Consider the following 72,089-nt stretch of genomic DNA (forward strand, 5'->3'; position numbering starts at 1 on the left):
AAAAAAGTTAGAAACGTATCGTATCTCTATCCCGAGAGGCAGACGTACGTAAGTATACCCACGCGTGTACATACTTGGATACGTATATAGGGGAGGGAGGGGGAGAAAGAGAGAGAATCGTAGCGGCAGGAAATACCTGAACTTGGCGTGTTTCTCATGCTCGCACGAGAGGGTGTTGGTGCGTACACATCCATTCAGGCCGGATGCGTACACGCACTTAGCCTCGCCCTACTCCTCGCCCTCCCACCCCCGGTGGCACCATCCTGAAGAGCGTGTAGTCTCGACGGTAGTGGTGGTGGTGGTGGTGGTGGTGGTGGTGGTGGTGGTAGTGGTGGCAGCGACGGCGGCGGACACATCAATAATTACCCATGGCAGCGAAGGGATGGCAAGACGCGAAGGGAGGGAGGCGAGGGGTGGATGAAGCTAGAGGGAATCGCGCGAGGGGTGGGAGGGGGTAGGATGGTGGAGGAAGAAGAGGAGGTGGAGGAGGAGGAAAGAGGAGTCTCGGGTCAACCGGGGTCAAGTCGCGCTACCAGACGCAACCCGCTCTCCCACCCACCCTCCTACCCTCCATCCCTCTCATCCAGACGACCCTGCCAACCCCCTGTCCTTCTCCTCCTCCTCATCCTCTTCCTTTTCCACGTCCTATCCAAACCTCTGCCCACTTCTACTACCTTCGCCTCCTTCCCTAGCCGCGGGGGGTGGCGGTGGTCACCCATCCGGCCAACCTTTCACGCACACACGCCGCGGTGCGTCCCCATCCTCCTCCTCCTCCACGCTCCCGCGACTTATCGCCCGCTTCCACCCCTCCCTCCTCCTTTTCGGCGGTGGTCAGCGCCGATTTATTTCGAGCCGATCGCTCGAATAAGTCGCTTAGTTATTGATTCACGCCGCGTGAACCGGTCCGTGGTTTCGATCGTGGTTTGCATTTAGGGGGAGCGTTTGGAGATCGGGGGTGAGAAGGTAAGAAGGAATCTCGATGCGGAGGAAACAGAGAGAATAAGCGATGTAATAATCTGTAGCGATTTTCGGTGATGTTGTTTCTTCGAGGAAAAATTTGCTCGACGATTTTATTCGCGTATCTTTAATATACGAGGAGAAAAATATAATTCTTCTTCTTTGCTCAACGTTATTTTGATCGTTACAATTACCCAAGTAATCGTATTTTCTCGGGAAACGGTTAACGGCATTAATTGTTTCCAAGACGTGGGGAGTGTCGCAGTTCGAAACGAGTTTTCCAACCGCTTTTGATTTTTATCGGATTCCTCGTTCCCTATTCACCCGTTCTTTATATCGCGGTTAACCCACTCGCTACGACTTCTTACATGCGCACCTATGCATATATGACAAACGGCCGCCGATCCCATTTCGCCAGTTTTTTCCCGCATTACCCACGATATTTCATACCGACTGTATTATCCTGCAAACAATATTTATCGTTTAAACGAGGTATATCGAGCGCGTAAAACAGATTTAATTATAAACGAATGGACGCGTTCGTTTCCTTTCCATAACCCTCGACACCGCGCACTATACACAGTCAAGCACACACTTTCCAACATTCTCAACTTCCCTCCTCAAACTTTGCCCAAACCCTATCGAGAATGTTTTCAATTTTCTTCGGGACACCGCATTTGTTTATATTCCTCCTCCTCGCCGACTTTTGTGCCCGGGTTTTACGAGGTCCGAATCTCCGTCCGTCTCCCGTCCGCGGGATGTGTTATCCCTCCCCTCCTCCCTTCCCTCCACAAAAGGGAAAAACCGGTGGGTTAGCTCGATCCCGAGGGTTTCGCGCACGCACCATGGATACCACGCGGCCGCCGCCAAGCAAACCCGCAACTTTGCTCGCGCGGCACGTTGTCCGTAAACGGAATTTTCTTGAAGCTTTCGCGAAGCTCCGGGAAACGGACGCAACAACACGTATACACCGTGCCGAGTGCGGTTATATATACGGTTGCGCAAGCCAAGAAATAAAACGCGCCACGTTTCTCGCTTTTTATCGTTCGTCCACTATGGCCGTTCGAGCGTGTCCAGAATTCAGTCCCCGAATCGTAAGTCCTCGGCAAGTGTCGGGAATCGAGGATCGAGCGAGTCTACCCTTTCGCTCGAATTATTATCCCTTTTATATATATATATATATATCTCACATTTTTCTTCGTGTCCTCTCGTGAACAATAATTTTTCAAGACAAATTATCTTTATATGCATATCTTTATCATCAAACGATTCATTTTTCATATTACAAGATATATATACGAAATAAAATAAACAATTATTCTATACAGTATACGGTATGCGGTATTATCCCAATGTATACAAAAGTCGTCGAAATATATATATTTATATATATATACACACGAGTTAATCTTTCGTCGCGCCTTTGATACGCACAAAGCAAAACAAACAATTATTCTACGCGATGTATATTTGGATATATACAAGAGTCGTCGTCAAATCGTGTCGAACCGTCGAACGCGTCTGTCGATATTATTTTCCACTCGTCTCGGGAGGATCGCAGTGCAGAGTCTCTGGTCAATTACTGTCCGTATCGTTTCGGTAGCGGTGGAGAGGGGATGGAGTGGGGGGTTAGCGGAAGAGAGAGATGATATAATTACAATAATTAATCCAGAGTGGCGGAGCCTTTGTCAGGCTGTCGCAAGAGGTCGAATTCTGTCGACAAACGCGGCTCATCCTCGGCCAGGCCCCACGGCTTTCTCTCCTTCCGCCTGTCAACCCCTCCTTGGGGACACGGTGCACGCACGACGCCGAATATCCGTCTGGCTGGCCAACTTTACTACCCAGGAGCCGGGGGAGGAGGAAGAGGAGGAGGAGGTTGCGGCGAGGGTTTGAACAGGGAGGGAGGGACAAACCCCCGAACCGGAGTTCGTTCACACCGGCCCTGTCAGACTCGTAGGGCTCGAACAGGGAACGATAATATTCGGGGATCGAGCGTAAAACTTTGCCCCGGGAAAAGAGGATAATTGGCCCCTCGGAAATTCTCCTTCGCCGACGATGTCTTTCGTGTCTTCGACATTCTCGTTATTGTCGTCATCCCTCCCTGGGATTATCGTTCTCTCTTTTTTTCTCCTTTTTCACGTTTGATTCTAATAAGAATCGAGACGTTGATTGAACGAGAGAAAAATCTTTTGAGGTCGAGGTTGACAGATCGAGAACCTCTCGAAGAGTTTTCGTTCGATCCAATTTTGGATGGAGAGAGATAAATTTGGATCGTATTATTTTTGGACACGTAACGTGATCGGGTTACGTTAAATTTTTGGATCTCTCGAGAATAATTCGAGAAATTGTTTTTTTATTTTTTTTTTTTTATTCACTCGAGGAATATTCTTGATCTTCTCGGTTAATTTTCGTTCTGTCATGCTTACGACGGAATATTTCCCTGAATGCTTAGACCTTCGCGGAATTCTTTCGCTTTATATCTGTCCCCGGATCTTTTATTAGTGCACAAGGTGTCGCTATCAGATTCTACACGAGGCGCATGCAAATCCCTTTCACACTATATTTTTAAAAGCGGCATGCGCGAAATAATGGTTTTGGCATTAATGCTTTGATGTTCATCAGGGGGTTGCGCCTTAATAAATCACCGTATGCAACTGCCGATTTTGTACCAGTCACGCAGATTTTTGCCAATGCATTCATTTATCCACACGTAACACACAAAGTAATCTCGAAAACGTCAAATATCTTGTCGTTTTATGGAAAAATATGTTCTCGAAGTCGGCCTGATAATCTTTTTCTCGTTTCGCTTTGTTCGCATCGCTTTCGACATAATTTTCTTGGAAAATAGAAGAAGAAGAAATTAATTTACGAATTAATTTCTTTTTCTTTTAATTTTTAATACGACTTCAAAAATATTTTAATTCGACGCAATAAATATATCCCAGCTTATCTCAATGAACTTTGAACAAAAAAAAAAGAAAAAATTGTTCACTCGTATCTCGAAAAAATATCTGCTTAAACTTAATGAATATTTCATTATAACATTATATATACCTTTGAAAGATCTTTGACTACTTTATACTTTTATTTTCCCCCGCTTTTATAATTTACAATCTATAATTTAAATACAAAAATTATATATAATTATATATAAAACGTCTCTCTTTTTTTAAATTATGATTACGAATTGCGTTTGCGTACAATCGAAACCAATTACTCATTTTCAGGAAAACGAGACGAGATTCCCTCATCGTTCCTCAACGATCGATCCTACCCTTAAAAATTCTCTTCGTCGAAAATAATCTCTCTCTAAGAAAAAAAAAAAAAAAAAAAGAAACGACAAAATTATCTTCGATGCATCGCGAGAGATGAAGAAAGAAGAGAGGTGTATTTCCAAAAAGAGAGAAGAAGAAATTTCGAAGCGAAATTAATAATCACGCGGCTGCGCCTCCTTTGTAAGATCCTCTCTTAATCCAAACGGGCTCGTCTTCTTGGCCAAGAATTCGTTAATTTACGTCTTTGTCCGTTTGGCGAGAGAGGCGGCCGTAATGCCTCGACAAGTGAAGCGTGAGGAGGAAGAAGCGAAGAAGAGAAGGAGATGAAGCAAAAGGGGTGGATTGCCGGTCGGTTTGGGAACACGGAACGGGGGTGGAGGTTGAAGGGATGGCGACGGGTCGTTGCCCGAAAACGCGGCTCTGTTATTGTCCCCCTACTCCCCTTTTCCGTTGCCCCTAACTCCGACTTCGATACACGCACACACCGACACACGCATACGCGGCCAAGAATCCCACCCACACACACACGCGCGCGCACACACACACACCCCCCCCCCTCCCACCGGCACACCAAGCTGGAACGAATTTATGCACGCACGCAACGCCGCGTATTCACGATCGCACACGCGAGAACAGACGTATGCACGTTTTGTCCGATGCAGTGACACGCACACGTAATATGCACACGCAGTGCTCGAGAGTCGTTTCGACGTTACCATTCGGTTGACAACGAATGGATGGAATACCTGGTTAAGGGTCCGTTCGATTATGCGCCCCGTTAAATCCGTCCTCTTCCGAATCTTCGCTCCGGATTGGCCACGATTGGTAAGGTGTTGTTATAATTGTAATACGATAGTTTTTTTTTTTTTTTTTTTGGTTCTCGTTGAAAATTTTGTAATATTTTGTGCATCTAGATTTCTTTTTTTTTTTCTTCGCTTTTAAGAGAGTTTTTAATATATTCAAGGGATCATACGTCGTGCGGAGAATTGTAGATATATATATATAGAACGAACGGAAGATTGAATTCGAATGGCGTGCATCTCACAAATAGGAATAGAATTCATTTGCTTCGATTCACTTAGCATCAATTCTCGCCGCGATATCAACATATCATTCCTAAATTAAATAGGAAAAAAAAAAACTAACCTCTAAAATATATTAACGAACAAGATTCGACCGAATAAGTTCGCTTCCGCTCGAAGCTTTCGCTTGAGATTCGCTTCCGCCAAAGGGACAAGAAAATCCCGAAATCACGGATCCCCTCGAAATCCCATAAACTCCTGTAAACTCGAGAAAAAGAGAAAAAAGGAAAAAAAAAAGAAAGGCGATTCGTTGAGCAACATTTCCATCGTGGAGATAAGATAGGTGGCCGGGTCCGGGTTTTTGGAATAAGATTGAACGTGGCGTTGTTGGGAGGGGGTTAAAACGGCGAACAAAAGGGGACAGTGTTGGTCGCGATAAGGTAGACAAGACGCAACGGTCCGCGTGGCCGAGGGGGGAGGAGAGGTTGAAGTGGCGCGCTCGGGTTAGAACGGGGCGGACACGTGGATTTGTCGACGAGCGCAAACCACTGACGGAGCGGAGTTACGAGTCGACGTCTCTCAGCCCGATGCAGTCGGTAATGCAGCACTTTGCATTGTTGGCGGGTAGCAAGCGGCAACGTTTACTACCGTCGACGTGTCAATCCGTCCCGGGGTTTTACGAGCGCTGCGTAAATTCCACGGCCTTGCTACGGGCGTCGTAGTCGCGGACGACCAACATTGGCTCTCGTGCATCGTCAACGACAACAAATGCATTAGACTTTATGGCGGCTGCCTCGTTAACTCTACCCATCCCGTCCCCTCCCAGCCCCGTCCCTCCGCCACCAGACTCTGAAAATGTCCAGACTTCAGCTAGACGTGCCTCCGCTCTCTTGCATCTGGATCCGATCGCGCGCATCCGTCGTTTTAGATTCCTCCCTAACTCGTATGTGTGTGTGTGCGTGTGTGGCTTTCCATCGCAGACGGAAAACCACCTTTTGGCCAGAAAGGGCAAAAGTACGTACAGTTGCCACCAAAAATGTCCGGGCAATGGTATATTTTATTAGAGACAAAGATTGAGATTAATTTTTATTTCTTTCAACGAAAATAAATTTTTTTTTACTTTATAACGTAAATGGAACGTTATAGAGGTATTGTATTAATTTAAACGCGAGAGAAAAAATATATTTTAAATTACGTCGCACTTTTAAGAGCAAAGTAAATGCACGTATATATATACGAGTGTGAATATATTTAGATGAGAAATATAAAGTTTTCCTCGACTTCGACTCAGTTTGTTCCATCGTCTTGGATCTATCGTAACCAATTTTCGAGCGGATCAGCTGCTTTGCCGCGTGACGAGATTTCGGTTGACTTTAACCGACTTCGGGGGCCGACCGCGTGGAAACGCGTGCCACGATTTTAACGATACGAAGTCGCGCGCGTGTTAATCAACGTCAATAAGGGATCGTGGCGCGGAGAGATTCACGGGCGGAGAACACTTTTGGAGAACGGCGCTCCAGGAGGAAATGTACGGTTATGTTTGGAAAGAGGGTAACGATGAGCGACGTTGATTTTATTAGTATCCTCGGAACGAGGATATCTTTCGATTGATTCGTTCCTCTGTTGATGAATCGATTAAATGCCTCGCAAGAATTTTGGATTCATTGTACTACTAGGATTCGTCCCCGATTCCTGGTGAATATTTAACACGCAGAAGTTAGTTGGAATTGTCTCGTAAAGAAATTCAACGGGGATTATCGTTCGTGTGTGTTCGAAATAGCGTCATTATTGGATTCAATGAAGTTAAAAGTAAGAAATAGATGGAAATTTTAGATTTATTTATCGGATGATTTTCTTTCACCGGTAACACAGATAAATTAAGTTTTCGATTAAAGTTTTGATGAGATTTAACGGTTCATTAATCAGACAACTTGTCGAATAATAATTTAGATACACAATTTTCTTTTATGTATACACGATGTACAGAGATAAAAATTATGTATCTAAATTATCACGATAATTTGTCAACACAATTAAAATTATTGTCAGAACAGATATTAGCTTTTATTGATTTTTGCCGATCCCAAAATTGATGTGTCTTCCGCGAAATTCCATCGTTAAAATGTCAAAGGAATTGCACAGTTTCTAAAATAAGTAATTATGCTGTTCATATATTCACAAATTACCACGACAATTCAATATCTTAATTCGAGCATCGATTATATTTTTAGAAACCACTTATTTTATTCAACGTATTTTCCTTTCACATTAATAAACGAACGGCGATCCGTGATCTCAATTTGGAATCGACAGATTAGAATATAGAATATCTTCGTGACGAGTCGTTCATTAAAATTTTATTAAAATAAGAAATAGAGACGTGGAAAAGTGAATCGGGTTTGCCTATGCGTCTCGTTCGAGTCAAAAATGTACGGACAGCCGTGTTCACGAAGAGCAGGTGCATTATTATGCAAAAGATATCCGGTGTGACTACGAGATATCATCGCTTCGATCGTTATTACTTGTACGTGATACACGTGTTTGATGATCATGAATTATTATTACATAAACATAATTTTAAAAATGATATTAATTATCGGTAAAACATCCTTTAAAAACAAGACGTATATCTTCCCAGATTCCATTACAACGAATCTTCACTCACGCGTTAACACACATTCCTACAATTCTACAAACATTCATTATCTTATCACTTATTAATCAAAACATTATTCTCCGTTTTTCAACGATTTCACTCTAGCTAGGTTAAACTCTAATTGGCACGTTTAAGGTTACGTACACGAAACGTAGAAAAACGATGGTGGCGCCACAGCCGATACCAGCGTCGGCCGGGTCGTAGGTGAAAAAAGTCGGAGGAAGGTTTCCGTCGCGTCCGGAAATTGTTCGACTCTCACAAAGTGGCGGAAGCCGGCGGAAAAACTCGGTGGGACGGGAGGCGGGCGCGGGGAGAACAAGCCTGTGATTAGGCGGGAAGAAAAATGCAGCTGACATTAATAGACCCTCTCTTTAAGGAGTCTCGAGGTAACCGTCTCGTCTCTTTACGTTTTTTCCTCGCCTTCCTGCCTCCTAACAAATGGCCGGCCGCCATTTCCCTCTCGATCGATAGATTATTGTCCCTCGGCTTCCCTTCTCAAAATCCTCGCCGTTCACTTATCACTTCCACTCCGGGCCCGGGAAAACGTTGAGAAATGATCGCGCGCCGTTGAATTATTGCGCGGTATCGGGTTCCCGCCGGAACTTTGTCCCGAAATTGTCTCCTTTTATTCCGCCAAGTTTTTCCAAGTTTTCCGATGGATTTGAGAAACGATCCAAAGGTTATATATGTACCTTGTTCCTTTTAAGTAAATTTATTTGTAAGAAAATTCAATCACGAAGGGAAATCGATCCCCGATTTTTCGTTAGAAAATTAACGTATAAACGAAACCAGATCGTGTATCTTCGATTTCTTGCGTATCACGTTTTCATGCAACTTGAAATACTTAATTGCAAGTGTTTTCTTCGCTCGTGCGGTTGATAACGGAAGGGAAAATTAGAGATGAGCGATATTCAGGGTTGAGGTTATCCTAGCCTACCAGTTAGGTTACGATTCCTCGGCGTTATGGCTCGGGGTTGTCGACCCCGAGGTCTCATGGTATGCTTTTCTCCAAGTTCATCGAGTTGGCTCGACTTGTTTACAGTCTTCCAGGCATCGCACGCAAATTACAGTCAATTAGAGACTCACTCCCTCTCCTCATATTCTCCCCATCATAAGTCCTTATACATCGAGCCTCGAATATCGTGTATCGCGCGTTTTTTTACGACTGATGTGTAGATTATCGATGATCGCCAAGGGCGTGTATCGATATATTGGACGGATCATAAATTAACCTGTAGGCGGTTGTAACATTTATGATGCCCTATAAAATATCGCGAGTTGTGAAAAATAAAAATAGAATCCTTGTCTCGAGAGCAGAGAGAGAAAGAATATTTGAAAAAATATTATTTAAACTACCAATTTATTTAAAAATCATTTCATTTATTACCTGTTGATAACGCTATTTACACGGCGATAAAGAAATAATAACGCGTGGATGTAATAAGTAAATTGATTCTGAAAACAGTGTTGTACACTTGATCGATGAATTTGATGGAATATCGACCGTTCAACAGTTATATTATATTCCCTTCGTGTGAACGAATGAGCAAACAGGAAGAATTCGATTCGCCTTCTAGCGTTACATTTTACTTACTTACACTTGTACATTGCATAAATAATCAAACGAGGATCGTGTTCAAAGCGTTATATCATCGTACGTTGCGTTTCCCGCATACTTTACTTACAGTCATCATCTCAACCCTTCCCTTACGTTTCGCTCTTACCCCGAACGAAACAGTAATAACTCGCAGCGATTCGCACAATTTCTCGAAACGAAACGAAACGAAATTTTCATCAACGTAAAAGATATCCGACGAATACTCGCGTTTCTCGTTTCATATCTGGGCAGAAAATCGGGGCAAATCAGACGTTTATTCATTCCTCCAAGGCCCCATTCCCATCCAGCTTACATTACTCTTACGCTACACTGTAAAAGTGTACAGCACACACGCGGCTGTCGCATCGACATCGAAATATTACAGATCCGTATCTGATCGCGCTGCACGCTTCCTTCGGATTAAAAATACCCGTTGCAGAAATTACGTTGTCAATTAAACGAGCCGTGGTATCTTTCGATATCGGAGGAAGGGAAACAAGAAGAGGAAGAAAGAAAGAAAGAAGGAAGAATAAGAAAAAAACGAGGCAACCTTTTCTCTGGCCCGCTCACTGGATGGACACACGAATATACCTGAGGGCTGCGTAGCGAGCACATATTTGCACGGAGCAACTCACGTCCGTGTATTTCTTCGCAACCAACCACGTACCTACTACGTAGCTGTACTTACGTACAACGTGTGAGATAAGATAGCCTGTGGTACCAGCGCTCGTTGAGGGGGTGGAAGGAGGGAGGCTATATAATTGCAGAGGGCAAATGGAGAGAGAAATACACACGGGGTACGCGTGTGTATCCTACACGCTTGTATCCTACCACCACCACCACGTGTGTACGCGCGGGGAGGGGAGGGATTGGGTGTCCAGGTGTGGGTGCGCGTGTACATGTGTTTGCGAGGGCGAAAGAAAGATGCGCTCGAGATGTTCTCGCCAGGTCAGCGCGGGGTCACGCTTGGAATCCAGAGCAAACTATCCCCTCCTTCGTTTTCCCTCCCATTCCCTCCTTTCCTCTAAGTTCCTCTTGTTTGACCGCTTGCTTGCCTACCTACCTACCTACCTACCTACCTTCCTATCCACCTACCTGCTCGTCCTCCTCGTCCTTTCCTTCGTCTTCTTCTTCTTCCTCCTCCTCCTCTTTTTCTTCTTCTACTACGCTTCGTCTTTGCCTCTCGTGATCTTCTTTTTCCTCCGATGCCAAGTAAGAAGCCTATATACACCGTCAGTTGTTCGTGTAACCCTTCACCTTCCCTCCCCCTCTCATGTACATCCCGCTCTATCGAGAAGGATCGGGCAAAACGCGTCTCTTTCTCAAACTCCTCAACGTCTTCCCCTGCCGTGTCATTGCGATCTTCGAGGAAAACGAGGAAAATCGTTTCCTCGGATGTGAATCGAGAAGAGGATGACGATCGTTTCACGGGTAAATAGTATCCGATTTCCGCGATTTCGCATCGTGGACTCGATACGCTCGATTTGTCTTTCCGAGATTCGGTAAAAGGTGAGAATATTACATTTATCATTTAGAGAGAACGAATTAAATATCGTTTCGATTCGAGAAAATTATTCTTTTCAAGAATTCAAGTTTAGGGTATATTTTGAACAGAGTTTTAAAAAGATTTAAAAATTTTTAAATTCTCGGGTATCAGTCAAACTATTTTGCAAACCTCTCCTCCTGCATCCGTGAGAATATCGGATGGATGCGAGACTTAACAAGCGCCATGGGAAAAGGCGAAAGCCCATCCCGGGTACGTGCGTCGGCAGTTAGTTTCGCGCGCATACGTAATCAGAATTTGCGTGTAGAATCTCGACTTTTGTGTCGTTGGAAGAGGGTACACGGGATACGCGCTTAAAAGGTGGCACGTTGAGCCGCGCTCACGTGCTGTCGCTTATAAGGCAAATCGCTTCGTCGGCGGCACGAACTTCCCTTTAAAGGGCGATGCAATTCCTTCGGCCGCGCCACCGGCCAACTAACTATCCCTTTCCTCGTCGATTCGACGATAATCACCGCGCCAGTTCGTTCGTGGGACTGTCGACAGAGTTCCAGAGATTTTTCTCCAAATTTCTCTCCAAAGGAAATATCTTTCCCCGCTTTCGTTTCGAAGAAAAAAAATAATCCAAATCATTGTACTCGAGAAAAAAGAAGAAATATAAAATCGAGAGTAACATTTTTCGGATTAAATCTGGGTATTGAAAATTGAAAGGATATTTTTTATCGGTTAAATCTAAAATCGATGGTAAAACTGAGAAACGATTGAGAGATTGGAGAAGAAATCTTGTCCAGTAGAAATAAGCGTAGCTTTCGTCGTTCGCGAAGAAAAACACGAAAAACCTTGGAAATAAATCTCCGATGATAATGGCTTGTATACGTCGCGATTTGCATAATAAATGTTTCGTAATAATCGAATCCTCGTCACATCGGCCCCCAATCTCCTCGATAGTCGCGCACGAACGTTCGCCTCGTTACGCATCGAGCACGCCAATTACAAACACAATTATGCGCAAGGGGTGCGAGCACGAGCTACGTGTTCGCGGATCAAATTCACTCATCACTGGCACACCGTATATACCGTATATACAAATGCAATATACCCCTAGTGTAAACAGTTAACGCACACGTACACACACACATATACGTATGCATCGTTTAGATACTTAGTTTCACGACCCTCTCTCTCTCTCTTTCTCTCTCGTTCCATTCGATTCCTCCTTGATTCCTTTTTTTTTCTCTCATCTAAAAGAATCAGTCGGAAAGTAAACGCTAAACGATAAATACACACTCTTCACGCGATGAAAACCCGGTGGACGGACTCCTATCTTCTCGTCATCGTTTCAATCGATACCACCCACGTTCCTCGTTAATTTTCATCTTTCATCCCCCCTCCCTCCTCCGAAGAAGAACATCCACTGAAAGTGCAGTAACAGCTCCGTCAAAAAAGCAATATCCGGCGAGCACCGAGCCGTTAATTATGCCGTCGCCCGTGTCGCGAGGCGGGCGAGGGAGGAGGGGGAGGGAGATCCTCGCATACGCGTATGAAGTATTTCCATTTCCATGATTGGACCGGCGAGGAATTGGCGGCCGCCGCGCGTATACCGCCGCGACAGATGGAGATTCGTGATTCCGCGCGTGTGTGTGTGTGTGGGGCACACAGAGGGGAGGGAGGGGGTCACGAAGGAAAGAGAAAAGCCAGATCCAGTGGTCGAGCGGTGGAACAGAGAGAGAGAGAGTGAGACGATCTCTCTCTTTTTCTCTCCAGCCGTATATATCTCTCTCTCACTCTCCCTGTGGCAGTCACAGGATGGGAGGTCGCCGCGTGTTAGGGACGCGCCGCGTGTCAATTAAGTGGCTCTGACCGGTGAGATACGGGAACTCCTTTCCATACGGATATGCATACGCTGTACTCTCGCTTCGAATCCGCTTCGGTTATCGTTTACACGTACGCGAGGCCGCACAGGGGAGGGCGTTCCAACAATGCGCGCTACGGGACTGATGCTTGACAGGGCGGATATACCGTTGATTTGTTTCGCTTTGGAAAAAAGGGACCACCTAGCGGTTGCCTTCCTCGTCGACCGAGAGGAATCGTGACTTTGGAAGAAAGGTTTTCGAAGGGGAAGGAAGTAATCGGATTCGAAGGGGTTGTGTAAGTTGTAGGTTGATCGCGAATGTTTGTAGAAATGTTAGAAATGTTAGAATTGTTCGATGATTGTTCAATGTGTTCCATCCGATTTGTGATGGAATTCAATTTTTCGAACGATGCTTTTGGCATTTTGATTTGAGATAATGCGTTCTTCCATTCTTTTTTGAAATAATGAAAGATAATTCTTCGAAGTTATATATTGAATGGAGAGAAAGAGGAAAGGACGATACATTTCCTCTTTAAAATAGGTTTTTAGAGACTTAAAGTTACTATAAGGAATGAGGTAGGAAAGAGGAGAATCGTGGAATACTCGACTGGTTCTACATATATATAGATGATCCTCCGGTAGATTTATCGGCAAAGTTGTATTGTAGAAATATTTGGTTTTAAAGTGAAGATTCTATTTGAATTGATGTTCGAAAGGATGATTGGAAAGTTTCACAGACACACGTACATTATCCTAAACCGAATATATTAAACCGAATTTAACTCGATAATTTATCCAAATATACATTTCCACGGAAATGAAAAATTATATCGAGTACAATTTGTCCTTACGCGTTATCGAACGATTCGAAATTTAAATTTTCATCACTGATTTATTCCCTCTGCGTAAAGGAGAAGCGGAGGGACAAAGGTTCCCGTGGAAGTGTTACCGATACAGAGAAATAACGAGATACTCGGGGACTCGGAAGTTGGAAACTTTTGACAAGTTCACGGTATCTTTGATAAAAACATTCTCTTATTCCGTTTAATGGAATAAACGAAACTCGAAAATCGCTCGAGGAGCAGCAGCAGTTTCCTCTCCGACAACCACTTATCTCTTAAGTACGTATAATCTGCAGGGCCGACGCAACTTATAAAGTTAAATGTACGTATACATTTTGCGTAAATAGCCCCACTCATTTTCATCCTTGTTTCATCCTTCCCTCCCGGGGATCCCATCGCGGATCCCATCTTCCTCCCTCCACCTTTCTTATTTCACCTTCTTCGTCCCCTTTTGTATTTCTTCTCTTTTTCGCCTCTTCTCCTTCTTCCCTCGTCGTCTATATCCGTGGCGGGAGCGCGTGACACGAGACCTCGTTATGATGACCCCAGCTGGAAATGTTTCACGAACGCCCTATCCGTCGCGATCAAGAACCGATCCCTGTTTGCCTTCGGTCTCAATGACGCAGCCATCGCTAAAGTATTATCCTTCCTCTTTTCTTTTCTCCGCCCTCACCTTTGACTCCCCCCCCTCCCCGGCATTATCCACGAGGATTCGTTTCGAGATAGACCGATAGAATCGGATTTCCATCATTTTTGTTGGGAAAAAGGTGGGAAAAAGTGTTTTTTGGTGAAGAAAATTTTGTTTTATTTTTAAACCGTTGAGAAATATATATATAGAGAGAGGAAAGTTATATATTTGAGTTGAAGTATTTTGATATTGTCGATTGAAAATTATCTGATTAGGTTCAAGGATGTGAACGTTTTCATAAAACACGACGATAAATTCACAAAATTTGAAAGTGGGAAGATTATTTATGAATATATATGCAACGGTGCAAGTGGTATGTAAATTTTTCGTGTTTCTTTAATCTTACTACACGCATTACGATCGTTTCGCTGGTAATAACGATAATTATCCACAATTGCTTTTTAATAATATATAATTCCTACAGAAATATTCAAATAGCTGTTCAGCGCTCGTTACGATGCGCACACGGTATGATATACGGTATAAAGATAAAAATGTTAATTTTAAAAATTAACATTGATCGAGGAGGAGAAAAATAATATTCTTAATTGTGTATATACGCTATAATCAAAATTAACCAATCCCTCATTTACTTACTCCTATAAACTTGATTTTATCGTAGGAAAAAATTCGAATAAAATTCGCCGAAAATATTTAACCATTATCGATCGAATTTCTGTCGAAATCAACGCCGCGAAAGATAATCCTCTCTCGATTCGCAACAAACAAAGCGCGAGACTAGGAAGATTGTCGCGCGCAATACTCCTTCTTCCATCCACCCACTCATCCATCCATTCATCCCCTTCGAAGTGGAACAGAATAGCGACGGTCAGCCGATGTTGCCACCCCACCCGTTTTCTAACCGAACTTGCAACTTGAATATTCACGAGAGGCATTATGTTTTTCCGCGGGGGGAGGAGGAGGAACAGGAGGAGGAGGAGGGAAAGAAAGTAATTAAGCGCTAATGGAGAGGGCAATGGTTGGATCCACGAAAGGAGCTTTACAACGAAGCGTCAAAGTGCAAACATTAAATATGCCGTGGACGATTTTTAAGGATGCGTTAGAGGAGGGAGGGAGGGAGGGCTTACACTGTTAATGGAAGGATAAGAGGGAGCGGCGGGGGAGGTTGGGCGAGGGGCGAGGGATTTGAAGGATGCGAGAGGACACGAGCGTGAAAAGGGTGAAAGGGTCGAGGACCGGAAGTTCACGAATAGGGTTGATGCCCGCGCGGGGGAGGGGGAGCCAGAGGGTGAAGAGCGGTTTAACGCGTTTCCGCGGTAGAGCGGTTTAACGCGCACATACCGCGTCTTCGTGTGTGCCACCGCCTCTCTGATATCGCGCGCGCGTGTGTGTGCGCGCATACATGCACAGAAGGGGTCGTGGAACGCGTGTCTCGGCGAGGGAGGAAGATTCTTAAGGGAAGATTTTGAGTTAATGGTTAATTAAACGGTTATTTTCGGGCCCTCTCATCTTCCTTTTTTCTCTTGCCTCGTCTTTTGCGCGGTAATTTGTCAAGATTTGTATCTATTTCTCGATGAAACATTTTGTAAATTTTTTATCAAATTCTTGCGATACTTTTTTCTTATCGGAACGAAAGAAACGTTGAGAAAAGTATCGCGTTTCTCGTGTATCGATTATGACAATCGACACTTATTTTTCTTTTTTTCTTTTGGCACATAATTGCACGTTTATACGAATTGAAAAATGAAACAAGATTTCAAGAAACGCGTATTAATATTAATCGCTCGTCGATCACTTTGTGATTCCATTCGACTAAGTCTATTACCATTATTGTACGCTGCGAGGAATCGTAACACGTTCGCCAACTGATTACTCGGGCTTGCATACAAGATACTTGTTCCGGCAGCTGTAGGTTCGCGTTACGGTTTTCGCGATTGTAAATTCGAATTTCTGGTTCGGCGTAATGCGCCGGACACGGCGAGTTCCGAAGGTATAATTTATCACGCAGCTGAGGGAGTTACAGCAAGGGCCAAATGGAAAATTCGGATTAAGCTTCGGATCGCAGCGCGAAGAAATTTAACGAGGCTTATCCCAACGATTCAATTAGATAAATTATTTTATTACAAACTATTTTCCTCTTTTTCTTTTCTTCATTTCCTCAACGTATCGCCGAAGACATGGATTGGGTTAAATGGAAAATTTGGATTAAGGCAATCGCAACGATTCAACGGGATAAATTATTTTATTATTGTCGCGAAACTTTGTACTCCATAAATTATTTTCCTTTTTCATTTCGTCGCTGGATTGACACACGTTCGCCTAGATGGACGAACGGTACATTATAAAATTAGAAAATACTGTAATTCGAGCGTTGGAAATTAAGTGGTTCGTGGAACCTGTATCAGCATGCATACGTCACACAATGTGGGACACGGATAAAGGGGATAGAACAGCTTTTAAGCTCGTAATGAAATGCTAAACGCAACGTCGAGGGTACGGTTGCGGCGTAAAGAATGGTCGTGTAAAACTTTCGTGACGACTCGTGTCGTGGTGTATTATCAGTGCCATTTGTAATGCTGATTCGACGACCGCTGGCCCGAGAAATTGTTCGCGTTTCACTTCGTATGAAATTACGAAGCGCGAAGCTATAAAGTGTGCCACGTTGGCCGGCAAGTAATTTTTATTATCTGTATTATTCGGACTCCGTCACAAATACGACGAGCGTTTTATTACAAGCTGCCGATTACGGCAGGCGTTACGCATTCTTTAAACCCTTAATTCCAATTATTAATCGCGTGACTTCTCCCCCGGCGGTGTCATGTCTGCACGGGGATGATTAGACGGTTACGCTAGCTGTTACGCTACTTTCCACGAACAATCTTAAATTTACGTTTCTTCGAAATTGCAATTTAAAGCGAATCGATATCGAGTCATTTTGCATTTATCCGAGTAAATCAACTCGTCTGACTATACTTGAATTTCGTGATCGCAAGTGGTCTCTCGCCGAAACATTAATCATACATTTATTTCAATTTGTTACGGCGTAATAAAACAGCGTGCTCCTTTTATCTCAATTTTTATCCATAGATAAAATACATTTAAAAAAAGAAAAACGAGTTGGAGAATCGGAAAGATTAATTTAAATTATACACAAAATCTCCTCTCTACTGGATGAGAAAGGGTGAGAAACCACCATCATCGCAAATACCCGAGTAAACGAAACCAGCACGGTGGCAATTTACCTTCTTCGTCCATAAACCGTTGAGCAGATCGTTTCGTACATGGTTTGCGCGAATCATGATCCCGTAATCGGCGGATAAGGAAACGCGAAGACGAAAAGGAAACGTGGGCACGTATAAACGGGTAATCTACATCCTCGGTGGAAAAGGTCGAGGCATCGTAGAGTGGAGGAGAAACCATCCGCCCCTGGAGGCGGGTAGGCGGCCAAGAGTCGGGAGCGCGCACGATCTATCCACGGTGCCCGTGCGTGTTCGTGACTTGGGTCGGGCATAGGTATCGGGCGGGGGGCCCCGGGTTGGGCCCCGTTCTCTCCCGGCCATAAGGGGATCTCCCACCTCACGATCGCGGCACCGACGCCGGAACAGGCGAGAGAGGCCTCCTCCACAGCCACGATCGTCGCTATATCCAGAAGGGCAACGCTTGAAACCATGTGTATATTTGTGTGTGTTTGTGTAAGTAAGAGAGGCGACCGATCCTCGCGCTTCCTTCGATCCTGGTTTCGGCCCTAAGGAGCAGTCACGGAGCGGCAACCCTTGCCGTGGCGGGCGTTAGAATGGCCAGAGGGGACGGGCGAGGTTGTAAAGGAGGGCGAGGATGGCATCAGACTGCCGCGGGTTGGGGAGGGAGGGGAGGAGGCAAGTGGCGAAGAGGTGGGCAAGAGAGGGTCGACGGTTTGGAAAGAGGAGGGCCAGGGGGGAGGCAAAGACTCTCCGCAGGTCGATACCATCGCTAAGAGCCACCAGGTTCAGGTCTCCCGCTGCTTCTATGCACCGGTGGGCGGGAGAGAGAGGGAAGAGAAGGACGAGAAAGGGTGAGAAGGACATGAGAGGGAGGGAGAGAGAGAGAGGGACGGTGGGCAAGGAGGAAGAGAAAGGTTAAGATAGTTAAAGGGAGGAGGATGGGAATAGAAGGCTTCCCCGTAATTATTCAGCAAGGAGGACCCGCGGGTCAAGTCGGGTTATCTTAGCACTAGGATGCAGGGTTATCTACCCTGGCTTACTCTCGTTCCTCCCCGTCGTTGGACCGAGAACCACGCAGCGCGAGGAAGAGGGACCCTTCCCTCTTTGCCTCGTAAACATTCCCTGTTTCGCGTCTCTAGCACGCTCTCTGTATGAATATACCTTACGTGTGCGTATATATATGTGTGTGTGTGTATATATATGTACTTGGAAACGACTGGTGCTGTTGATACACCGATACGATCGACCGCTGGAGGAGACTCGATTTGGGAATTTCGCGGTGACGAGAGAGAGGTTGATGTGTATTCGGTTCACGACGATGACGACCACGACGACGACGACGATGTTTCTCGAGGAGGGACTTCGGTCTTTCGAAAGTTTCGCGATCGATACAGCTTTCAGAATCCGTTTAAATGAATAATCGCTTAATCGAGAGAAAAGATTCGTTTCGAGCTTAACTGGGATATATATTTTTAAAACAAATCTCTCTTTCATCAATCTCTCTCTCTCTTCAAAAGAAAAAAGAACACACGATCTCCAAATATATCTCGTTTCATCGCGTATTCAAACACCGAACGCACATCAATTGTGCATCCAGTATTACACATCCCTTGCGCGATAATCCGTACGCAATAAACGCAAATCGGGAGGGGACGGTTATACGTTTCCATCTCGCGTACGTTCGAGGCTGACGAAATTTCCGGAAGGATTGATCCGGGCTGAACACCCTTTGAAAGGGGTGTATCGACGGGGGGACGTACGATACACCACCTCCCCGATTCCTCGGGATCCGCTCGTGTCACGGACCTCGTGTCTGGCCTCGGACATACTTTCGCGCTACGTGTGCAACGCGGAGCGAGCGTGGATCCTGTAGGCGCGCGTAGCGGCACGCACACGCGCGTGCGCGTACGTGGCGGTCCTTGGCCTACGTGACGGGCATACGGCCGCAAGTGTGCAAACGCAAGTTGGGCCACAACCGCGACAATTGCGGGCTACGCGTCCACGAACGTGTCCCATTTGGCCCGTTCGCCAGTTGCCGAGGATCCGAACGGTATTACGTGGCTTTCTCGTCGAGGTGCAACGAAGACGAAGGGGAGACGAAGGGGAACGCATATGCAGGGATAGAAGGCACGTAGAGCCTCTATGCAGAGGCTCCAGCTGCGCCATGTGCGTCGTTTGCCGCAAACGTGACGGCGCTCGTCATACGCCGCGGAGGAGACGCGATCCCTTTTTATAAATCCTGCTTAAGGCGGAACGGAGTCGAGCCAACGCCCTCAACCTCTTCTTCCTTCTTCGTCCACGCTTTTCCACAGATCTACGAGCACTAAAGTTGCATGGTTGGTGTCGGGATTTTGAGGGAAAAGATAGGAAATTGATTTATTCCGCTCGAGAATTTACAATTGTACGAACAAAGGAATTTCGACGAAACTTTTTGCGTCTTTTCTCGCTCGAGCGTAAATGTAAACAAACAAGCTTCCAAGTTCACTTCGATCGACTTTAGGCGTATATCTCCGCTCCGCCAATTATCGCGCGTTCGTAAACAAACATTGATCTCGCGTCAAGGTTTCTCCTCTCTTGTACACAAAAGCGTCGTAACCGTGGGAAACCGTGCTCGGTTAATGCGCGTCAAAATCAAACGATTCGTATCGTAGACGAGACGTTTTCGTTTCGTAAGAGGGAATCGAGAGAGTGAGTCTCCCGGCATTTGAATGTACGGAACGGTCAAGAAGATTTGGTCCCTGAAATACGACTTTGGATCGGGTTTGGAATCTCCTTCGGCACGGATAATGCCCGGTCGTTCTGGGTTTCCAGTGAAAATTAAAGAGGGAGGAGAGGCCAAAGAGAGAGAGAGAGAGAGAGGAAAGAAAAGCAAGGTGAAAGAGAAACGACGGAGAAAAGGGTGAAGGAGGAGAGAGACGGAGATCACTGGTCTGATTTCACGCTCGGGCTGTTTAGCGATGGACGTAGATACGAGATACCTTCTCGAGCGTGCAGCAACAGCGGGATACCAATCCCCTGGCTGGTCGAGATCGTGACCTTCCATCCGGGGCGAGTTTTCTCAAAAAAGTGGTTTGAGATGGAACCGGCCAAAAAACGTCAAAGACCGCGTATAAACTAAACGCGTCGTTGCTTTAAACGTATCGCTACTACGAACGATGGCGCTGGTGGTTTCGGCGAAAAATTTGGCCACGCTGTGAAAATATACGGTTCTTGGAAAATACACGATCTTGCGATATCTTCAGCTCCCCCATTTTTCCCTCCTTCCCTTTATTTTTACGTACGATAGAATCTCGTGAATTTCGCGATCGATTTGAAAAATTTCACGAGAAAATTAGAATAGTAGATCACTAGGTCACTTGTAAAAAAAAAAATCTACCTCAACCTGCCATTCCTGTCTCGCACGTATGTCAAAAAATTCGATCCTTCTCCACTCTCTCAAAATATTAATAGTATTAATACGTTTCGATAAACTCGTTATTAATTCCTTTTCGATATTTGCCATACGTGATATCGCAAAATTTCCCTAGCTGAAGATACATCCAAATATCGGAAAGTATTAAATTTTGGCATAAATAGAGGGACAAAAACTTTTCGTTAAAAATTGAAAATAACCGAAATATCCGGCTATCGATACCCTTTCATTTTTTTCTTTCTTCTTTCTTTTTTCTAGCAACGAAATACACACGTACGGGAAGAAGATATATGTGTATATATATACCCCTCGCGGGGTATATATATTTCGAAGCGGGATGCTGTAGATAATCCGCACCGTCGGCAGAATCAGGGCAGAGAAATTACCGGCCGGCCGCGATTTCCCACGCAGCTCGCCTTCGCGAGGTAAGAGTGTGTTTTTAGAGTACACGAAGAGGAGGAGATTCCCGATCGAGATTAAACGAGCAATCGTATCGATGCCACCACCAACGTGTGCAAAAGTATTTGTAGCCTCGCAGCATCAGCGGATACGAATTACGGTTCGATTCTACCATCCACCCTCCTTCCTCTCTCCCCTCCTCTCCTCCACCTGTCGTTTGTATCTTATGGAATATATCGGAAAACGTCGCGTGGATACTCGAATTCCAATCCGAATTTTTCGCGGTTTTCTCGTAATAATCGGGAAGCGATTGATCTACCATAAGATAGCTTCTTTGGGGACGAGTCGATGAAATTTTTTTCGGAATAAAATTGGGTAAATTATGACCGATTCTCGAGAAAGTACAAATTGAGTTCGTACATTTAGAGTTATTCGATCGGTGGTTGTTTCGCATTTCCGTGAAATAAAAAATTTGTCAGCTTCCTGTAACGGTGTATCATTTATAAAATTTTTTTCGAATAAAATGTCAATCTTGAAATAATAGATTCCTGTCGATCAATCAATCGTCATACTGTCATTCGATCGATTCATTTTTCTATAAACACACACGACACTCAAATAGAAGTTAATATTCATTCCATGTTTTACTTCTCTTTTTTTTTTATTATATTTATTAAATTTCTACGTCGCGTAATATTTATGTAAATTCATTTCTTTTTTTTCAAAATACAGATCAATTCGAGGTTTTTCTTCTTCCGGAATTTTAATCGATACATTCGATAATAGAAAAGTTCGATTTATAATCTCTCTTCGAAAATCGAATTAAGTAATCCGTTCGATTTCTTTGAAAAAGAAAATGTTTGTACGATTGTTCGATCCGATCGATGATCGAGTAAAGCGGAAGAGAAAACGCACGACTCTTTATTTAGCGCGTTATCGCAGCAAGAATCGAAACTCTGTCCATTAAAAAAAATGACTCATCGTATTATAAGTAACCGATCGTATCTCGAGAAGATGTTATTAATTAAAATTCGTTGTTCAATCACGAGCCGGTGAATCGGGTAATCTTTCGGGAATTGTAAGAATAAATCTGACTAAAAAGAGAGAGCGGAAATATACATATATAAATAAATCACGCGCGAGATCTCGCCTCAATAGAAATTCGGGGGGAACGTAAAATCTGGTTCTCGCATACATTTTCAAGCATGAATTAAAGATATAATTACTCGTGCTTAAGAGCAAGGGTAGACAAACTGAACGTTAATATATTTCAGATTTGGATATTATGACGGTAACTCTTGCGGTAAATTAAATTAATTTCTGCCAGGGCGAGAGATTGTTAGGCGGATAGGTAACGCTGTCACTTGTGAGTTATTATCACGCGAGTTATTATCACACGCGTCTATGCATTCACCGTGAAAGACGTCGTTCCGTAACTACATCTGTGACTGGCATCGCCATCCGTGGAAACCCGTGGAAACGGCTTGGGCGCAGTTAGGCTGATTGCACGTCGTCGTTGCGTTCGGCAAAACGAAAAGGTTAACTGCGCCCCGCCAAATGTGTTTCTTCCGACCAACCTGTCTTATTTTCGATCTTCGACGAACTCTCCTCTCTCTTCCTCTTCGATGTTTGGATAAAAAAAGATTTAATTTCAAAATCGAATTAATACATTCCTTTCGTCGCTGCGCACACCTGAGCACATATTCCTCGACGCTATGTCACCCGACACCTTAAGAAGAAGGTACTTACAAAGAAACATTCAAACAATACACCATTCCTCCACGTTGTCTTCGAATAATCAAAGGCTCGCGTTAAATACGAGCAGCCACGTCTTATCCCTTAGGTTATCTTCTACCTACTCTGCTTTCCAAGAAGCCAAGTGCTTTCGCGTTCTCGCCTTACCTCGCCTCGCGCGTGTCGTTTCCAACGTGTCGACCGCGGGATGCATAAGCGGAACAATGACGTCTCGTCGAAACTGTAACTGTTTTCGATGCAAAAAAACGCCGCCCGCTCTATCGCGATACGTATAAAAATTCCGTTTAAGAATAGAAGAGGAGGTTTCACGGAAACGTTTCGTTCCGTCCATCGATTTCCGTGAAACCGAGAGCCAAACCCGAGCCACGTCCTCCTCGTTTCGAAAGAGATCGGGCCAAGTTCGAATTTCGCGGACGCCACTTAATTACGACCGCCGCTTTTTTATTCACCGCGACACGGAATGCAAAGAGGAAAGAAAAAAAGAAAAGAAGAATAGATCCTCGTGTGTATATGTGTGTGTGTGTGTGTGTGTGGGCGCGACGTGTCGCGATGAATGGAACACGAAGGTACGAAGGCCGTTTCGCGGAAGGGTAAGGATTTAATTACTAAGAATGGAGTGAGCCGCGACGCAGAAAAATGTCTTGCGCCCGGGCGTAATTTAATTAAGATAATTGAAGCGGCCACCGAGCAAATAATTACGCGCCAGGGAACTTTTTCTCTCCGGGGCCTTCCCTCCTCTTTCCGCTCGAAAATTAAGCCTCCAATTGGTTAATTGCTGGATCTCGCGTCGACGAGTACCAAGAAATTTCGATCGAGATTAAAAATTTGATTTTTTTTTTATCTTCCCTTCTTCATTCCTCTCTTTAAGAAACTCCAGATTTACAATCGAATCCGCAGCAACGAACTTTCCCCACTTTTCCTCCCCGCAACTATCCTATTTACAGAACGAGAAGCAAACAATAAACCGGCAAGAGAGAAAGAGAGACACAGAGAGAGACTTATGGGCTAAAACCGTTCGGTATATCGGTGACAACTTTTACCACGCAAAAGTAGAAGTAGAAGGAGGAGGAGGAGGAGGGGATATAGGGAGCGCGGTTCAGTTCCGCTCGTTCGATCTCCTCGAACTGTCCCGCCGGACACTACAATCGACTATTATTCGCCGTCAGGCCGAATGGTATATCTCCTCGGCGAATCTTGCCCCTTTGGGGGAGACGAATGGTTTCTAAACTAACACGTGAACCTGGCTCGTTGTCAGACGGGGGTGCGGAGAGGGGGTGTGTTGAAGAGTTGAGAAGCACGCAAGTGTACAAGGAGTAGCAGCGTTTTAATGCGGCCGCATTTCGTAATCTGTACACACACACACACACCGTCGGGAGGAGGATTGGAACGGCCAGCCAGCCTCCCCCTCCTCCCCCACGCACTCCATCCAGCGCCTCCTCTCGCCTCTCACCGCGACCGACCCGCCGGTTGTGCGCATAACCGTATACGGATCGACGATTATCGCGATGCGGTCGCTGCGCGTCTTCTCCCCGAGTTAAGAAATAAATCAGGCCAACGGTTTGGCATTAATTGAGCTGCATTGTATAACAGCCGCGCCGGTGAAATACGCCGCGCCATCGATTTACGATAGATAAAACGTACTTTATGGGGATGGTTCCGAGGGAGGCCCGGCTTGTTTATCCCGTCCCGCGATTCCTCGAGGATTGGAGAGCGTGGAGATGAAGGGATGGGAGAGGAGGGAGGGATGGGAAGCGTCGGTGATGATGGTTACATCATCGAAACGTGTCGTATCGTCTCGTTTTTCTCCGATGATGACGTCGTTTATATCGTTGGCTCGAGTGATGCTGGATATCGAATGCCGGTATTGGGGGAATAATAATTCGTTTCGCGGGAAGGGAGAGGGGGAGGTTTTAAAACGGTGGAGGAGATTATCGGTTTGACGATAGGAGTAGACGATTTTAGAAGTAGAGACAACATAGGATAGAGGTTTTTTTTTCTGTGTATTGTATCGCCTATTGTTTTTTTTTTTTTTTTTAAATTTCCATCGATTCAAATTTCTCACGCAGTTTGAAGTTATGTGCGCTTAATTAACGCAGCGCTTCGTATTGCAATAATATGAGCGAGAAGGGATGGACACCCTTTGATACGTTATACGCCGAGTCACTTCAGTTTCTTGTCGACGTTTGTTTTCTTAGAATTACGGAGGGATCTCGTGGCAAGAAGCTGGTGGCTCGTTGCTCGAGTAGTGGAAATTCACGGTAGAGAAATTGAAATTCGTCGGGCAATTGCGTAATTGGAAAGTTGTTTGTTTAATTTTTGTTTGTTTATTTTTTTTTTTAATTTTATCATTAAACAAAGTTTATCTCTCGTCATTTTTTTTTCCATTTTTTCCCCGGAGGGGAAGTGTTTCCACTTTTATCGAATTGGTTGAAAAGACACGACTTCATCTCGCGGCTATTTAAAACTGGCGCTGATAATTTGCAAACCATCTCGCTACCTCGTAAAGATGCGGCTTACGACGTTAGTCCCACCCAGTAGTTACGCCATTCTTATCCCTGTTTTATCTTCCCCGCAACGAGTATTCTCGACGCTAAAGATCTATCTTTATCCTGGACCTTGTCCCACGAAGTTTTTCCCCCGAAGATATCGTAGTAACGAAGTAAAAAAAAAAAAAAAAAAAAGAAAAAAAACTTTTCCCCGATATTCTTTCTCCATTTTCTTCCTTCGAGAATATATCATAAATTTTTACGTACGTGATATTTTATTTTAACGATTGTATCAACAGAGATAAATTTAATATTAATTCTAACTATTCTCTGCTTATGACTATATAACAATTCTATTCTTACGGTAAGGATTTAAAAAGTAAATTTAAAAACTATCTACTTTTATCTTTAACTTAAATTTTACTCTCGAACGTTGAAACTGGAATATTTCGGTGAATGTAGACAATTTATTATTACGTGTTCCTCGCGCGAGATACCTGTTGAGGAGGGAAAAATTAGGACGAGAAAGATATCCCATTTTGACCCAATTTTAAAAGTGGTGGCACGCACGTCGCAAATGCACGGAAACACTCCGTTGTTCCCACATCGTATTCTATCGGGTTAAAAGCAGATTCGCGCTTTGCCGCGCCGCGGAACGGTTTATTGCGTCCATATATCCTTAGCTAACTGTTCATTCATGAGTTGAGTTCGCGTATTGAAATATAGCATCCCCCCTCGTCACGCGCGCGCGTGTTTCGATTGTGACTCGCTCGAGAACAATTTTTCGAACGAATCTCCATCGCTATCCTATGGCGTATACCCATAAAAAAATATGGAATAACATAATTTCAGATTGATTTCCAGACACACTTTCTTCGTTTCATTCGCATCTGTTCGTCGTGTCTTAAAATTTAAATATTAAATCGCTTCTGACATAAATAAAAATACGATTATAATCTCTCAACCACCAATTTGCGCCGATTTAATTCAGAATATATAAGAAACGAAGAAAGAGGTATTTAATCTTTTTCACTCCGACAATACTTTGACAATAATATTTTTTTCTTAAAATTCTAGAGTCCCTCTTCTGAATCGAAGTGAAACAAATCGAAAAGGAATGAAAGAGAGGGGAATTAAAAATTACAGGGGCAAGTATTTACGAAACGAACGCGTGACATTGTGCTCGCTTCGATCGTTATCCGCTTCATCCTTTTTTTTTTTTTTATCATAACGCAATTATCCGATTTTTCTTTTTCTTCGCCTTTCGTGTGCGAGCATCGAAGAAACGAAAATCGCTATCAGTCAAAACGTTCATCCCGGCTCGCATGTCGCGTTTAATATTATTTCATCGTGGCACGCGATGAAGTTATAAGGGAACTGAACGGATCGTATCGAATTTTGATACGATCGTAAATTTAAATACGAGTGTTTATTTGGTCTTGGCTACAGATAATATTCTGGCATAAAAAGGAAAAAAAGAACCTTCCTTTTTTCTCTACGGTTCTTAATGGATTCTTTAATATCGTCAGATTAAAAACAAAAAAGAAAAGTAAAGAAACGCGAGCTCTCCCTTTTCGAATCACGAGATCGACTAATGTATTTATTTCGTCCACGCGACACGTTTCACAATCAAATTCGTAATTTGATTTACAACCCTTATATTTTATGCACCGCCACATACCGGCCACCTATTATTATTATTATTATTATTTTTCCCCGGTTATCGGCCTCTACGATATCACAGTCGCAGGATATCTGTGCTCTTTAATCCTTTCTCACAAGGAAAAAAATTGAAAAATTCTTTTATTAAAAATTGAGAAATTAGAAAAGGAAGAAGAAGAAATACTATTAATTTACAATTTTTAGAACGAAAGAGAAACACACAGATATCTGAGATATGTTACTTTAGAGGAATAATATTTATGAATCATGGAGGAAAATCTAGCGAGATCGACTTGTAAACACGTTACGCAATTTTTTTAATCCTCTCTCTCTCTCTCTCTCTCTCAGGAATATCACATCGCCGCGTCGTGATTTCCTAACACGATCCCCGCAGTTGCTGTTTCTTCGGTTATCTGCAGGGAATTCCCTGGGATAACCGACAACTGATGTTTGACAAACAAGCTACTCCAATAATAGACCGTGGATAAACGTTCTTTATCGGTGATATACAATGTTCGAATATTCAACGCACTGATCATCCAATATTTGACTCGGCTATTCAAATTGGAATTTAGGATACGTTCGATCGTGTGCTCGCGGGTTCGTTGTTGCTCGCCCCGTCGTTGAATTCGTTACTCGATACACGAAACTTTGGATAATCTAACAATCCTTCCGTTCCCAGATTGTTCAAAGTTTAAGCTTAAATTAACGATCGTATAATCGAATAAATATATTGACGCAAAACGAAACACCTACGTTTTTAAAAATTTTTTAACTCGAGCCATTCGTTGCAAGAAAAGTTACAAGTTCAAATTAATAAAAATCGAGCGCGAAGGCAGGTTTCCATTATAAATTTCGAATCGAATTAAAAAAAAAGAAACAAACAAATCGAACCGATCCGTTTCTTGAATCGCAAAACCCAACCCCTCTCCCCCTCTATTCGCAACCCTTTCTCTCCTTCCCCTCGATCTTCGTATCCCTCGTGGTGGACAACTGTTGCTGGTACCGCATCCATTATTACAGCATTACGATTTGCCGCAGCACCACGTGCACCGCGCTTATGCATATATGCAGACCTCTCGTGCGCTCTTCCGCGCGTGTACACCGTGTTCCGAATGTATGTACACATGTTAAAAACTTAAATACACAGAACCGAAGAAAGAATTTCCTTGCGGTTACGCGTGTATCAAGTAGCAAAGAGCGAGAGGGAGTTATATTGTCTCTTCGTAAACTTCTTTATCGATGATAAAGGAGCGGTGAGAAATAAATCGGAGAGAAATTCTTTGAAAGATAAAACTATGGCGTTATTTCCTTATTGCGAATTTTTTCTTTTCATTTTTTTTTTTTTTTTTGGAAGGCGTTTACAGAAGTTTCGAAGCGCAAGAAGATGGGATTTTCCATCATCCGTGACACAAATGTGATGGAAATTTTGAGGGTATATTTTTATATATTATATATATAACTCGTGGATGGTTAATTTATAGTTTTACGTGTACGTAGTTTGTATTCCGGGACGCACCTGCTGTCTGCGATTTCATTTATTTAGAATACACGTGTACAGGTGAAGAGGTTCTTTCGCTAAATAAACGAGTAAATAAATAAATTTTACATGCTCTCCTCGGTGGATTATCTCAGGTATTCCTCCCGCTACAAATGCCGCGGAGGAATTATAAAAACCTCTTGAAGATGCATCGCGGTATTTAAAAAGAAAAAAGAAAAAAAAGAAACGCGAATAAATGGAAGAATTTCGTCGAAGTAACAAAATTTCGTCTAATCTTTCCGTCGAATCTCGAAATTTAATATCATTCGACATTATTATTCAATCTTTATCAAACAAATTCAAATTCGACACGATATCTCTGCATAATTTCTTGCTCCTCGTGCAACGTATATAATATTAATAAATTTCGACAGAAGATAGAAATTTTCACGATTATCTCCCCGCTTTTTACGATCCTTAATTTACGTACCTTCGAAATCGGACGCGCACCTGTCCTATAATTTGCAACAAACTTTTCCTATAATAACCGTTCAATCCTCGATAAACCACGCTAAACCAGAAATCTTCGATTCATCGTCGATAACTCGACGCACCGTTCACGCACCTTTACGCCTTACGCGTTTCGGCATTCCCTTCGTGGTTATCGCGATCCACATGCCGCGACACGCACGGCTCCCCCTCTTATCGCCGTCGTCCATCGTCTCTCTCTCTCTCTTTTTTTCTCCCAATAAGAAACGCGCGTCAACCACTTTCGTCAGCCGGCGCAATGACAACGACGCATCGTCAGGTGGCCTTTATATATATTTATATATATATATATATATATTTATATATATATATATATATTGGCCGATTACAGCGGCGCGGATCGGCGAGTAACGCGCTTTATTATTACGCGCCTCGTACCACGCTCCCTCGAACGGGCTTAATGTCTGTAAAACACGTACAAGACGGTATCACGAACCGGGCATCGTATTCGATATTTCATAGCCCGATGGGAATTCGAACGATGCCCGACACGAGATTATCCGCTCCCGAATTTTTCCCCTCAATTATAAGTTTCCCGAGCGCGGCTTGTTCCATCGCCACCACCGCTGCTTTCCACCCTTTCCCCGCTCGGTTCAACGACACATCTATATAAGCGTTTTCTCAAGTTTATTTTATATTTCTGTCATTTTGTTCCAACGAGACGAAATAATAATCGAAGGTTATAGAAATTATATATGGTTCGTATAATTAACCCCTCGAGAATTTTGGAAACGTGAACAAGTTCGCGCAGTCTTCGAGCCAATTGTAAATATTCCGGGCATCGCTTGTCTTTTTAACTCTTACATTTTATGGAAAAAAATAAATAAGAAGAAACAATGTTATGTCGACTATAAGATCGACATCAGCCGAATCTCTACTGAAGAATATGCCAAAACTGAATTATAGAGAACGAGGCGAATTATCTTCCGGAAACGCGAAGCATTGGGCTTATTTTTCGAAGCACATTGATCCAACAGCATTAAAATTAAGACCGTCGAAATCTTGTAGAGTTTGCCAAAAAAATAAAAAACGTAGAGAAGTGCAAAGTTCCTTTACATCTACCAGAATGCTTCGAATTATATCACATTGCAGATTATTAATTTTGTATCACTGATTTTGTAGTACTAGGTATCTACCACAATTATTGCATCAGGTTGTAATTACATATTCCACAAATATTTATAATTTTAAGAAGGCGCCGCCGCTAATATTTATATTTGATCATCGTATTACGGGTTATGCTTGTAATTGTAGCTTAAAGGGTTAATTCGTGAAAGAAAGAAAGAAGAAGAATCGAACGACGACTCGCGTGCCTCCCCCATTTTCAACGTAATTTCCATTCTTAGCTTAGCCACGAATGGAAAGCCGCGTGAAAGAGGCGTGAAAAGGAAGCGATCTCTCGCTCGATCGATATTGCGGCCGGCGTGTGAATCGAGGAGAGAACCGGTTCCGTCCCCAGAACAAGAACATTAACACAGGTGACACCGGGAATCCGAGGAGGAATCCTAATTATTCGATCGGTTACGTTCCTCCCTCCCCCCTTTCGAATCGTTGTGCGTGAAAGAGACGTGGCTCGCGTGAGTATCCCCAATATAATCGACGCAATCGTGTCCTCTCCTCTTCGACGAGTCGATCGTTTGTCTCGAGAAAGAGAGAGCGAGCGAAGCAGCTCCGTTTTCCTTCCTCGAGCTCGTTCGAGGAAACGCTCGTTTTATTTAATTTAACACGTGTGTGTTTATTCTTCGAGATGCTGCGTATTTCCCCGGCTTCTATATTTTCCACGGCCGACCGTGACATTAATATCTGCGGTCGGATTGAATATCATTAAATCGAATCGGTGCCTCGCTCGATTCGAATCGGTATAAAAGGCGAATCCCCGAGGCGTGCCAGGGATAGTCGGCAGTGAAATTTCGCGGAACATGAGAGGCTCGCTGATAATATTGGCTACGTGTTTCGCAGCCTGCGTGGCAGTCTGCCGCCCTGGCTTGAACGGAAGGAATGATTGGTACCGGTGCGAGGGGTTGAACGAAATAAGCGTAAGAACTTGCTCGACTTTTCTTCTTCTTTTTCTTCCCCGAATTCTTGCCCGATAATTCGGAAAAAAGAGTTAGCTCGGTTTCGACGATTTCAGATTTCGTAAGGAATCTCGATTATTTTATTTCGATAAGATCTGAATCGAAATTTTCGTTTCACGTTTAATCCAAATTATATAATACAACCGCCTAACTTCATATATGAAACATGTTCTATATCTGTTAATATTACAGCTCTGTTATGAGCGCGAATAATATTTGCCGCGAATAATTACTCCGTTTAATCGCGCGATACGATTTAAGTAATTGCAACGATATATCGTGTTCAATTTTCCAGAATATCGAGCAAAATCCCTTTTTCTTTCCAAGCAAACGTTAAAATAAAAATGATGCACGTTAAACAGGAATCGGTATTGCCGTTTGGCGCGGTCGGATTGAGCATCGTGGAATCGAATGTGAGCAGGATTCGGAGCGGCTCGTTCGCCAAGCTTTCCGAGTCGTTGGAACAGTTGAACGTAACCGGATGCGGGGTGGAGACGATCGAGCCGGCCGCCTTCGCCGGTCTCGGCAAATTAAAAGTATTGGGTTTGGTCGATAACAAGATTCGAAGCATCGACGCATCTTGGATCAGAGACGTGTCGAGGAGTCTGAAGGCGTTGATCGTGTGGCGTAATCGGATCACGGAAATAGATCCCGAAATTTACGATCTGTTGACCGAGCTGGAAGTTTGGGACATCGCTCACAACGAGCTCGCCAATTGTCTGCAACCGGAAGCGTTGAAGAAGCTGAAGAAACTTGGAACGATCTTGATCGCGGGCAACCCGTGGGCGTACAGATGCCGCTTTTCCATGACCTGGTATCTGGGCAAGAATCACGTACGTTTCATCAGGGATTGGGGCATAACCGATCTTCTGATCGAGGAGTGTCTGGCTCACGAGCCGGGCGCGCAGCAAGACGACGCGATTTTGAACGAATGCGTGGACAGAAAGATCGGCTCCTCCGACTCGTTGCCTCAAAGCGTGGCCGGGTTGAACGAGCAAGTTCGAGAATTGGCTCGAAAGCTTCGCAGCTTGGAGGCCGACGTGGCCACGTTGAAGAAGTCGAGGATCTGATTCCATTCGTTCAACTTATATATATTTCTTCGATACGTCGCCTTATCACGAATAATAAACAGTAAATCTACATCGAGATGTAGATATTATTTAAAATGCAAATGATGATTATTTTTACCGAGCAAATTTCTCTCAAAGATAGAGATATTATTCAGAAAGGTATTCGCAATACCTTGTACGCCATATCAGCGCGTATCAATCAAAGAAGAGAGTCATCGCGCATCCTGCATCGATAACGATCAACACCACGTATCCCCGTATATCGATCGTAGTCGAGCGCTGTTTCCATATTAATAAACATAAGCCGGTTGAAAATTACGCCTTCCCATTAATAACATCGAGCCACGTATATATATATTTCCTTCCGAATATACTTCTCCTTAAAAAAAAATAAAAATCACCGAGATTTCCCAGAAGCTGGGAGAGCGAAAACGGAACCGTTAATATCTAAACACCTAAATCACAATGGCACGTCATAGAGCCGCGTTAAATCACGATGCGTCTACCAGCTGATCCACGGATCTCTCGCCCGATTCTCTCCGCCTGTGGGACAAGAACATTCCGGCTCCCTCTCCCCCTTGCTCCCCCCGGTTTAGTAGCCGCCATTTATCACTTGGCGGCGGCGATGGCGGCGGTGGCGGCGCATTTGAAAAAAATGCGTATCGCGTACACACGCGGACGGATCACGCTCGCGCACGCTTCGTGAGATCTTTGACGCGGTTTCCGCGGTCATTAATAATGGCGCGCCTGTGCCGCGTAAAAATACGGTACCCTTGGGGGGGGAGGCAGGATATATCGGCCCAGCTGCGAAACCGGCAGCGGCCCCCGTTCGTGTGTACGCGCGCGTGTGCGTGCGCGCAACCGTTGGGAACGGCGCTTAAAACCGTTTACCCGCGGCGCCGATGAGTAACCGCTTCTGTAACGAGACCCTTCTCTCCTCTCCGCGCGAGAGGATCTCTCTTTCGGGTCTCGAGTTCTTCGATCGATCGATCGATTAGCACGCGGATGTTTATCGCGGAATTCGAGCGTGCAAATACGATTCTGGAGGAAGAAGAGGTTTCGAAGGAAAGCTTTTATCACACGAATTATTATTCGAAAACAATCGAGGGAACGTTGTTGGAAAGAAAGCGAAGGGAGGAATGATTGTTCGGGAAGCGTTTAATCGGACATTGGTCGAGGATGGAGTGGAAGCACGGTAGGCGCACGGTAGGCAAAGACCTTAGGAAAGGATATTGTTCCACCTCCTGGCTCGCGGAGAGAAACTGCTCGCGGACGCGTGATTTATAGGGAGAATCTCGTGCGCCTCGTGCTCGCACCGCCATCGTCCAGATCCTCCTCTCTTCTTGCGTTGTCTTCGTCGTCGTCTTTCGACTCTCTGCCTCTCCGTGGCGCTGCACCAACCAACATTCTCTCCCGTATGCAGAGTGCTCCAGTTCCCACGCAACGCGGGGCTATGCACTCTCTAAGCGTGTTCCTTGTCGTATATACGTTTATATACACGTGTGTATGTGTGTGGAGCTGGTTTTATGCGCTCCTGTTACGCACCCATCCTTTGCCGCAACCGTATTCGCGCTGGCATTAGCGTCTTCGAACGCCTTTTGCGGACCAGGAAACGCGGCTCGTTATTGTGTCGCTTCGAGAGACGCGCTCCTTAACTCTTTTCGGACCAGACGTGTCCCAAACGTGACGCGGATAGGATCTTTTTCCATTCACTTTTTCCCCCTTCCATCGTCGATTCGGGAATCGCTGTTAATTATGCGCTTCGAGTTTTTTTTCTCGATATGTATATGCGTGTACGGTTGCTCGGTCGGTAAGTAATGGATAATTAAACGAAGGGAAATCTGGAGCGTTATTATTAAAAAGTCAATTATTCCCTAATTGGTATTAAATTAACACCTCGTATGAATAATCTTCTCCTTTATATCTCTCGATCAATTATCCCAATTAACTTTGTAACTTATAAGAGATAGATAGATTTTTCGAATTGGAGAGAGATCTAAAAATAGCCGGGTAGAGGAATCGATCTATCTTCTCTTTCGACTTCTCTATCTCTCTATCTTTCTTTCTCTCTTTTTTTCTCCCCTCCCTTTTCGTTTTCGGCGATTTCGTTGTTTTCATCGCGGCGTTTCAACCGTGTTTTCGATCGTTATTTATCTTATATACATTGTGCACGCTTTGTGGTAAATCATGTTTAATAAGCCATAAGTTACGCTTTTGCCCCGCTGTATTTATGATATGTTGATCCTTATCCGAATGATGTACATTAACGATCGAAGCGAGAAATCTGTATATACACTCGGATCCGGTGTATACACCGGTATCTATCCCGGAGAGTAGAGTCTAGACGAGTAACGCGCTGTAGGCAGTTAACCGCTTATCCGACAGAAACGTATCGAATGCAAATATCTTGTGCGAACGTGGCACGGTTCGAGGTGCGTTTAAACGAATTCGATCCTCCAATTCTTTTCATTTCTCGCCATTTTGTAGTTTTTAGGCTCGCGTGTATCGAGCGAATTGGGGGATCTATTTTAGATATATATATAGAGGGGATAAGGAAAGATCGGGAGAACGAGGGCGAAGTAAGGAAAGTTTCGATGAAGCATAAACTTAAGCGTGCTTAATTAAATCTAGATTTTGCTAATTGTCGAGGCTTGGCAAAATTACTTCTTCCAGTACTACTGGAGATTTCGTTTCGGGAGATAGGTAGGATCAGGAGTGTGATGAAGAGAATTAAGAATATTTTCCCGTTACGAAGAAATTATTTATTGATAGTCACATTGTGCATAAAATTATCTAATATTTTTCACAACGAAAGAAATATATCTCAAATATTTTCGTCCGATTTATTATCCAGTTTAAATGTAATACTTTCGCAATTACAAGAAATAAAACGGGGAAATGTCTGATTTGGTGGGGGAAATTCGATAAAATATTTTCCAAAATTGTTATTTATTTAATTATTCCAATTTTTTTGTATCTTCTTCTTCTTCCTTCATATGATTTAAACGAAACTACGTATTTTCATTATCGCCAATTTATTACGCGTTTCAAGAGCCGTTCGCACTCGAATAGTTATTTTATCGGATGTTTTTATATCGAATATCGATGCCAAATGTCAAGTTCACGTAATGTCTGCTACTTATAACGTGGGAACAATCGTGTAATGATATTCCGGGTATCGACACGATGTCACGTTCTTTTAAACGTGATAACGAAGAGAGAGAGAGAGAGAAAATTCGCAAAGAAGATGTACAAGAAACTTGAAACAATCACGATAGAATCGAATACAATACTTGGAACTTGGAAACGCAACACTTCGTTCCTTTCCTTCCTGCGAAGTTCCAAGATTCCATCGATCATTTCGTCTTGCGAAAATTCGAGATTCTAAAAGAGGCAGATATCGCGAGTATCGGCACGAGAATCGCGTCCTTCTTTTCCTTTGGGCGGCCATTCGGATCCCTTTATTCAGCCCTTTCAGTCGTCGGTTCCCAATGCAACGGACGAAAATGTCAAATCAACCTACGTTTCGAAAGAGAGAGAGAGAGAAATCAAGAGAGAACGGAGAAAAATGGGCAGCCGTCATCGATACATCCGTCCGCTTACCTGGCGAGTGTATATCCATCGTGCACATCCCCCTTTTGTTCGACGTAGTATTAAAAAAAAAAGAGAGAGAGAAAAAAGAAGAAAAAAAACATAAAAAAAAAAATAATAAAAAAAAAAGAAAAAAGAAGAAAACTGTGCCTAAGATGAAAAGGCACGAAGTGAGCCTCGCGGCCGGCTGGAGGCCTGCCAAATAATATACCGGCACCCTGTCCACCCCCGCTTTTCGCCATCCGGTCTTTCCTGACAAGGCAACAGTCGCGTTACTATCAGCTATCCTCCCAGACCTCGCCCCGCCTCTGCTCCTGGGTACTTTTATATTTATTACGAAGGCACGGGCGGAGATTACGGATGGGCGCGAGGGAGGGGGAGGGGGCGATGGCGCGGCGCGGACGTATGTAGAGAGGAGAGGAGAGGAGAGGAGAGGCGGCAGGCAGAGGAGAACATTTTGGGATGATCCAACCCATATTTCGCCTTTTGTCATCGGGGTATAGGACACACACAGGCTGTCGCTCCCTCTCATATGGCGGAATACCGGAAATAGTTGAAAGCTGCAGGCTCGAATCTCATGGATACATTCAGCCGTCGATGTCTCGCGGCTTTTCTTCTCCTCCTCCTCTCCCTTTTCCCGCCGCTTGCTTCGGCCGCGTCTCGTTATTTTCACTCCGGGCTATGCGCTCCGTCCTCCTCGCTCTTAATTGACCGCGATGCTCGCGGGGATTGTTCGGCTCGATTCCTCGGGCCGAAATCTCGAGGTAAGGTAAGGAGGACGGATGGATGAATAAATCTTTGCGCGATTATTGGAACACGTACGCTTTGAAGGAATTGAACGTTGAACTTTAGGAAAATGGGATAGGAAAAAGACTCGACTCGATTTTCGATTCGAGATATTAAACATTGCTTTTCATTCGATTGTAAGGGAAAAAAAAAGTCTCTTCTAAATCGTTGGGCAAAGATTATTTTCGAGAAGTTAGTTCAAAGTTCTTCTCTCTCCTCTTTTTTTCTTCATTTCCGCATAACCGAGCGTAAAAAAAGAAGAAGAAGAAGAGGAGGAAGAGGAGAGGAAGAAGAAGAAAAAAAGAAAGTAGATCGGAGCGTGCACGAAGCTGGCTCTTTTGCGTGTAGCCGAGTTAAACCGACGCGGTAGTGATTGATGATCTTTCGGCGTAACGATCGCCTCTGCTATATATCCCGTGAACGTGGCGCTGAGTTAGGGTCTGCCAGGCCGACAAAAGGAGCGAAAGAAAACGCGGAAGGCGAGAAAGGGAGAAAGAAGCCGGAGACCGGCGCGACGTGGAAACGGACGAGGCTGCTCGTTATCCCCGATTTTACAGGAATTAAAGAGCTGATTACGCGGATCCACCGCGCCCACGATTAAGATGGGCGCGGATTAAAATTGTGCCGCGCTACCGGATCCTCCTCCCCCCCCTTCCTTGGATAAGATTTATTACGGCGGATCTCTGCTCGAATTGCGGCATCGAGTGGGTAAACACGGTTTTCGCGATGGTTAAAATTCCGAATCGCTCCGATTATTCGAAAGTCGAAAGTTTCTTAATAGTGGAAGAACAGGGGAGATCGTAAGTTATCGCGGTAAAAGTAATTTTAATCGTATTTCGAAATAAATATGCAGCTTTTTCCAAAAAAAGAAAAATTAAAATTCTCCACACGAACCAAGTATCCTATTTCACGCATCCCCTCGAAATGTCCGTTTCATAATTATTAAAGCGGTTATTTATCCCGCTTGCAACAATATTTATTCATTCCCCTCGCTACAAAACGTATATAATAACCAAGAAAAATTCTTCTTTCTTTCGAACAGAACGATCGAATCCACGGAGTTTCGCTCCTCGACCGGAGTGCGTCTAAGGCCTGCTGTAAGTCGGTTTATCATTGGTCGTCGAGATGCGGAGAGTAGATGGCGCCGATTAAAGCGCGGGAAGCGGAGCTATAAAGGGGCCAGGTAAGTAACCGCGTCGGGTACTCGCGTTGTGGAGGGGCGGGGGAGGGGTATAGGTAGGTAGGCAATAAATTTTCGAGGCCACTTTCAAGGAAACTATTCAACCGAGGTGGATCACGACGGTTCGCGCTATTAACTGGCCGGTGGTAATGAGAAACCTGTCTGGAGACAGTCTGGAGACAGTCTGGAGACAGCGTGGACTAAGAGAATGACGCGGCTCACGGTTTGGGAAGGAAACCGCAGGAAACGGTTTGGGGGGCCAGGTCGGCGATAACTGAAGGCTATTAATCGGCCGCCATATTGCCCACCTCTCTGGTCTAGCAGTCATCCCTTGCCGAGGAGGGTCCTTCGCCGCCTTACCAGCGCCACCCTCCATCCCATCCCCCCTTCTCCGCCACCTTCTTTAACGTTCCCTCTTTCCGCATCGAGTGGCACGAGAGAGGAGGGGGCCTCGGCCTCGGCTCGTCAAGTCGCCAACTTGGAAATTGCTTTCCTCATTTATAACCGGGCCAGTGTCTGACCGTCGTCGTTCGTGCTCCCCCGTTTTCTGCGATCTCACCCTCGCCGCCACTCATCCTCCGATTTCCTTCTCTTCGATCCTCACCGTACTCTTCTCCCCTCTTCTCTCCTCTCCTCTCCTCTCGTCCCTCTACTCTCGTTTCCTCCGGGGGCTATCGACCCCGTGGTCGATCCTATATAGGCCTCGCCTCCGACGCAAACCCCCTTCTCCCTCACGAGCGCTGTCGTGAGTCGACCGATTTTTCGTGACATATCTCTTCCTTAAATCCTTCTCTCTCTCTCTCTCTCTCTCTCTCCTCCCTTCGCCTATCGGGGGAAGGTGGGATAGGCAAACGGTGAAATATTGGCGCGCTTTGATGCGGCTGAATTACGGCTACGGGGTTAATATACTTTCCAATCACGCGGAAGTGTCACTGTTATTTGTTCCTTTTCTTTCCGGGTGGCAAGTATCCTTCCGCGTTTTATTATTCTTCTTGCGATTCCAAGAATGTTTTTCGATTCCTTTCGATCGAAGTGGATGATTTATTGTAATCGTTTCTTTCTGATAAGCAATAATATTGCTACATGTGTTGTTATAATGTGATAATTAAGATGGAAAAATTAATAATTTCTAGGTTCGGAGTAATTTCTAACTTTAATTTTCCATCAGCTCGAAATCGTATCTTTTGGATACATCTCGATTTAGATAGGATTCCCAGAATCGCGATCCTAGGATTAACGAATTGCGTGCGTGTAAGCAATTTATAAGTAATTTGGAGAAATGGGTTAAGATCTTGTAAAAGATCTCGAATTGTGTTTTCGTCGAAGAAGAAGAAAAAGAAAAGGAGAGAGAGAAAAAAGAATTAGCTCGCTCGGAGCGTGTTTCGTGTGCATCCACCACGATTATCTGAAACCTCGTGTCTACGTAATGGACTTAGATTAACTCGGTAAACAGGATTAAGATTTCAAGTGGGCCGATATGATCTTTCCTTAAGAGCTCAATTACATCGACCTCTTCTCCTCCTCCTCGGGGTTGCACACACAGAGGCGAGAGAAAGCTCACACGTGACACGAAGATCCTAATTGCGCTCGATATCGTTTGGAATAAAAATCATTGCGAATCTTTTTAAAAAAACATCCTGGAAAAATAAAACGATCGTTTTCGAAGAATCAACAACTCGCTCCTCTATCGAAAAAATTGTTTCGATATTCATTCATTCGTTCATTCGAGGCCACGAAAACGAAAATCCCGCGATAAATGAAAAGAGAAAACGATTGCACGATTCTGAATTATTACCGTATTCCCTCGGTAAAAGAAAATTTCGAAACGCAAATTTTACGACCGCTTGGCGAAAAATTGTGGCGGAAACTCGCTCGAGATAAAACTCGTGGCGAAATGTCGTCAAACGTGCAACGTGTATAACGAAACGGAAAAGGTAGGAACAAGTTCGACACGGTCAAATTCTGAAGCGTTTCCGCGGGGATCGGGAGGAGGGCAGAGATTAGTTGGATTCGCAGAGAGAAGCTAATTATGCTAGGAGCGGTGCACGAGCTCGCGGGACTTAATTTAGATTTACATGGATTAACTCTCGACTTTTGACCCCCTCCTCCCCTCACGACACGAATTCCTTTTGCGAAGCCTGCCCGCTCGTTACTCGCTTTTTCAAGAATACGATAATTCCGCGGGATTAATAAACGGGAACCAACGGTTGACATCCGGTGGCGGCGTCCATTTTGCCCGAGTCTCGTGCAACGGAGATAACGGACGATATTCCACGGTGGCGAGAAAGTGTGCATTAACCGCGACCGCGGCCCCCATCCAAAATCTTTTTGCGTTCCTTCCACCGCAAAACTGTCAAAGATCGCTGGATATACGCTACGTGTAACCTATTTGAAAAACTTGCAGCAATGTTTTTTTTTTTTTAATTAAACATCTCTACAAGTTTCGAACGAATTAGAAGTAAATTCTGAGAGGACAAACCTTGGATCCATTTACCTTGCACTCGAGCTTGCTAAAACTCTCGCAAGATGGAGCGTCGATAGAATTCGAGAAAGAAACTCTTTCGATCGGTACTCGAATCGTCACGTCAATCAGATCAAAATTGTTCCAAAAATATTTCCTCGACTCGACTAACGAATTTTTACCAAAAATACTCGCTGATCTATCGTCGAAGACTCGTCAGGATCGGGGAAACGGGGTCACGGGGCGGTGAGAAAAGCGGATGCGTGTGGAAAGGAAACGAGCGAAGTTATTCTGCGTGAAGCAGCGAAGTTTGCATCGTCCACGCCGTGCGAGTGGAGCGAAGCGATCGAGGTGCACACGCGCGCGCGCGCGAGAATACAGAGGAGAAAAGGAAGAGAAGAGAAGGGAAGAGGAGACGGTGGAAGATGGAGGAGCGGGCAATTATGCGCGCACCGAGTATTCGCAATTACGCGGATGTTGCACCGCACAGAAATCGGTGATTTGAGCTTGCTCGCTCGATTAAGCGTACCAGCGTGGAAGGAGAGGCGAACATGCGAGCCAGGCCGGGGAAGATAGATGGGGAAAGCCTCGTTTTAATTGCGGGCCGAACAGATTGAAGTAGAAGAAGATACCGGAAGCGGGTACATTACCCGCACACTGTCGTGTAACGTTGCCTTGTACACGTTGAAGTTGAAACGCGTACTTTCAAACAGAGGTTTTTCACCTCTCCCTTTTCGAATTGCCAAGCTTTTGTCCCAGCGAAATGGAATATTTCGGTTTGGAATTCGGAGGAGAATTTCAGGTTGATTAACAAAAATTACGTCTTAATCTCGCGTGAATGAAACCTTATCGACCTATGAAAGATATATTTAAAAGAATATTAAATATAAGAAGAGAGAGAGAGAAATTGAATTTCTTGAGATTATAGTATTCGGGAGTTATGGTTGTAGATTATTCTTTTCCGGGGGAAAGAAAAAAAGAAAGATTGGAATTGGAAGGGGTGGGAATGGATGGAAGGATGGATGGATGGGAAGGATAAAAGAAGGCGACGAAGTAATAGAATTGCGCTTTGGCGATGATTAAAGGAAACAGGGGGAAAGAAAAGCGAGAAAATCAAGGAGCTCGCTATTTAACCTCTTTGGGAATAGCCGATTCGAGGCTTGATGGGTTGATTAAGCGTACGATGAAAAGGATGGATGAAATACCGAGGCGCGGTGGATGGATTTACTGTACTTATTAGTATAATTATGAGGAAACGGAGGAATTGGAGGGAAAAAAAGAAAAGAAAAAAAAAAGAGTGAGGGGGAACCGATTATTCTGAAATTTGTTTAATCTTCCTCAACTCTGAAACTCGCGGTGTTGCGCTATTACCGTGGAAAATGAAAAATAAGAGCGAAGAGAACGAAGGGAGGGAATAGAAGAAACGAACGTATATAGGAATAAAGGAGGAGAAGGAACTAGAACGGGAGCGAATTTTTGTTAACGATTCCAGCAACAATTTGATCAGAAAGTATATACGCAAAGAACGATAAACGCGATGATCCACCTGGTTGCCGGGAGAACTGTGTTGGACGATTCCCTCCAAGAATGCGGCTAAGAAGCCACGTTGAAGAAGTAGAAGAGCAACGGGACCGCAAACTGCCAAAGAACGCAATATCTAACGGGGCAAGAAAAACGCCGCCAACTTAGAGATAGAGAGAGAGGGAAAGAGTGAAGAAAGATCTCGAGGATATCGACCGTGTATATAGTAATTTCTCTCTCTCTCTCTCTCCTCGATCGACGATTCGATCGTCGAATGGACGTAACTATGAAAGAAAAAAAAAAAAGAAAAATAAAAAAAGGAAAGAGAAAGGCAAGCTCTCGTTGAAAGAAGGAAAGGATACGAGATGCGTGAGATGGAGAGGAGGCGATCAACGTCGCCTTGACGGACGAAACTAGTATGGAAGAAGGCGGAGGAAGCGTGATCGAAGAGGCGGATGAGGCAAGGAGGACCGAGAGAGGTAAAGAGAGATTGCGTTAGCCGGTATCCGCGAAGGATATACGTAGAGATATTGCAACGGGCGCCTGGAAGGCATAGATTGCCGCTCGCCAGAAGAAGGAAGGAAATGGAAACAGAGAGAGAGAGAGAGAGAGAGGAAAAAGGAGAACGACGGAGAGAGAGAGAGAGAGAGGTGGTGGTGGATGGAAAGACGGAGATTCCTGCTCGATAGTACACGCCACGCCGAGGATCTCTCTTCTCTCTGGTACTACGGTTCCCCCGGAATGAACCAGATTATTGGCTGAACCCTGACCGTAGAATTACGTATTCGGTAAAAAATCCCCCTCCTCCTCCCCGTTCGTGAGGAAGAGCCGAGGAGCTTTTTTACGGACGATGCGTGCGGCGTGCACGCCGACCTCTTCTCTCCGCTTCTCTCCTTCTTCCCAGACCATTCCCAGTCTCTCCACCTCTCTCTCTCTCTCTCTCTCTCGCCTCCTCCACTCTTCTTCCTCCTTCTTCTTCGATCCGCGTGCACGTATACGGGTGTACAAGCTCCACGAAGATCCTGGGCCGAGGATGTTGAGGATATACACGTACTTAGCAGTGGTGGTGGTGGTAGGTAATACCACTACGTGGCTACGTTCACTCGGTCGCGCACGTGGATGTGGCCGAGCGCTGTGAGCTAAGGTGAAACCCGTACTCGGGGTTGCCGAGGTAGGGAGGATCCGGGTCACAGATCAGCGGTCCCGCGTGAGCCGAAGAACCCGCGGCGAGGAGGAGGCCCTGGGTCCCATCGAGAGCGCGTATCGCGAGCAAAAGCGGGGTACCTGCTTGCCTCCCCCCCGCTCGCCTCTCCCTTCGTAATTCTCCTCTCGATTCTTTCTTTATTTCTTCCTTCCTTTCTTCCTTTCTTTCTCCTCTCTCTCTTTCTCTCTTTGTTAGAATACGCGTTCAACTATTTTTTTTCTATCTATCAACAATTTCTTTCTCGTTTGTTGGATAATTTTCTCTGTCTTGAATTTGAGAAGAATCTTTCACGTAATTTCAATTATTTCGTCAATCGAGAATCAGAGAATTGACAATTGTTTATTTCAGGAGAAAAAACATTTGTTTTTTATTCTTCTTTATACCTCCTCTCCCAATTCGTTTCACCATCTACCACCCAACAACTGACTACTTGATTCCCGGTACTCGGTACCGAGCACACCATCACGTTCACAATGAACGCCACCCCGAGGCCACCGCGTTAGTTCCTCCTCGTTCCTGTCCCGCTCCTCCCCCCTCCCTCGCCGCCACCGAGCCATCCCTTTCTCTCCCTCCCTTTCTCTCTCTCTCTCTCTCTCTGCCGCTCGATTTCTCGGGACGAGCACCGGACCGAGACACGTCCAGGTCTCGAACTCACGCACTCGGAGGATCGTTCTCTCGATCGCGTCGCCGTCCTTCTTCCTCCTGTTCGAGCGAGTGGCGTGTAGGCCGCTATCGTAGGCCTCGTTACGTGAATCCTCCCCTTTGAACTCGACGATTCTTTGTCGTGGTGGGTGTCGTGTAACGCTGATCCGTCAATTCCTTCGGGCTAATACCACCTCTTCGACTCACGTGGCAGCTTAATGGCGTTAATTTTAACCGGTGACTAAATTGCCGCGGCTTATACAGTCTGGCTGTGATTCATGCTCTCTCTCTCTCTCTCTCTCTCTTTCTGATGCGCGTGGAAATGTGGAATATTACGTTCACGTTCCTTCGAACCGGATTTTTCTGGACCAATGCTCGGATCGGAGTATGAACGATATTATATCATAAGGTGTCGCGGAAAGTATTTGGAAGAAAATTTTATCCTCGAATGAGCAGTTTTTAAAAAAATAATCTCTACTTCTCGTTTCAATAATTGAATAAAAAGTAGTTTATTCCGTGCGTTCGCTGATTCTTGTCAAATTAGTATTGATTAACGACCGTTGCAACCATTTATCGAATTATTTCTTTATTACAATATCGAATCAGGCTGTATTTCAAGCTTCGAGATACGTAATGGCAACGTTGGAACGCATGTTCGTAACACCGTTCGTAATATCAGTAATTTACACCATTTCAAATTATTACGTTCTTACTTCGTTCACGATTATCATCAGCCTTCTCTCTCTCTTATCGCACTTCTCGTATCATTTAACGCGATTCGATGCCTAATTTCGAGACGAATTTTTTTCTCTTTTCCTTTCTCGAATTACTCTCGCGATCGATGAGAAATGAAAATTTCTCGTACATCATCTAGCGAGAAGATGGTTGTATTTATTCGCTCGCGTCGTAAAAGTATTTCTTCCTCTCCGCGCCGACGGATAACGAGCGATGTCTCGAGGAAGGAGAGGGGCGAGCGTGCAACGAATCCCTCGATGAACTTATAAATCAGATTTAAACACTCGGACGAGGTCTTGGATGCCCCTCGTATCGCGTGCACCCTCCGCTTATATACGTCTTTATTGCGGGGCCAATCGCGTTCTCGCATCAATCGACGAATCTTTCCATATCGAACGAATATAAGAATATATATAAACGTTTAACTCATTCGATCGATTTATATTCGACAAAACTTCGCAGAAAGAATAAAAGGAGATTATAAAAACGTTCGATATTGAAAGTTTAAATCACACGAAAAAATTCGAATCTTTGTTCTCAACAAATTAAAATTACTATTCCAAAATTAAAATTAAAATTAAAATTCATCACGATCTACAGATTCGCTACAGAAGAGCTCTCAAAAAAAAAAAAGAAGACTGAAAGACACGTATTTACGAAACAAACATAGGAGGAATATTAATCCCCGGAGAGAAACATCCGATCCTGTTCCGTGGAGCACACTCGCCTCCGCTCGCTCCTGCGAAACGCGAGCGAACCCCTGACCTTTCCCGGTGTACCCGTTATACCGTGGGCTCCATTACGCATTGCGCTCCTTTTTATTGCCGATCGGTGAACGGTAGTAACGTAAATTCACCGGCCGGCATCGTGGAAATATAGGAGCGTAGCTGCGTACATCCGCTTCGGGGGGCGCTGCATCCTTCCACCGCGTCTCGGATTCCATCCGAGATGCTCGTTCGTGCATTCGATAACGGGGAAGAAGGCTCGAGCTATGCCCCGGTCTATCGTCTCTTTTGAAAAGAGGTCGAAAAGAGAGGAAGGAAAAAAAAAAAGAACTTACCGATTAACGACAGAGCTCTCCTTCCTTGTACACATCGATGTACAAGCAATAGGTGCAAGCAAGAGTAAAATTATATCGTCATTGTTTTTGGAATGTTGGAGAGAGGCTCGGCAGAGAGAGAGAGAGAGAGAGAAGGGGAATTTGCACCGGTGATGGGAGATCGTGACCTTTGGAGATAGGGTCTCGATCGACGTGCTCTAATTACGGTGTTATCTTCGTTGCTTGGAATATGGTGAGAGATTTGGAGGCTTTCGAATAAAATTGGAATATTTTATTTCATCGAGAAAGTTTGAAGCGAACTATGTATATGATTTCGTCGCAAAAGTGTTTCGGATTATAATATATTTACAGGGATAATTAAGAAGAGCGTTAAGAATATGGTTGGATCGAACATCGATGTTGCTGAAAAATCGATGCGGCGTAACAAAAGCTACAAAAGGTAGGCGAACAATAAGACTTTTGTACAGAGATGTACACAGGATCCCGTTCTCCGCGGGCAGAGACGCGTGAATAAATATTTAAATGAAAACGCGCGGAGCCTGGGGCGCATTCTTCGTAGCCCGTCGCGTTCCATCGTTGGCCGTTGGGGAATGGAAAAAAAATATAATGCTTAAAATAAATAGCGTTCGAACGGTGTTCTACGTTTTTTCCGAAAACCAGCTGCGCCCGCGAAGCTGGGGGAAATACATATAACACGATCTGGGAGGAGGGTATCCGCGCATACCAGCTACGTGTACACCGGGATTATTTCGCCGAGCCAAATATTTCGCCGGCCGATATTTCGAGCGTCCTATTGACAGAAAGTAGAAGCTTATCAATATTTCAATATCGAGCGGCGAAAACAATTTTATTCAATAAAATGGAAATCTGCCTGCCTCCCCTCCCCCCCCCCCTCCGGGCCTCGGCCACTGGCCGGGGCTTTTGAATATTTACCACGGTTAAACAGTTACAACGAAGCTCCATTTAAATCTCAAAATCTTTTCGGCCAAGTGGATAAGAAATCGATGCCAACGCGTGCGTTTTTGTTTCACGGGAACGATGAAAATTCGCCGCCGTCAAACGACCAAAGACCACCAACCAACCAACCATCACCATCCGTTTCAAAACGTTCGACCAAGAAATTAAAATGTAAAAGCCGGGGAAAATGCAAAAATCCTTCTTTCGATGCGTATTTCGAAATGCATAATAACAATCTTGCATAATTATCCTTCAAATGTTGCAATCTCGTTTCCCAAGTAGACTAATCGAAATCATTTCGTACAACATTTAATAGATCTCATGATTCCATATTCGAACGAAACTGCAATCCCTCGAATAACACGCGATAAGACAGATCGCGTAGATTAACTTAGGAAGCCTCGGTTACGAGCAACAAACACCGGTTAACCACTGTCCCAGAAGCGACACGCTGTTAACGCTCGCGCATAATATTCATCCGCTCGGTTACGTCCGGCGCAATGCGGATCGACAGACGGAGAAGAAGCGGGCGGGCGTTATAGGCGTAGCGGAGATGATCGTGCGGGGATCTCGACACGCCCGGAGTTCACGCTCCGACCGGCGGGGTCATTGGGCAGCCTGCTCGACAACAAATCATGGCTAATGATCTACCCGTACCTTTGCAGTTACTGTGGCTCGATACATACGAAGGAGGAGGAGAGAAGGCGCTTATCCAGGAGGGAGCATCCTTGTGGCATCCCTTCAGTGTTAGTCATCGGCCGGCCGTAGGCCTATGACAAAGCAAAAGTCGTCCACTCCCACGGAGGGAGACCCCCTTCCTCCTCGTTTCTTCCTTACTTATAATTACAACCGAACCTTTTAAGCGCCGCGCGCCTCCAACCCTCGCGATTAACCAGACACATCAGCCCCGTGAACGCGGAATCCTCCTCTCTGAGAGCTTCTCCTCTCCTCGTATTAATGGATTCCTCGAGAGCGAATTATTCGAGATCCAGGATGATTGATTCGGTCCCCGGATCTTTTTCATCCTGACGGATACGGTAATTCATTAGGCGTACTTGCTAACCGCGCTAATGGTCAGGGAGGAAGGGGAGGGGAGAGGTTGTATCCAAGTGCAACTTGCGATGCCTCCGCGTGATTTTGTTACGGGGTTTGGCTTTACCTTTTAAGGAGCAGCCGAAGAGAATTTAACGAGTTTCTACTTCCTGCAACATTTTCTCTCTCTTTTTTTTTTTTTTTTAGAGAAATTTAATATCACGAGTCACGTAACTTCTCAACTTCTCATATCTGGGATAAAAATCGCGACCACGCTCGTGCCTTCGACTCGACTATCCCCCTTTTGCTCGATCGAGAGGATCGATGATTGCTTCTTAACCGCGCAACAGTCAACGTCCCGAATCAAATCGATTAAACGGCCGCGCGATTAATATCGCGCGCGGAGCGGATGTGCACCGACTTTGAGGGGGTCAAAACCTGGACCCCAGGCTGTACATATTAAGTAGCCGTCCACTGACTTAACGAAGAGAATTAAGACCCACGGGAGCGGATCCCAATCCCCCTTTCCCCTTATTGCGAAAAAAGCGTTCGATTCTCCGTCTTCTGCGTACAATTCCGCCGCGGCGTTCAAGCGTTGTGACGCGACAGTCGACTCGATCGACAGTAAATTTTCACGGGACACCTAATTAAGCGGGCAGGGAGGATAAGAGTGGAGGAGGAGCGACAAGGCGGGGAGGCAAGGCAATAATTATGAACGCAGGACGAGCTCCAGTCCGTCGTCCGGTTAGTTCGTCCACTCCTCGAGCGAGCCTCTCGCCATCGAGTCGTCCTCCTGGGGGCAACAAACAAGCGCGCTCGTGCACACACGCGCGCTACCATCCGCACGGCGCGTGGTGTACACATCGGGAGGAGGAAGGAGGAGAGGTACGACGACCACGACGACGACGACGACGACGACGACGAGGAAGAGGAGGAGAGAGAAACGAAACGAAAGGAAAAAACGAGAGAAACGAAAGAGGAGCATCGTGTCGTGTAAATACGTTGGTCCGAGTACACATGCGAGCCGTCCTCGAGGGTCAACCGAGGTCGAACGAAGAAACGAAGAGAGAGAGAGAGAGATAGTTGGTCCAGGATGGGAGAAGCGCGGTGTGTTCTCAGGAAAACGGATCACGGGGGTATCGATGGTGTTCGATTGATGGCGGAGCGCTCCTCGAGTTGTGGCCTCGAAGAAGAGGGAAGAGTGGATATCTCGGCCGAGGGAGGGACGGAGAAGGGGATATAAAGAGGGGGGGAGGGAGGAGGTTAAGGAGAGACGGCCGTGAAACCACTTAATCGGGGATTTCGCATCGCGTCCCTCGATCCGCCGGAGATATCGGATCGGCAGCGGGAGGTTACGACAGGTCATGGCGACAGCGCGCTCCACCGATTCCCTCCCACGTGTCGGGGGGAAGAGATGGGAAAAATCGTGGCCGCCGCACCGTTAATCGCGCGCTCCTTGCCCGGTCACGCGTGTACGCGTACGGACGCGCGTGTGGGCGATGGAAACGTATGACTGGTGGATATAAGTAATGCCCTTTGTTCCCACCGCGATAACGTACCTCGGCCCTCGCGTAATTCCGTTGTTCGTTAAACGCTGCTCGAAACCTCGATCCTTTGAAAGAGTATTCGCGCGGTGTGGAGGTGGCTCCTCCATTTCGATCTTCCTACCGTTTTATATCATCGTAGGTTCCTCCGTGGCTCCTCCATTTCGATCTTCCTACCGTTTTATATCATCGTAGGCTGCAAGTTTTCGTACGTGGAAATAGTGGAGGATGGAAGGGCGTGTACTGATTGATGGATGATCGAAGAATAATTTGGATTATTGAGCAAATGAATCAATTATTCGAGTTTTAAGTTAACTTTATTTGGTAGTGAAATCGAATTTTTATTATCTTATATTCGTTATTATATACGAAAATATGATTTACAGGAGAAAGGAGAATGAACGAATTGGCGATTTATAAACGATACCTTCCATTCCACGAAACTTGTAATATTTGCGATGCGTTAAATGACGCGCTCCAGGTACTGTTTACATAATAAATTCTGTTCGAGCCGGAAGCCATGCGTGAAGACGATACCGCGGAAGCAATTTCGTAGCGGAATGACAAACCGTTCGCCATTCTTATGCGATTTCACGCACGTGCGTACACACGCGCGAGAGGACGAATAATGTAATCCCGCGAAGAAAAGGAGGCGTGGGACGTACTCGATGATTTGATGCATGCCCCGTTGTTCCGCGTTTCCTAGGCATTTCAAGCAATTTGCGCGATGACATGCCTTCTTACCCAATTTCTCCGCTCTCTGTCCTTTTCATCCTGAAAATTATCCTTCCAATAACCCGTAATTTATAAAATACCGGTTGTTTTAGTTGATTTATTATGTAATAGAAAAAAAAATCACCCGAAAAATAATGGAAGGAAACAAGGAAATTGAAAATTTTAATTTCTAGAATCTAGTATTTAGAGAGAAGAATAGAACGATTCCACGTTATAAATGTAACATTTATTTTCATTTTACATTTTAATCGTTCGTTATTTCTCTCGCATCATATTCGATTCCAACGATCGCAGAAGGGAATTCGAGGAATCTCCTCCGCTCTCGCATAACCATTTTGCCTTGCGTTAGGCGTTTCAAGCGACAAATCGACGAGGCGATTTCGTTATGCGAGCTCACGCACGTGGCAAAATCCACCGCCGTCGTAATTCGAAGGAAGAAAGGGACGAGCGTGAGGTGGGCGTGCGTGCGTGCGTGCGTATTCGTGATCAGGATCGAGAACCGAGGTCGCATCGCGAAACGCAAATTATCGCCGCGGTATTTTTACAATATCGTCTCTTCGATCAAAAATAAGAAGAAGAAACAAGAGAAATTTTAAAAAGGATTTCTCGCTTATCCAATATTATTCGATCGAAATTAAACCTCTTGAACGAAATTTCTTTTTCAAAAAATTAATTCATTGGATCGGAGGGAGCGAATTGGAATAGAAAATTAAATCGTTTAAACGAGACGGAGACGCGGGGAAGGAGGAAGCGAGGGCCGACTTCACGACCCGTTCCCCTCGTCGTTAATCTCGCGAAGAAGATCGCGTCAGTTCGGGAGGATAGGGGGAGGGGTGGTGGGCCATTCGAAAAGCTTCTCCGCCGCGTCCCTTTGTTTACTCGCGTATGAATTACGACGCGATGCATAAATCAGCGAATAATACCTGACAAATCCACCGGCGATAAATAATGGAACGGCCGCGGCAAGTAAGCTACCGTGGTCAACGTGAACTCTGTCAGTCCGCGTCGGTTAATATCCCTGTCCCTACCCTTCAACCGCTTACGTTTACGCGCCATTCGACCACCGATTTACAACTCGCCTCCCCATCCTCCCCCTCCCCCTCCTCCTCGCGCAGAGAAATTGGACGTCGCGTCGACAGATTCCTGGTTTATCCTCGCCTTCCCTGGTCGCGCGAGGGAAAAGACGGATAGTTAGCCGGGCCTTGGACCGATCTCGCAAAAGGGATTCAAAGGTCTGGAACGGTGAGCAAGAAGGAGGAGGAGGAGAAAGAAGAAGAAGAAGAAGAAGAAGAAGAAGAAGCCTGACGAGGTTAAGAGAAGAGGTGGAGAGGCAACGAAGGAAGAGGTTGCCTTGGAAGAGGAGGAAGACGAGGAGAGACGAAGAGGGAGTGGAAGAAGAAGCGGTAGAAGACGAGGGTATTGTTAGGAAGGCGGGCGAAGGGCGGTTGGGTTCTGTCACGTTTCGCATTGCACGCACCAGAACTTTCTGCGGAGGTTGGCGGAGGATCCGCTCGTTCGACTCCCTCGCGAACTGATCACAAGCGCGATCTCGCCGTCCCTGGACGCCACGGAAGATCACGACTTCGACGTGATCCGTCGTGACGACTATATCCCCTCTCCCCGTCCGCCGATATTATTATTATATCCTTGCCGAGCCACGTACAGAACCGGGCATTCCTCCGTATCGTATCTGATGCCCGCTCTTCTTTCTCCCTCCCCTCTTCTTCTTCTTCTTTCTTTTTTTTATTATCATTATTTCTTTTTATTTATTTATCTCCTCCGCTCTTTTTCCTCTCCCTTCCCTCGTTTCGTTCTTTTTTTCTTTTCTCTTTTCCTTTCCCCCTCTGCCCCCTTTCATCATTTCGACCGAGCGAACGGTTCGTTCCGACGGAGAAAAGCGGTCCCTTGGCTACGGGGATCGAGATCCGATTGCGGATGATTTACGCGCCGCGGCAACTGGACGTGCTCTCGCGTCAACGTCCGTCCGATTCTCTTCGTTCGACAACCGTTGAAACCCAGGCCGAACCGTAAATTCCATCTAGGAACTGCGGGGAATAGAAGGATATCTCGATGGGAGGTCGAAATAATTGAAAAATATCGACGTCGTTTTTTCCTTTCCTTTTTTTTTTTCTCTCTCTTTTTTTTACTCGCGATCAATTTCCCCCCTCTGATATTTATTTTAAAATTCACGGACATAACGTCTTAATTTGTTCAACTTTGTATACATATACATATCTTGTTGTAAGAAACAACGTTTTTCCAACATATTTAAACTTGGTCATTCCTCGTCTCTTTCGCGAACTCCCACACTGCCTTGTTGCAACACGGAAACACGCAGTCATCGTTCTCGCATGACTAGTCTCGCATAACCATCCCGACGAAAGGTCAATCGAGAGACGATCGAGAGAGAGAGAGTATCGAAGACAATTTGTCCACCGTGGAGCGTATCGCGCTCGCATCCCGGGCACGCGTGAGGAGCAGGGGAGCGAGAAAGGGGTGGAGCGAGGTTTACACCCATAATTCAACCTCCTCTCTCTGTTATTCAGCCTCGATCGGGTTGTTATTAAGAGGACACCAATAACGTTACCGATACAGCTTTATTACCACACTCGCTTAATGGGCCCCCGTAAGTCCAACTATCGATTTATACAGCTGATTTATGGGGATTCAGTCATTTGCAAGCGAACCACGAACCGCCTTACGTGCGTTCCATGTGCACGGCCAACTTCTCCAACGAGTGGAATCGTTCTTCTTCCCCTTCTCTCTCTCTCTCTCTCTCTCTCTCTGTCTGTGGCCCCTCGTAAAGGGTTAATCAAGGTCAGCCGTTGCGCGCGTTTAAGGTCGAGCGTGGCGGATGAAGACGTGACGCGAAACGATCATTTCGATCCACGCTGATAATGCGCGCGTTCCACCATTATGCAGGCATAGATCAACGAGCTGTCCGAGATGAGGGTTGCGTTTATCGGCCTTTCTCGCCTTCCTCTCCGTTTCTTAGAATCTTAGAAATATCGATCTCTCGATTCTTAATCCTCGATCGAATCGCGGCCAATTTTGGTGGAAAATTATTCGGTTGAAAATCGAGCGACCAATTTTAAGTTTTCCACCCCTCGACCGTCCCTTTGAAACGCTCCTCGTCGTATCCTCCAAAATTCCAATTCCAATTTCTACGACTCTTTCTACGACCAGCTATACGAACCGACCCGCGGAGTAGAATTGCCGCATATATCGCATTCATCGATCCGTGTTTCACACGATCCCCGTACACGTTTCCTCGTAGAAACCGGCGCGGGAATCGATCCGGAAAGTTGAGATTCGTCGAATTCCAGGCCCGCGATCGCCCCGCCACGATAATTCCGCCACCACTCGGCTACCCACGCCAATGGATACGCCGAGATCGTGAGTCAGCCGTGGCTAAAGGCGAGCACTTATGCACGTATATACGCGCGAGGCCGCGAATCTTCGCTCGATTTTAAATTACCCACCAAGTTTTCTTTCCTCCCCTTTCTTTTCTTCTTTTTCTTCCCCTTCTGCTTTTTCTCCTTTCCTTCCTTTTCTTATTTACTTTCTTTCTCTCTCTCTCTCTTACTCTTCGATACTCGCGCTATTGCACGGATAAGCTATTCGTGATCGCGTTCTCTCCGCCTCTGGCTCGCGATGGCAATTCATTTAATCTGCCGCCCCATTCTGCACGCTCTCACACTCGGCCCCTCTCATGCTCGTCTTTACACGACGATATTTAAGCGGGTATTTACCGATCGGCAACAAGCGAGCCGATAATATCGATGGGACGATATTATAAATTCCTTATCGGGCCGGCTACGATGGTACCGGCAACGATGTACGATATCTAATGGCGCTTTTTCCCTCGCCGCAAATTAAATTTTCGAATCGATCGGGCCGCGCGCAGTTCGAACCGCGCACCGAATTTCTCTCCTCGCGCTTCCGTTTCTTGCACCGTTATAACCCGCGTTTCTCTCTCTCTCTATCTCTCTCCATTCGTGCTCCTGTGTGTATTTATGGACCGTTCCACTGTCGTTGGGAAAGTACACTCACTCGCCGACTTCCTGAAACTGGAGATTAAATTGTTTTTGCCGTAGTTCTTTCTGCGATCGAGCGGTTTTTTTCTTTTCGCGCGGATAATTGGATGGATAGGTTGTTTGGGATATTTGTTTAGGATAGTTAAAGGATATCGTGTGAATTGGTATTTTCGTGATTTTCGAACGGGGTTTAAGTTACGCTAAGTAAAGAAAATTCTTCTCCATCTCCATTTTAAGGGGTGAGAAATTTTCGAATGTAGAAAATTGCGAAAAACTTTGAGAGAAATTATACGATACGAATTTTCGTAGTTAAAAAAATTAACGATTCTGAGAAACGGAGGTTTATTTCTTTTCGATTTTTGTTTCGCAGCTTGCAAACTTTTTTTCTTTTTGCAATTTTTACGTCGATATAACACCGTCAGAATTAACATAATATAATTCGCGACACGTGTATACGTATAGAATTTAAGCGTGTACGCGGTTAATGTGCTTTGACAAATTGCATTAATATAAATGTAATGAGCGTGAGTTAATTATTCTATAATTAGAATTGAAGTTGCGTTCGAGTTTCCGTTTATTCTATAATATAACATTATCCGGTCCGCGAATGTACGAATGTTTCAAAACGAGAAAAGTGTTTAAACACAGTGGTTCGTGTTTCAGCGGCAATTTCACTGCGCGTTTTAATAATAATTAACGCGAATACAATGTAATAATAATAATAATAATAATAATAATAATAATAATAATAATAACAACAGTTCGATGTCACGATTAATCAATTAATTCTGTAACGTTAACATAAAATTTAGAAAATCTATCGATGATCTTTAACGAACATATGAACACGCAAAAATTGATCAAATTATAAATTATAAATTATTGTTGTAACAGGTTGAATTCGATGGGAAAAACTCTTTCCTTCCTTTATTCCGCGCGCGTATCTTAAGCAAATTGCGAAAATTTTTTTTTATCCGATCGTAAAATATCGCGGAATGAAAATTTGGCCAATTTGATATGCTTGGTTATCCCCTTCGCTTAAATTCCGTTTCCAGAGACCGATAGAAACGATCAATCCGCTACCGGCAAGTGGTTCTTGCTAACGATGACCACGAGGTAACAATTTCTTCGCGAATGTAACAAAATTGCACGTTGCCTGCCTCGTATGTATGCTGGCTTACATGCGCGAGTACAATCGCGTACGAGTTGTATCACGTGTTCTCCAAGATTCTCTCACACGATTTTTCCTTCTTTTTATTATCATCCTCCTCTTAACCGAAGCCTTAACCATTGTGTTTGTATAATGAGAAATTTTCTTTTTTTCTTCCTTTTTTTTCTTTTTTTCTTTTTTTTTTTTCTTTTTTTTTTCCTTCTCTTTTTTTGATACATGCCATTTCGCATTATATCGCTTAAACGCTTCTTTTGTACGTTTAATATTTTTTTTTTTTTTTTTTTTTTTTTTATTCTTTCTCAGCCTTTTGTGATTTTTACGATTACGTACTTTCAGTTACGATTTTCCTTTGCAAGCAGACAATAAGACGTGAATACGATAATTATAATTTTTTTGTTTTTTTTCTTTTTTTCCTTTTTTTCCTTTTTTTTCTTTTTTTTTCTCTCTCTCTTTTTGGTATTAATTCGGCAAGAATTTTTTCAAGAGAGCCTTCTTCGCTTCATTCAGCGATTCAATACCGCGGCTTCTGGAGAAAATTTATAACTAATATAACTAAAATTTGTATAGGAAATTTCTGTAATTCTTCTCTTTCTTCTTCTCTAGGAAATGATGCAACGTTCGTGGAATCGAATAGAAAGTCCAGTAGCTGCGATACGATGATCCGAAGACGTCGATGAGAAATTAACATTACTGCAACGTGACGCATCGTGCATACCTAATAAACAGATTCGTGTAATGAAAATCTTTATGAGAGTTGTGAAGTAATCAGTCAACCGTGCAATCTCTTCTGTATCTCTTCTGTATCCCTTCGCCTCCGTACGCCTCTCGTCTCCTCTCTATTTTCGTTCCCATCCTTTATCTCGTACCTACTCGTTCTTCTATCTCCATCTTCTTTCTCTTCCCTCTCTTTTCCTTTCTTTCCGACGAAAAGTAAAAAGTCGCAATTTCTTTCCCATTCATCGATCTTACCTTCGACTTACACCATCGAAAGATGTATAAATTACGTTCAAATTTGATGCAATCTTTTCTAATCGTATTAAAATCTCTCTCTCTCTCTCTTTCTCTCTTTAAATAGCTTCTCTCTAAATGGCTAAAAACATCCACGTTTTTAAAGATCCATTTTCGAAAATATCGTAAATACAATCCTTCAGCTTTCGATAATACGCATTATCGGTGTTAATTATCGCTCCGTCGCGCGCGCATTCAGCGTATTCCTCCACGATTTATATTCGCGCCACGCGCGTCAATTCAAAGCGGAACTCTGGGAAAATTGAAAATCTCTTCTGTTTTTATCCCCGCCCCCGATCAATTATCGCGCCCGAACATCTTTTCATCCGGCCGATCGAACGACTCGCACCGATATTTCGCGAATTTTTATTTTTACCTCTCTTCGCCTATAAAGCGCCCAACTCCCTCTCCGTATTATATCCGAATCCGAATTTCTCCAATTTAACAACCGTTTGCTTTATCGCTTCTGTCTACATCCAACTATTTTTCTTATTTTATACCGTCGAATAATTAATCGAGATACATTAACGCTCGAGTTCGACGTCTCACTTATTCCACTTACGGTCAGAAAAATACATATAGAGCTTCTTCAAAATTCAAACATTCGATCAATTGATACATCATTTAATTCAATTCATTCCCGATTATGGCAGAGAAATACCTCCTCTCTCCTTCTCCCTTTCCCTTTCCTTGAATAAAAAGATCCGGGAAGAAAAGCGGAGGCATCGTTTCGGAAGGAAGAGGAGGGAGCCGTAAATAAAGTAGCCGCGGTTAATTCAACGTGCGATAAGTCTCCTCTCCCCCCGCCAGATATAGATACGGGGACAATTTACGGTTTTGAATTACGCCTCGGCCTTACGCCTCGGACGCGAGAGAGGAGAGAGGGGGTCCTAAGAGGAGGCCGACACCCACGTATATAAATAGTGGACGGGAGCGTGTGGTCCTTTCGAGCGAGCAGAAACCGTTGACCTATGACACGCACGCTATAAACAATCCTCTGAAGCAGTAAATGGATATGTGCTGTTATACGGCGTCGAGTTGAAAACTGAGCTCTGCCTCCTACCTCGACCGGGCCACGATCCCCCCTCCTCTCTCTCTCTCTGTCTCCCTCCCTCTCTCCCTCCGTCTCTCGAACCGGGTGGCTAGGGTCGGTCCCTTGCGAAACGGTTATTGGATGCACGCCATGCTCCCGTGCCAACCCCGGGGCTGTTGGTAAATATTTTTTGTCCTGACGAATAGATTTTCTGCGACAGCACGCGGGTAGACGCGACCGACCGCGAGCCTACACACGGAAATTCATTCCGGCCACTCGTCGAGCCTCCTCCTGCGGGACCTCTGATAAATCTTCCTCCTCCTCCTCCTCTCTTCAATCGCCTCCCCCGCGACGCTTAATTAACTCTGATCGCCGCTCGTTTCGCCCCGCTTGTTTCTTTTTTTTCTTCTTCATTGGGAATGGAGAGGGGAGGGGGTGGATCGTCGAAGGAATTTTTTGGAACGGAGCGGGTTAGCTAGGTGTACGTAGGTGTGTATATGTATGTGTGTGTATATCGGTTTTTCCCGATTTTTCTTTTCAATTCTTTCGTCGAATTATCTCGTTGAAAATGAAATTCGCGAAGAATTAAATCGTGTTACGATGATAGAATGGAACGTTAAATTGGTTGATGTTCTTTTTTGGTTCTTGTACTTCGCGAAGGAAATTTTTTTAAAGGGATACAAGTTTGGGAAATTGAATTGTGCGTGAAATGGAGATTATCGGATGTAATTGTTTGAAATTTAATAGTGTGTAATTAATAATTTAGTTAGGAAATGTGTTTAATATTAGAAAAAGGATTCTTTCATCGAGAAAATTGTGAAATCGTATTAAAATCTGTGAACCGTTGTGTGAAAAAGTAATAATGGATTAGATTTAACAAACGCGTGCTTACATTTATTTATAATCATTGTAATCCCCTTACTTTTACAACGTACTTTTTACACTCGAAGGAGAAAATTTTTTTAAGAAAATTGTTAGTTAGTATCTAATCTACAAGAAGTACAGGTCGTAAACTGTAAAGTAATAGCAGTCCAGATTTAATATGTACTTATACTTACTTATTTGATGTGATATATTAAAAAATAAAGGATTAGATGTTAATGATAAATTTCCACATTGTATCCGAATCACGTAATTTTTTACAGCGATCTCAAATTATTTTTTTTTTTTTTGCGCGGCTCTTCCGTTTGAACTTTGTTAGAAGCAGAAGACAATAGCGGCGAATAGTTTATTTTATTGGGCACAGACCAGGATGAGAAACTTGGAGATAAAGTTCATTCTAATAACAAACGAATTTTAGTAACAGTTGTAAGCATTAAAGTGCGAGAAGACCAAACGGGTTCGAAAGTTAAATTGAGTCGATAACTTCGTAATGCGATCCAGATGTTAATGGGGCAAAACTTCGTCTAAAATACACTTTTTGAAAGCATAAGTGAATTACAATCTATGCGTAAATGTTAAACTTCGAAATGGAAAGTGAATAAAGGAGTGAAGGGGAGGGGAAGAGAGGCAGATTCGAAAGAAATAATTATTTCATCGTTCTACGATACAAAGAAAACGATTCTCTCTTGTTATTTGTAATTTTTCTCCCCCTCGCTCGGAACAAAATTCTTTTTTAAAATTTTAAATTCGATAGACTGGCTATAGGCTTTCAACTAAACTATCGTTCGTTAATTTCGCCGATGCAAAAAGAAAACTGTGAAATGACCGCAGGTTTTAGATTCAATTACTAAAAGTATGGCTTTTAATCTCACCCTCGTTCGAACCCTCTCTGTAATGCACGTGACATTAGATTTCGTTCAATGCATTAAGTGTGCGATGAAATTAAAAGTGATTTTAACAGGAAATTGCTTAAATATCGTTTCCTGTAATATTATTATAATGAATATCGTATTCTTCTCAATCAGACGGGTTCAAAGAGCCGCCTACTTTGAACGAGTTTCCTCCAGTCCCGTTTTTATCTCTCGCGGTCTCTTTATGCACGCTTAAAGTATCTTTTATGTGTTGAATCTAAAGAGCAGCAAAGAGTTTTATTGTACCTGTCGTTATATCAATATTATAACGAAACAAATTAAATATTAATAATTTGTTATAAATTCTATCATTTATCGATACGAAACGAGACAGGATATTCAATACCATTTTCGGGATATTTCGTAAAATAATTTTTCAACCCCCACTTTGAAGACAATTATTTTCAATTCGATCACTTTCCTTGTATTACAATTTCTACAATTTTCTACGATATCGAGTATACAGTTTAATAAACATTCGGAAATTTCACCAGAATTTCGCGATTCCATTCCTATATTCCTATTTTCAAATTTCCCCAAACATTTTCCTCAATAATAAACTGAAATCTAACCTCCAAAAAATCATCCTTCGTAAATCCTCGCCACTCCAGCATCCGTTATCAAGATCAACCTTTTCAGAACCGACGACGTCCCGATCGAGCGCTCGCGAGAAGCTTCGAACCTTTCGCGAAACGTAAGAGGAAAGGATAAAGACGAAGGATTGGTGCCACGCTGGTCCAGATAAAAGGTCCTCGGGTGGAGGGAGGGGGGTTGCTTAACAGAAGCGTGTTACAAGCGGTGGATCTTCCGTAAGCTGTAAGATGATACCTCTGGTTGATGAGGCCGTGGCAAAGGAACGTGGTAGGGGTTAGAAGGCGGGATGGAAAGAGGGAGGGAGGGCGTCGTGCACCGCGAAACTTTTGTTATTAAGAGCGGGCCCGGTGGTGGATAGGAGAAACGACTGCGATCGCGTGTATTAGGAAACGAAGCCACGGGGTTCGCCGTAACTCACTCTCTTCGCCGCGTTATATAGCGAGTTAACTAAGCAGTTCGCGTTTCAGAAACGTGAAACGATAACGCACGCATAATGCAAACCGCGCGGCGCGCAACGCCGGAAACGGAATGCCGTAAAATAGTATCTTCGACCGCGAACGCGATAAATTTCCCGCTTTCGAGCTTAAATTACCCGCCGCTCGCTCGCTACGAGCCGAAGATATCCGCGTTTCGGCTCGATACCGGTGCCCCTCGCGAGCGCCAGATATCCGTGGTTATTAAACGGTCTGCACAGACCTTTATCTTGCGTGGATGCGCGCGCAACGCGTGCCAACGAGCTCGCGTTTAGCCGCTTCGAGGTTATTTGTTCGATCAGTTTCGAGAAATGGTAATTAATTGTATCTTTTGCGAATTTTTACCATCGAAATAATAAAATTGTCGTTTTAATCTAGGATCTCTGTTTCGTCTTTGCAATAGTATAATGGAAATTTGGATTGATCGAGATGCATGATAGACGAGTTCGTGTCTGGGACATTTGAGGTTATGTACTTGTGGATGATTAGTTTTTTACGTTCGAGTGCGAAAAGTAAATGTAATTAATTGTAATTACGAATCGTTTATTATCGATCGTTGTGTTATTTGGTGGAATAACTATCGATCGGGAAAAACTATAAATATATCACGAAGCAATTAATTTTCGAAAGTAGATGTTTATGTTGTATGAAAGAGCACATGAAAGTAAATTGACTAGTTAAGTTTTTATAAATATGCAAGTAATAATCGTCGATTTCAGTTCGAAAGAGAGATTTTAAGATTTCTAACATCCGTTATTGCATGCGTTTATGATTCTTGAAAAAGAAAGTGCACGCATCCTAGCGCAAAGTTGAAACTCACCATTTTTAATTCCGGATAAGGAAGTATTATTATTTTGCCGTGTCACGAATATTAAAATTAATTTCCATTATGCGGATGTAAAAATTGTTTATATCGGTAATTAAATGTAAAAATTAGCTTGCAAAGTAAGTATATGTTGATTCGAATTAATTAAATATTGAAAAACTAAACTGAAATCTGAACAAGAAGTTAATCGCATGCAATCCGAAATCTAATTATTGGTTGAACGAATTTATTTACGTTCGGAAATTAATCTATAAAAATATATATTCATTTATCGAACGCCATTTCAAATATTCTTCTACGTAGAATTATTCTTGCAGGACATTCATAAATGTAATTTTAACAAATGCATTTAATCATTACGTATTAATAGGAATTATAAAATTTACAACCTGTTGGACACATAAATTATGATAATTCAATTGAATTTTGTGTAACTAAAGAATGTTTAAATTTATACGCGTATAAATTATAATCGAATATATCGAAAAGCATTTGAATTACTATAGCAATTACTATTCATTCAATTCATCCTATATAACCTTTCAATATTGGAAAAATATTGAAATTTCAAAAAACCAATACGTGTCTTTTCTATATTCGTTAAAATTTATCTCGATAATCATGCGATATGACGCGATATCGTCGTAATTAGAGAAAAATATATTAAATAGGCGAATTAAGCGATCAGAAATCCAAGAACTCATCGGGATTATCACTTTCCACCGAGAAGTAACAGCAATGATATAAAATACATCATCCACGATAATGCATCGTCAAACAACTCGCTTTTACGACCTGAATAAACGAGGAGCGCATCAAGTTTAACCTCCGTTAGACGTAGCCGTTCGCAGATTCGCGAATCTAGTACGAGCATCAAGAATTCAACCGCAACTTTCCTTTACGATTCCACATCGCGAACATACATATGTACGGTTTGGTTTCAAAACCGCAAAACGTAAACTGTACTATCATCGTCTCTGTTGTCGAAAGAAAATCGTCGTACGATTAATATCGCGTTACGATGCCAATATTTGGATACTATAATACTCTGGAAACTGCTTTGCTTTCTTTTTTTTTTTTTTTTTTTATTAAATCTTAAACGTATAACTTCCAGCTTTACAAATACAAATTTTTCGACATTCGATTAATTCTCCTCGTCAAAATTTGCATCTATTTCCATTGCATGAGAACTTTTTCACACTTTCACGTGTACTTATTCGCACGTAAACACATCGATAAACGTTAATTTTACACCTTTCGTAATAAAACTTTCGAGAATCGCTCTCGAGAATAATTCTTCGTCAATAGATCGATCGATACGATCGTCCCATGAATAATTTCTTCCTTCTTTCCTTCTCCTAAATATATATACGTTTACTCGAAAACGAGAACAAATTCGCACAAATCGACAAAATTCACAGGTCGGACACCCGTTTGCTCGAGTCGTTTAAAACTCTCCTTCACCCCTCTCCTCCTTTTTCCAAACGTTTATATCGGGGGAAGATAATTCGCGCAGGCGACGGCAATAACGAGAACGTTCGTGCACGAAACAATGCGCCTCTATTCACGCTCGTTATTCCCCCCTCGAAACTCGTGCAACACCTCGCCTTAGCCTTAGCCTCGCTCACGAAACTCGGCGCTCGCTCGCTCGCCTAATTAAGAAAATTATCGCGGTGATTCCCGAGGACGAAATTTCGCGAGTTCGCGAAAGAGATCGGACCGGCCGCCAATAGGTCGAAACACGAAATCAACGATGAAGAAGATTACGCGGCTGAAATCGTACGCCCGCGGAAATCGGCGAGACCGAAAGGAAATTAATAGAGTTGGTCCCGGATGTTGGTCCGTTCTACCGCAGAGAGTACCGCAAACGTTAACCCGCACTATCTCTCTCGCCTTCCATCCGAGAGAGGATTAAAACGCGACGTCCCCGCCCACGCGCGCATTTATTTTCGAGTTCCATTAGTTCGTCGATTACGTCCGGCAACGGATGCCTTCTGATGGCCGAAACGTCCTCCGCCAGAGATATCTGGCTGTTTCGTTCTTCTGGCTGTATGCGAGCTTTATCGAGAAAAATTTGGGAGTTTTTCGAGGAGTTTTTGTGGCAGGGGTGGATGAGGAATTGGATATTAAGTTAAATTTTTTTTTTTGCTAGTGGAATTGAGAATTTTTTAAGAATATATCTCGAGAAGATATGAAAGATATCTTGAGGAGAAGTATTGTTTACGAGGATTGGAAAAATGGTTTGGAAAAATTTTAAGGATCCAAGGATTTAATTTTTATATAAACGTCGCGAAGTTTGATAAATTATCTGGTTGGGAAAAGTTGCGATTCGATATAAGTTTACGAAACGAGCATAGATCGGTGGATTCCTGTCTTCGAATTCTTAGGAACAAGTTTAAAGGTTGAAAGAGAAACTTTATTGCAGAGGGAAGTTGAAGGTTAAGATTGAGCAAGATCTCGAATAACTCGTAAGAATTAGGTACAACGTTGAGGGTACAACGATACGAGAAAAATGTGGGAAGAAATGAAGAGTCATTGAAGTGAATGGGCAAAGTGAATAGACAGTTTGTATTCATTGTCCTCCGCAAATGGTACGAATACTTTATTTCCAACCACGGTATTCAACAACTCGAACACGAGGTTTAATATCACAGTTGTCGAGTATCATTATAGATAATATATACGTTCGTAAGATGAGAACGACAATGCGCGCATTCGTTCGAAGAAATTTCAAATTTGTAAAACAACAAATTCGTTTAACATAAACGAATCAATTTTATTTTTCAATACATAAATTTCGTCTCTAATTACGAGGGAACGAAACTCTCTCTCTATCGTTCTCCGAGTTTTAACTGAAGGAGGAACGCAGATCTGCGAGTTTCCACCAACCTGATTCTCGACGTGCGTGCATACGTGCGTGCGTGCGTGCGTGCGTGCGTGCGTGCGTGCGATCAGGATTCAGCCGAGATGAGTTCCTAGAAATGGCGTGCGGTATCATCCCGTTCCATCCTGCATGCCATCAGTTGCGTAGGTGATTCAGACACGCACGGTTCCACGCACTCGACGCACGCATGCTCCCGTCTGCGTGACCATAGATGCGAGGATAAAGAAGGCGAGGGGGAAAAAAAGTGCACGCGAAATAAAAACGCGCGACGAACAGTCGGAGAGAAAAAGGAAGAGGAACGATCCGAGGAAATATTTAAAAAGAGAAATAAAGAAAATTATCGTAGCTACGATAGAATATAAGAATGAACAAAACGAGAAAAAGAATATCCGAACGGATATGTAAGATTCGAACGAAACGAGAAGACTTCGCAAAGCAGTTAACGTGAAAGCTACCGTGAAAAGAAAAGAAAGAAGCGCGATAAAAAGCGCTGATCTAAATAGAAATAAAAAAAGAAGAGGAGGGCACGAGAAAGATCCGTTCGAAACGGACAGATTTCTGGACGGAAAGAGGAAGAAGAGAAAAGACGCCAAGAGCGGAGGACGCCAGAGTTGGCAACACAGGTAAAAGAGCCCACCAGGTAGGTTCTGCCGTCAGTGGCGATGCAGCCGATGCGAACGAGAGGAGAGAAGGACTCTGGGAACGACGTAGCTGGGAAGGTGGATGAGGAGGAGGTCTGTGGAGGCCGAAGCGGAGATGCAAGCAAGGAGAAGGCGGTTGTGGAGGAGGAGGAGGGGGAGGAGGAGGATGGCGAAGGAAGAAGGCGAGCAGGCAGGCTGCAGGGAGGCTGGGAGAAGGGAGGGGCGGGTAGAAGGGCAGCAATCTCGCGGTAATCTAATTTCAGCGTGCGGAGGGTTCTAGGAACGCGGCGTGACATTAGCGAACCACCTTCAGCATCGTCCGTTCGTACGTGGCGTCCTCCTCGCTCTCGGATCGGCCTCTGTACACCCATCCTCGTCCGACCACGTCCCCAACCAATCTCTGTCCTCTCTTATTCCACCTACCGCACCGCGACTCTCCTCCTCCACCTCCACCTACTCTCTCTCTCGCCCCCCCCCATCCCCCCTCCGCTCTCTAACTTCGCTGCTCTTACGCCGAGGGAGGCTATCTCCTCGTCTAGTTACCGACGCCGAATAAAGTGGTTCGACGTTTACGTCGACCCGGGCTAACGGGTAATCCCCTGCACGCCTTCCACCCTGCACGCCACTGTCTCTCTCTCTCTCTCTCCTTCCATCCTTCTTCCGTTTTTTCCGTCTCCTCTATATTTCCCAAGATTTTCCTTCGTTTAGCCTACTCGCGAAATGAGATGATATATATATATATATATATACAGGGTGTTGATAAGACGTATTCGTGGTATTTTTTCGTTTCGTCTGTTTCTTTGGAAAACGAGATATGTAAGGATATGTATTTCGAAGGATTGCATTGGTTAAAAATGTAATGGATTAACAGTTTGTAACACGTTAGAAATTGGAATTCAATCTTTCGAAGCTTCTTAAATCGAAATAAAAAGAAAGAAAAGAAAAGCGTGTATATAACTCTCTTAGTTCACTTTTATGATCACGCTGTATCTTTTTCACACTCGTCCCTGGAGTATAATATAGATAGCGAGGTCATAAATTGAACCATTAGGAGGCGACACCGGCCGATGACACTCCGCTGCACTTTGGAGCACGTTTCTTGTTTTTCTCTTGTCGCCTGTAATCGAAATTTCATCCCCCTTCTCACCTAATTTAAAATTAGTCCCAATCCGATTTTTCCACGAGAAAAGTGAAGGTATTGAAAAAGAAGAAGAAGAAGAAAAATAAAGAAACGAAAGCTTCAAAGTATGGAATTGGATACGATTGTTGCAAATAAGTTCGACGAAGATGGGCAGCGTATCTCTTTTCTTTCCACGGTACGTGCATTATCTGCACAGTCGGTGAACAGGTGCACGCATCAGCGCCTATTTCAGCAATCGACCGATTACGCGGAACGTTGCCAGAGATTAAGGACGACTGGCGAAACGTCTCCCTCATACCAACCTCCTGCCTACCCAATCTCCTCCTCCTCCTGTCGTCCTCTTGGATGAACGATCCTCTCTCGAGCCGCGGCCACGGCTTCGTTACGTAACGAGCTGTCGCCGTCGACCTCGTCCTCGTCCTCGTCGTCCTCGTCGTCGTCGTCGTAGTCGTGGCGAACTGTAACGTGGGATCGCGCACGCGTACACCCGGTGTTTAGGTGAACTCTCTTCTTCTGTTACAGGGGGATACATTAACGAGATATCGCGCGAGACGTTGATGGTTTAACGAGACCTCGTGGGTGAACTGCCCAATTGAAAATTTTATTCAATCGCGTAACAATAAAATATGGATGGATCGAGAGATGGGGTTTGGAGAGGAGAATAATTTGATGTTTTCGAGTGTTTCCATCGAGAGAGTTCGAAGAGATTCTTCTTGGAAGTGTTTGTAGGAAAATTTTATTTTTTTTTTTCGAAGAATAGGAAGAATAACGGAATATATAACTGATAAATGTTTCCTCTTTTTCTTTCATCGCGAAAATACAATATGATATATGAATTATCAGCATCCGTCGTATCGAAGGATTTAACTGGCACGTTAATTATTCCAGAGTTAAGTTGGAAAGTTAAGATATTCGAGAGTTACGAGAGTTTGGCCGGGGCGTTCCTGTTTTCTTTTGTTCTTGTATTCGGTTTTAACGTAATGCGTAGAATTTACCTGGCATCCACGTTCTCGAGAGGGAAGAAGAACGGTTTTTTTTAGCGGTTTCTTGAATTTTGCATGCACACCTCATTAGTATGTTGTGCAGAGAGCATTTAGAGAACGAAAGCAGGATATGTTACGTGCATCTTTAATTTAGAAGATTTCCCGCAATTGTGTTCCCCCCTCCCTCCCCCGTATCCCCATGCGCCCTTTCCGTGTATGTAGAATTTACAATTTTTTTACCACCGGATAAAAAGTAAACGGATCTCGGTTTGTTAACGACTGATCCGAGGAATAAATAAACTATGAAAGGATGAACTGCTTTCCGCGTGGGATTAAAATAAAGATAATATTTCTATTGCAAATAATTAAGAAAATTCGAGAGATGAAGAAGAAAGATATGTACATCAATCGGAGAAATAAGGATATAAAATATAATTCTCTAGAATTAAAATCAGAATAATGAAACGAGTACGATCGATCGGAACAAATAACGAAGTAAATCGAAGAATGGGATAAAAATGTTTCCATTAGAAAAAAATTATCGATTCGAGAAGAGATGAAAAATTTACAGACAGATAATGTGATAACTTTTTAATTTCTTTTCTGAAGGGGATGAAAATGAAAACGGCGCAAAAATGGAGAGTTCAATGATTTTGTAAAATCTCTGCCGTGATATCGGACGGATTGGTCGATGGACTCCTCGGAACGCTTTACGCGGCCGAGACGAGGAGAAGAGGATTCCACGAACTTTGGCCCTACTACGCTCTCCCGATCAGCTAACTGCTCCTCTTACATCTGGCGCTCTCAGATACGTTTCCATCCATTAAGAGATACGCTATACGCATCATACCGGTCGTCCAGCCATACCGTGCAGATTTTCTTACGCTAATTACACGCTGTATCTTGGATCGTGAATCGGGATTTTGTACCGTTAATTGCGTTCACCGGTGGTTGTTACACCGATGATATCGTTGACGATCAGGGAACTGTGGTAACCAGTTGTTCACTTTCCGTGGAAGGGAAGAAAGTTCATCGCAGTTAAATCTTAATTTTGAATCGAATTGAATTGAATCGAATGGTTGGAAAAGGTATTTAATAATCTATTATTTAAATCAAGATAATTTTCATCGAGAAAAGATATTAAATATCGAAAGATTTGAAACTCGTTTCTCAATCGGATTTATTTATTACGCGCGAATTATCCACCTCTTTTTCCACTCTCGAGTTAGAAAACTCTAATTTTTATCGAACGGCGCAAATGTGAAAGCAAAGCTTAACACCTCGCAACGCGGCAAAACAACAACGTAATATTAAGCTCGATTACCTGGTGATATTACCAGCAACCAAACACGTCATTACGTAAACCATGCATCAAGCACATGCGAGCTTTAAGCAAACGGTGCAATAAACACTACCCAACGTCTCGCATTCTCGCTATACGATCATAAACGACATTTACAACCTCTCCGAGTAAACGTCCCTCCGCGGCTCCGTCGAGCGTGCTGTCTACAAGCAGCGGCAAATCGTTTCCCTGGAATCATTAATTCGTCTCAATCGACCAGAAGAGATTAATTCTGGGAACTCGTCGTTCTGCCCTCGTCCTCCAAATTCACGCAGCTAGCTACGTTCTCGTAATCGAAACGAGATCAACTTGCCATGTCTTCGAAGATCCTTCGAAATGATTCGAATCAAAATTTGCCAAATTTTCTTCTCATAGCAAACGAGAGAAAATCCACGAGAGAATGGAAAGAAAAGAATAACGAAGAAAATCATCACTATTACGAGTAAAGATCGTAAAAAATTTTCAAAAAAATTATATTTGAAGGAAGAAGGGGAGGGGTTTAGACGGATTATCACGAGGGGTCCTATCCGCTGCTGTCTCCTCCCGGTTGCCTCCTCGGTGCCGTTTCTGCCGTGGCCGTGGGTTCACGATTCTCGCGTGACCCGTGAACTCTCGCACGTAACGAGATCTCTCCCCCCCGTGCCCCCACGTGCCCCCATCGCCGACCAACACCAGCGTGCACTGGCGGCGCGCGTTCGTACACGCGAGATCGTACTACGTTGGTGCCGTACGGTGCCGTGCAGTGGCGTAGCGAGGTTGCAGCGGTGCCCGCTTCCACCGTGGAACTCGCTCGCCTCTTCCCCCAATAAATTACCCCTTTCACGCGCCTCCCCGCCTTTCTCTTTCTCTTTCTCTTTCTCCTTCGTCAACCTAGAGCTAACCAACCGCCGCCCCCTCGGCGTGCTACGCGCGCCGAGAGATCCCTCCGCCTTCGAGCATGCACGTGTACATGCAATTGCTCTCTCTCTCTCGTCTTTCACGCCATTTTCTATTCCTCTTCCTCCTCCTTCTCTTCCTCCTCTTTACTGCTTCTCTGTTGTTTAATGGGGAATAACCGGAGAGCGGTCGAAGAGGTGGGATTGTTTTGGAAACATGGATGTTTTGGGTTCGCGGGCAGCGTTTCTGTTAGCGAGTTTGAGGTTGGGTTAAGTTGAGGGTGGATCGAGGAAACTCGTTCGAAAGGAGAATTCTTCGAATTCTGTTATCTTAGAGAGATTATTAGGTGTAGGTGTCTTTTTTTTTTTCCTCTTGTTTTATGGAATATATCCGTGAAGTTTGGAGGGGGGGTATATATGTACATTTATTCTCGAATGTATGCGGCGTAGAATTAATCCATTAGATGGCTTCAAAGGTGAGCGTCTGGTTTCAAAATTTCTTTACACTTTTACTTCGTTTACGGTTACGCCGTTATCGGGCACCGATCATCCATAACCGATGCACCGTGAACGAAAGGTTTTATGCCGATCATTAATGACTGACGTGACGGAAAATGTGCTAGGGCTGCTAAAGGTTCTCAAGCGTAAGTCGCGTTCTTTGTGAAAATGACTCTGTAGTTTCGCCAGCATCGCGGCCAGCTTCATCGGGTCGTGGTCTGAAACGCGTTGCTGCTGCTGCTGACAATACACTTTCAACCACCGTTCTCCCTCTAGTGGGAATATTAAAAACGTTCTTCGGTTAAGCGGAAAAATTCGTTGGAATTCGTTGGGGGAAAAAGGAGAAGAAGGGAAAGAAGGATCGGAATTAGGACGCGAAGCGTCCTAATTTCGAAAATTTACGAGCGCGTAACAATTTAATTTTCATCGACGTTTCGAGAATATCCTAATTAATCTCGTTATCAAATTTGAAACAAAATTTAAACGGCTCGTCGAATCTTACAACAAATCCACGAAATAAGAAATTTCGAATCCAACAACATTCAAATGTTCGATGATTGTTGGTTATTCGGGGATAACGGGATATTTTGTTTCGGTATATCCTCGAATTGAAGGCAATTTCTTTTCAACTACCGTTTTCATTTTTCTTTATTTTAGTCCTCCCTTTACCTCTCATCTTTTTGCGTGTTACCCATTCCAAAGTGGTTCTCCACCTGTTTATTTCCTTTCTATCCAACTTACGAGTGCGTTTCCTTCGAGATGTACACACTCCACACTCGTTTCCTCCTCTTTTCGTCATAGTTTTTCTATCTCTCATATATCTTCGTTCCTCCGTTTCATTTTCCCTTTGCTACTCGTATCCGTTTGTTTTTTATATATATATATACATGTCTGGGTATCGCGGAGCCAACTGTATTCCTATCTGGCAAACGAGGCTGATATTTTCGAAAGGAAGAATCTTTGCCAAAAATCGTCAGTTGCCATTGTCGAATTAGATCGTCCTTCGAAGATGTACTTCTTTTTTATGGAATACGTGGCTAATTAATACCGCAGTACGTGTATGTATAATTTTATAAATAAATTCGATCAAATATTATTATAAAAGATATATTCGAAAAAGATTAAATCGTGAAAATTATAAAAAAAAAGAATAGTTAATTAAGAGACTTTTATTATATTAAATTGTCGAATATTTTTGCACAAATGGCGAAAATTTGTTCATCGTCGCTTAAAATACATTAAAATATAGAAAAATATTCGAAATATTTAATTCGATTAGGTTTCATTAAATTCACGTTGTGATCGAATGTTAGAATTAACGATGCATAAATATCGTTTCACCTCTTAAACGAAGGATGGAAAGCGTTAAAAAAAATGCAAACTGAATGATGTCGATTGCGATCCTGATTGCGATCGAAACGTTTAAGAAAAAGGGAAGAAATCGGCGTTTATTAAATATTCTAAACGAGAATCCATCGAATCGGCACTTAGGCTCGTTAAACCATCAGGTTTGGGCAGACTTCCTTGCGAGTTTACTCAAGAGTCCCTTGTCCCAGAAACGTTCAGTTAGGAGGATTCAAACTTTTCAGTCGTGGCCTTCTTACTCGGTTGACTTATAATAAGCTGATCGCACGTTCCACTTTTTCAACGAACACTTTTTCTGCTTCCTCTTGTACTTCTTCTTCTTCTTCTTCTTCTTCTTCTTCTTTTTCTTTTTCTCCCCCCTCCCCTCTTTCTAGAATCTTCTTCTTAACGAAAACTTCCTCGTGCATGGATAGGTTATTTCGACAAAAATCGTTCAGCAATCTTTATTGAAATTTTTAGTACGATTTTGTCGTTAACTTTTTCGTGTCGATACAAAAAGATCTTTGATCGATAATCGTTTCTACATCTTTAGAAAAATAAAAGTTCATTGGACGATTGAATTACGAAACATTGTAACTTCATCAATTTCGAAGATGAATAACGATGAAATTTATGATATATACATATAAAAAATGTAGATTTTTATTAAATTGTTTACTCAAAAATTGAATTTTGACTTGAATTTTTCAGATCCAACGATACAATTATAAGTAAAGAGTTATTGCTTCTCGGACGAAGATGTCGATAGATTTTTGAAGAAAAATTACCATACAGATTAATTCTTCCTATCAATATATAAAAATTAATATATCGATTAATTATTTTGCAATATCGTCGAATTCTGAAGGTGAACGAGTGAAACAATGATTGGAAATGAAATACATAGAACGAAATATACAAAAGTAAAAGAAAGAAACTCACGATTTCTATTTCGTAAACGCATCTAAATGCATATAAGACACGAGTTCAAAATGTAGCGCGAAATATCGAGAAAGAAACAGTGCGTCTATTACTTGTAAAAATATTATTACAAGAAATGCACCGTTAAAATTCTTCGACGAGCAAAGAGGGGGGGAGAGAAGAGAAGAATACTTGCGAACAAATTTTTGCGTTCGATTTATTCGGTGTGGAGAAAGAAGAAGAAGAAGAAGAAGAAGAAGAAAAAAAGACATTGGAACGAAACAATTCGAACTGTTCGGTATCAACGGCGCGTTAAATCATGGATGACCCGGCCCCCTCCCGCCCGAATTGATTTCCATTCCCGGGATTTTATCGGGCGGTGGGTTCGAGGAAGATCTCTTTGGTCCGTGGTGCGCGAACGTTGGTTGCATCGCGGGTATCGAGGAATACGTGTATATAAATGAGACATGTATATCGACGCCATTGTTCTAAAGTCGTGACAGCGTCGGGTCAGGAACGCGTGTTGTTGCCTTGCTGCCTCTGCCTCTCTCTCCAGAAAGGGGACCCAGGGAGAAGGCTACTCTCGCATTAGCATATGCCTCCTCCCCCTCCTCCCGTCCATGATCCTCCTTTCTCCT

The 72,089-nt window shown here is 43.9% G+C and overlaps 1 protein-coding gene and 1 long non-coding RNA gene across 2 annotated transcripts; both read left to right on the forward strand.

Moving 5' to 3' along the window:
- Positions 1 to 21,053: 21,053 nt before the first annotated feature.
- Positions 21,054 to 58,267, forward strand: LOC113218549. The gene is made up of 3 exons (XR_003304541.1): positions 21,054 to 21,388; positions 37,859 to 37,999; positions 55,699 to 58,267. It is a non-coding gene; the product is annotated as an uncharacterized LOC113218549 (long non-coding RNA).
- On the forward strand, positions 31,165 to 32,541 carry LOC408807. The gene is made up of 2 exons (XM_397526.7): positions 31,165 to 31,330; positions 31,732 to 32,541. The coding sequence occupies exons 1-2, from the start codon at positions 31,214 to 31,216 to the stop codon at positions 32,437 to 32,439; spliced, it is 825 nt and encodes a 274-aa protein (XP_397526.2). The 5' UTR covers positions 31,165 to 31,213; the 3' UTR covers positions 32,440 to 32,541.
- Positions 58,268 to 72,089: the final 13,822 nt, after the last annotated feature.

This window comes from Apis mellifera, linkage group LG4, assembly GCF_003254395.2.
Source record: "Apis mellifera strain DH4 linkage group LG4, Amel_HAv3.1, whole genome shotgun sequence".
Lineage (NCBI taxonomy): Eukaryota > Metazoa > Arthropoda > Insecta > Hymenoptera > Apidae > Apis > Apis mellifera.

Bases quoted from the DNA above. Each gene is read 5' to 3' on its own strand.
- LOC408807 (XM_397526.7), top strand. From the start codon at position 31,214: ATGAGAGGCTCGCTGATAATATTGGCTACGTGTTTCGCAGCCTGCGTG. The intron at 31,331-31,731 runs GTAAGAACTTGC...CACGTTAAACAG, and splicing joins AGGGGTTGAACGAAATAAGC to GAATCGGTATTGCCGTTTGG.